This window comes from Cibotium barometz, chromosome 24, assembly GCF_041138505.1.
Source record: "Cibotium barometz isolate CiBa-2024 chromosome 24, ASM4113850v1, whole genome shotgun sequence".
Lineage (NCBI taxonomy): Eukaryota > Viridiplantae > Streptophyta > Polypodiopsida > Cyatheales > Cibotiaceae > Cibotium > Cibotium barometz.
Window position 1 is genome coordinate 8,440,863 of NC_141069.1, and position 72,089 is coordinate 8,512,951.

Genomic DNA, 72,089 nt, shown 5'->3' on the forward strand with positions numbered 1-72,089 from the left:
AAGCCAGTGCAGCCAAAGTTGTGGCTATCATCAAAGGCGGAAGGGGTGCACCATCCACAAAGCAGAACACCTAGGGTCGTGGCCAGTGGAACTCTGCTGATGTGTCACCCAGAGTCGTGCATCAGGCTTGTGCTACCCCAAGGTGCCATCTGAGAGGGAGAAGCTTTCTTACAAAGCGCCCACCACAAGGGAGGTAGGCATGCATCCCTTAAATGGTCGGATCGGACTGCCATTTTTAGGAGGAAACCACTTGCTATATTGAAGTGCCCACTTGGCCAACCTTGGCATGCACCCAGTTAGAGAAGGGTAGATTGGCTAGACCATTGCATGCCACATCGTCAACAACCCCAAGCACCCACCTATGCAGCTATCATTCATCCCCCTATAGTTGGCACAGCACAAAGCTCGGTATCTTCCTCCAGCTAGTGTTGAGCAAGGTGGGAGTGTGGGGTAGAGTCACTTGCTATGGACATTTATACATTCTTTGAAGGGGAAACTCCTTCACCCATGTGATTACCTCTGACCATTTGAGGCAATGATCCATTTCCATCATCATCTACTACCCTCATGTTTTGCCTAGTTCTCACTCATCACTCACATTTGCAAGGGCACCCGCTCTTAGCACTTACATTTCCATCATCGTCTACTACCCTCATGTTGCATGGTTCTCACTCATCATTTGTATTTGTAAGGGCACTTACCTTTGGGGTCCAAGATTCTTACATGTGGATACTCTTACCCTGCCACCATCAACTTTGTAGCAGGCGGTTCTTCCCACGTCCACCCTTGTCACATCTTTAAAGGGAGAGTCTCTTCATCCCTTCCATTCCATGTCAGATTCGAAGACTTTAGCTCCATCTTTTCCACCTTGATCCATATGCCCTACTTTACATGGTTTCCACTCATCAACTCAGCAGCCTTCACTCTAGCACCCATTAGTGAGCCACTTTATATGGGATCTAGGCATACACCTTTGGGAGCCCCTCGAGTTCCTAGTTTTTTATTTGGGATCCCAATTGGCTGGGATTGGATTTTTAGATGGGGGAGCAACCTCACTTTTGAGGTAGGGAGCACCCTCACTTTTTTGGCCTTGGTCTACACTCTTGAGGTGGAGGACCTTCCCTCGCTTCATTTTTTGGTGCATGGATCCTCTCTTCATCAGGACATGTTATGGATCCTTGGGCAAGGATCATGATCTATATAGCGACATATCTTTAGTATGATCCTTCCTTTTTCGGCTTCATCAACATCGACCTTACCCCTTCCCCCCCCCCTTAGTTTTTGTACTCATTGTCACCTTGTCCAACCACATGCATGAGACCCAATGTGTATTAGAGGTGGGGGATGTTACGCTATTTTCATACACCACATGTTAGCACTACCAACCTTCTCCACATATGATGTTGCACACACACACATGTGCATGTATATCTTAGCCTATGTTGCTTTCCTTAGGATATGGGGTGACATTAAGATTATTATGTATATTGTTGAGGACACACCTATGCTTGTTGCCGTGTGCCATTGTGCATACTCATACCTTGAGTGTTAGGTGTGGCTTGCTCACGCTTGAGCACTCCCCATGTGTGAAAGGCTTGTGATTAAGAGATTGTGTGAGCTTTATGTTTCTATAAAAAATTCATTACAACACAGGTGTGGATTAAAATTTATTATACTTCGCTTTGTTTTAGCCTTTTAATGCTATTTTTTTGCAGCGTTGCACCTTCTCTTATTGAGGGGAGAGTGATGGACATAATGACATCAATGACACATGCTGTCTCTCCCCTACACTTTCTATTGTTGTGACTGCCCTATTGATAAGGACCTTAGAAGCATAGCCCCCTTGGAATATGGCATAGACTACCATCTTTCTAATGAGAATTATTTTGTCTGCATTATTGGTGACATTGGAGAGGCATAAGACTTTGGATAGTGATTTTAGGGCAACGAGTTGAATTCCTGCCATTGTGCACAACCACAATGTCTTTAGTTGGAATGCACCGCATGTATCAAGCCAATGTCAAATTTTTTCTAAAGGGGTCCCTTAAGTTACCCTTGTTACGATGTGCCCAAGCATCCAACTCTATCGCATGCTGTGCAAAACATATTTTAGTAGTCATTTATGCCATTAATAAGTGGGGATTGATAACTTATCAAGTGTAGTTCATCAAATGCTATCACATCCGGTTTCTCATGAAGGACTTGTGCAAGGGGTGAGAAGGCATATGGTACTTCCCCTACATCCTTAATCACATCCTTGAGTGCTTAGTTGTGGACATTTTCCATCAATCATTGTTCTCCAACACTCCGTGATGCCGCTGCAATGCGAGAAAGAAACCTTGACAAGGGCAAGGGTTTAGCTTTGGATGAGTCAATTGTGGATGGAACTTTGAAGACATCACCTATTGGTCAGTCTCATCACTTCAATGAGTTTGGATCTAATCATGCTAGGTCACATGAGCATTGTAAAGGTGATGGGGACGAGTTCAAATGAATGAAAGAAAAAAAATTACCTATACAAGTTCAAAGGCAAAGGCTCTTCTAATGAAGAATTTGACGAATGGATCAACAAGATGAAGCTTTACTTTGAGCATAGTCCTCGTAGTAAAGAATAATTCTAATAAAGAATTTGAAGATTGGATTGACAAGATGGAGCTTTACTTTGAGCTTAGTCCTCGTAGGAGCTTAGTAATAGAGCCAAAGTGTTATTTGCTACATTGCATTTGGAGGTGCATTTGGAGGGTTATGCCCATGCGTAGTGGCGGCACTTGAATGCTCATGATTACATGATCACTACTTGGGTGGATTTCAAGAATGAGATGAGATACGTTCATTTCAGCACCTAGCCAATACAGGATGGTGGAGAAATGGGATGATATCACTCAAGTGGGCAAGGATTATGTGCATAAGTTCGTGAAGTTTTCACTCCATGTGGAAGGCTTGATTGAGGAGTATAAATTGAGAAAGTTCATAAAAGGGTTGCAAAATAACATTAGAGTTGATGTGGATGCTCAAAGACCCGACACCATCAAAGAGGCCATGCTACTTGTAGAAATTTATGAGGAAAAATATGCACATGTAAGAGAAGCAAGGCAAGGAGCAAGGGTTGATTTGAACACTCTTTCCATGTTCAAATCTTCAAGTGGTGCTGCACCTCACACTGAGACTCCTAGATTCCCTGCCATGTATGGAAGAGCATGTATGGAAGAGGTGGGAGAGAAAATTTCAGATTTGGTACATCTCTTCCTAGGCCTTCAAAAGTATGTCAATGTTGAAGGAGCTTGGAACAAGGATCATTGGAAGGTTTGTAACGGTAAGAAGATGACACTAAGCATGATCCCGAATGTTCCAAATGAAGGCACAAAAGAGGATGTGGTTGAGTATAAAGATTGCTTCGAAGATGCCAATGAAGTTGAAGATGTAGAGAATGATATTGAATTTCCTTTTGATTCGGGTTTTGATTCGGGTAGGCCAAAAAAAGAGGGAAGTTAACTATGATGATGGATTACCATTGTATATGTGTGTTCGTGTGATGACAAGAACAATATGGCCACTTTGTGCAATATTTCTAGTGATACCTATGCCAGTTGCAAGGGTGCAAGTACATTGAGGCTTATAGCATGATTATAACATAAATTTGATTTTAACTTGCCATGTGTGGAATTACTCCCCTTTAAACTTCTCAAGCACAAATGAAGTAGTCATTGTGAGGGTTGAGAAGGTCTTAACACTTGAGTACTACTACTTAAGTTCAGTGTCTAATTTCAATACAAGAGAGATTTCAAAATGAAGAGATTAAGCATGAAATTCAAAAATAAGCTCTCTAGTTTCATGTAAAAAAACTGTCAGTGTTCAAGTGATTAAGTGGCCCTTCAAATAAAGGGGGAAATTTAATGTGATAATATAGTCTTGTAGAGAGACTCCCAAGTTATGATTTGAGCTATCACTTGTCCAAAAACACCAAGAAATAAGTGAGATAAAGGCCTATCAACAAAGATTGTTTTGGAGAGCAAGCCAGTTTTTGAAACTCAATTTACAGCGTGATTAGCTCACCAAATGATGTAGAACTTGCTATACATACTCCACATGAGCTTAATTAGACATTGGAATTCTCAATTTGTTGCCAAGAGTGAGAGAAATTTGCAAACCAACTCCTTCCTGTGTGCAGTTTTCGTCGCCACCACCTCTACTGCTCTGGTTTAAGACCTTTTAGCTTGATGTTGAAGGTTCTTTTGATGATGATAAGCCTTGCTTTGAATTCTCCCTAGCTCCACATAGCTCAAATGAACTTCAAATCATTTGGTTTGATGATGTTCTCTTCACTCAATGAGTGAGATAGAAGATAGGATTAGTAGTTCTTTAATAGAAGATTAATAGTGCCTATTTTGCCTACTACCTTGAGATAGGATGAATGAAGTGGCATGGCTATGATACCATGTTAAGAAAGCAAGAATGATTAAGCTCAAGGTGGATCAAGCCATATGAGAAACATGATTAAGTATATTGATTAAGGTAATACACAAAATAGTATTAAGCTAATATCAAGGTAATGACAACAATTAAGAAATACACCATCATAATCTCATTGCATTAGAGTTGACCGAAGTACATCCTTTTATATCTCTCATGGAGCTCCCAAATCACAAGATATGTGCACCCTAGTGCCATCTATGTGTCCATAAATGCTCACACTACATGTGCTGCCTTACACTTTCCATGTGCTACCTTTTTGACCTTTTTCATCTTTTACAAATGACCATACAGATCGACCTTTACCAATGTATCCTTAGTCTATTCCTTTTGTAATGTGCATTCCCTTCTCCTTGCTCTACTCATGTTGCACCCTCACACATTGCATTTCTCAACAGGTGACACATGTTTTTGTTGATAGTGGGAGCACACATACCTTCATCGACACAAAATCTATGTGCAATCTCAAATTACAGCCTATAGCTTTACCCTCGTGGAATGAAGTTCAAGTGGCTCATGGGGCTAAGATGGATTGCACCTTGGTATGCAAAGATGTGAGCTTGATACTCACAAATGATTACACTTGCAAGGTTGATTTGCTTGTATTAGACATGGGTCCCATTGACATTGTCTTAGGATGTGATTAGCTACTCTTGGGTCTTTCATAGCTTGGATACATGAGTTTTATGCATGGTAATGAAGAGATTACACTGACCGAAACTTATATACCAAGGATGAATTTGATTAATGTTGAGAAGTGTGTTGCCATAGAGCACATGTAGAGGCAGGGAGTGAGTAGGTGAACATGAAGCCATATGGCTAAACCGGATAATCCCACATGCATGGACCAAGCAAAGATGTACTCTACCCATATGCAAGGGGTCATTTTCAAGCAATGGAAGTACAAAGCACATCTCAAGCTTCTCTTTGAGTTCAAGTTAATCTATCTTGCAACCTAATTAGCTTCTGATCACTTTGTTTCACATACTCTCATCATGATCTTGATTAGGCATCATCCACCTTAGGATTAAGTTAATCAATTATCATTAGTATGTGCTTAGTGTTTATCCTCATCAAGAGGAACAACCTTGGGTGAAAAAACCCCTTCAATGGTTGCTTCCACATGCTCAATTTGATCTTGCAAGCTCATCCTTGCTAATCACTAGGTTTTATTCTTAATCATTGGTTATTAAAGAGTCATTAGTAGAGTAACTGGGTGTAATTGGGGATACAATTGAGCATTTAGGGTTTAATTTAGTGTGTTTACACAACAAAAGCACTAATTTTACATTAGGGCTACCCTCAGGAAGTCTAGAAGCAAAATTAAAATTTCGAAGCACTCGCACGACTTGCATTTCATCTTTATTAAAGCATCTGCATTTGCCAATTTGTACAAGAATAGACATTGTCAATTGAAGCATCATAAGCTCATTGGTAATACCTTCTCATTATGGTAACATCAACAAGCATCACTTCGCATGTAGAGAAGTTCAATGGGGAAGGGTTCCACACCTGGGATACACAAATGAAGTACCTTGTAATGCATAAAAAATTGTGGATAATCATTAAGGAAAATGTGCCGGATGAACCAAGTGAAGGGTGGGTTGAAAATGATGAGAGCAAGCATTTTCACTCATTGGTTTACACTTGGGCACTAGTCTTATTTAATCACATTGACCACGTGTGTGTGGCTTGGCGGGTTCTCTTCTCTCCATCGCCTCTGCTGGCTGCCCTCCTGCCTTCATCACCTGAGGATGCATAGGATACATTGAATCTCGTGTTTGGAGAAATAAGGCAAAGAACCAGGAAATTCACTTAAAGATTGAGTTCTACGGTCTAGAAATAAACTTTAATGAATCTTTGGCTCAGTTTATCAATAAAATGAAAAGCATCATGACCTAGTTAGATGTCATTGATGCTAAGATTGGAGATAAAGATGCAATTGCAATAATATTAAAAAGCATGCCAAAGGAATACAATGCACTTGTCACAACCTTGAATAATCTACCAAAGCCAACATTTGATGGATGTGTCTCCTTCCTTTTGGAGAAGGAGAGAGAATTAAAAGGAAGAATTCCCAGCACCATTGAGCATGCATTGGTTCAACAAAAGCAATGTACAGTGTCACAATTGTGGTAGAAAAGGATACTTTCAAAATGAATGCAAGTTCAAAGACAAGCCAAAGTGCAACTTCTGCTACAACAAATTCGGGCACAAAGAAGAAGATTGCTGATTGAAGAAAAGTGAAGGCAGCTTTAGGGGGACTACTTTGATTACCCAGTACGAAGAGATCCCTAGAGATCGGTTCTTCTAAAGACCAAGGAGGCAAACACCACCACTACCCTAGCCATCTGTTGTAAAAGAGGGGTTCACCATATGAGTAGACACCCATCTAATCATTTCATCTTATTTATTATATGTATCTACCCGACCACTTGAGAGTAGCCAGTTTAGCACCCAGGGGGAGTAATGATTTTTGTAACTCACATCCAACCACCTTGAGTAGCCTAGAGATATGGCACTAAGAGGGGGTGTTGAGCACAACTTTAAAGGGAATTCAAGAGTATAGGATGCATATACATGTTACAGCTTTGTAAGGAAGAAGACAGTGGTGCCAAGGGCAAAGTAAAGGCATGAAGAGATTGCTCGAGGAGTATGAAGACATCTTCCAAATGTCCAAGTGCTTGCCGCCAAAGAGAGAGGTGGATCATGAGATAGAGCTTGAGCCATACGCCAAGACCGTCAACAAACCACCATATAGGTTGTCAAACATTGAAAACGATGAAGTGTTAAGCAAGTACAAGAGCTCATTGATATGGGATGGGTCACTCCTAGTCAATCACTCTTTACATCTCCCATACTCTTAGTCAAGAAGAAAGAGGTCACCTTTCAAATGTGTGTGGATTATATGGATCTAAACAAGTCAACAATCAAGAATAGATTCCCTATGCCACGGATTGATGATTTACTTAATGATTTGAAGAGTACATGCTACTTCTCTAAGATTGACTTGAGGTCGGGATATCATCAATTGAGGATAAAAGAGGGTGATAAGCACAAAATAGCTTTCTGTACTGAAAAAGGCCTTTTGGATTGTGTAAAAGAGGGTGATAAGCACAAAATAGCTTTCTGTACTGAAAAAGGCCTTTATCATTACTTGGTCATGCCTTTTGGATTGTGTAATGCATCGGCCACATTTCAAGCATTAATGAACAAAGTGCTTCAGCCTTTCCTACAAGTGGATACTTGTGTTCTTTGATGATATCGTGATCTATATCAAAAGCGAGCAAGAGCACTTAAGACATGTAAGGAATGTTTTGGATGCTTTGAGGGCCCACAAATTGTATGCAAAGGAGAGTAAATGTTCATTCATGTCACAAGAAGTTAAATATCTTAGACATATTATGAGCAAGGATGACATTATGATTGATCCTAAGAAGGTGGAGTGTGTCCAGAATTGGCCTACACCTACAAACACTACTCAATTTTTGAGAGGTTTCTTAGGCTTATCCTCATTCTATAGGAGGTTTATCAAGAGATATGCGCATATTGTTGCTCCTCTTAAGAATAAGCTTAAGAAGGAGGCTTTATTTTGGGACACTATTGCCAACAAGAGCTTCGAGGAGCTCAAAGGAATGCTCACATCAATCCCTATTCTTGTATGCCCGAACTTCACAAAGCCATTTATGGTACAAGCCGATGCATGTGGAAGAGGTGTTGGGACTGTTTTGCTTTAAGAACATGGAGTGATTGCATTTGAGAGCTGAAAGCTAAATGATAAGGAGATGGCTATGCATATCTATGATCAAGAAATGTTGGCAATACGTCATGCTATCAAGAAATGGCATCACTATTTGTATGGGAGCCATTTCTGTATCAAAAGTGATCATAGAGATCTCTTACATGAAGGGAAAGGTGAATGATGTGGGAAGACGCATTGTCATGCATTTGGGCATGTTCATTAATGGCAATCTCAATTGTGCATAAAGATTGGATCATAGAGATACAAGAAGAATATCTTTTGGATGAGGAAGTGTCATCATTATGGCATAAATTATAGCTTGGTTCCCATGAAGAATACCCACATTCTTCATGGCTCCCATGAAGAATTGCCACATTTCAAGGTTCATCGTGGCCTCATTTTCTATAAGGATAAGCTCTACCTTATGCCTACATCAAGCTACAATAAAAGGGTATTGGAAGAAATGCACTCTTCTCCATTGTTGGGGCACATGGGGATGTTTAAGACCTTTGACAAAGTGCAAAAAAGTTTTTATTGGAAGGGGATATGAAAGGATGTGCATGCTTTTGTGACTAGTTGTCTACCATGCCAGCAAAACAAGGATCCCACATATAAGTCTAATGGTTTGCTTCAGCCTTTGCCTATTTGTCTCGAGAGAAAATGGACTCACATTTCTATGGACTTCATCATGGGGCTACCTCACACAAGGAGGGGATGGGATAGCATATATGTGGTTGTGGACCACATGACAAAAGTGGCACACTTCCTTCCAAGGTCAAATTTTTAGCATCTATGGTTGCAAAAACATTTGTGGATCATGTGTTCAAGTTGCATGGGGTACCACAACAAATTGTGAGCAATCGTGATGTCAAGTTTATGAGATGAGCTCATTTTGGAAAGCATTATTTGAGATCATGGGGACTATTCTGACACCTAGCATCGCTTATCATCCCGAGACCAATGGGAAAACAGAAAGGGTTAATAAGTGGGTTGAAACCTATTTGAGGCATTATTGCCATAAGACGCAAGGTGTATGGGATAAATGGTTGCCACTTGCCGAATTTGCTTATAATAGCACGCATCATGAGAGCATTGGCATGTCACCTAATATGAGACATGCTCAAGAAAGAATGAGACACTATGCAAATGCCCATAGGAGACCATTGGAATTCAAGGAAGGGGATTGGATTTTCTTAAGGATCCCAGAGACAAGATATGATGCTCTTAAGGGTAACACTAATATCAAGCTAGCTCATTGATATTATGGGCCATACAAGGTTTTGGGGAGTGTTGATGCCATTCCCTTATCAATTTAAATTACCACCAACTACAAAGATTCATGATGTGTTGCATGTATCACATCTGAAAGCTTACCTTGGAATTCATGATGTGTTTCATGTATCACATCTAAAAGCTTACCTTGGGCTAGAACTGCTTGTGCATGATGAGCTACCTCTAATGAATGAGGAGAGAATTGATTGAGTATGTGGCGGAAATGGTTTTGGGCACAAGAGAAAGGGTCTTTCGTTAGTGACTATATGGTCAAATGGTGAGGGTTACTTGATGAAGAAGCATCATGGCAACCTACCTCTACATTAGAAGGCTATAAAGGGTTGTTGAATGCATTAGAGGACTCTAATGGGACTTGAAAACAATGAAATAGCTTGCTGGAATTTCTTGTAAATGCACTTGCCCTATACAGAGTATCATTGTACATGCTTTTGGATCCGTTTGGAGGACATAAAAAGCCATACTGTGTAATAACTCATTTTTAGCTCAATCAATGAGAGCAGTTGATTTAAGCAAGTGGGGGGATTAGGAGTAATTATACCAAGTTGAGGTTTTGTCCAGCATACTGTTGAGCTACTATTACATGGGTGGGCTTGGGGAAAACCAGCATGGCATGGGTAAGAGAGAGAGAGAGAGAGAGAGAGAGGCCAATATATGAAACCATGGTTATGACAAGCAGGGTAACAATACAATCGAATTTAGTTGGCTTTGTTACAGATCACGCTATAAGGATTGATATAGCAATTTGGGGGTGTACGGCATAATTAGAGATTCCATACCATGGATGACATCAAAACACCACCCCATCAGTGAGAGGACTTGATTTAAGCAAAAGCTGGGTTGAGTTTCTCAAACCTTGGGATGAGGACCAATATCACGTTGAGGTTGTGGAGTATCATAACAGGGTCAATCTTTGAAAACAAGGCAACGAAGAGAATGGAGGCTCGCTAGAATTGCATGGGTGAGGGCTTAGGGTGGCATGGGGGGAGAGGGAAAGAGAGAGAGAGAGAGAGAGAGAGAGAGAGAGGAGAGATGCAGAAGAGGAGGAGGAGGAGGAGGAGAGAGATGCTAGGGAGGGATTGTGTGGAAACAGTAAGAAGAGACTGGCTGAGAAAATATGCATGGCATCATCCACATGGAAAGCTTAGAGTCCACCCTTCTAGGTTTAACCATACTCTACCAAAGAGGGGCAAGGAGAGCCTTGTTGTAAAATCCTCTGTATATATATGCATTTAAAGCAGCTAATCCTCTCCATATATAGCCATATTATCTAAAGCTTCACCTTTTTTCAATCGATGCCTTGGATTTGGTTTGTCCTAATGTTGTCTAATGCTCTGCACCAAGGTGAGTATGGCTGTGCAAAATATGTAAGTTGGAAGTTGGGCCATCTTGGCAAAGATTTAGAAGTGCTATGATCACTCTCTATAAATCGACAAGACAAGATTAATCGTGTTTAAGATAGTCTAACAAACGGTATTAATCAAATTTATTTTACTTGACAGTTTCAGATTCTCAAATTTTTAAAACCTAAAAGTTAAAACATAAAAAAGGGAACTTACTCGTAAAGTTGACGATGACAAGTTTTTTATAAGACTATTCTATCAATAATAGGCTTTATACGAGGTTATACTACATTATAGAAGGTATTTAAGTGTTTATAATTAAAGCATTGATACAAGGTTATACTACATCATAGAATATATTTAAGTGTGTATAATTACTGCAGCAAAGCTTTAGTAAAGAGATTCATTGAAGGGATTAAGTGTATGTCAAAATCATCAAGCACAAACTTGTGGCATTCAAACCAAAAACTTCTTCGAGTGTATTTTAGTTGGATCTTAATCCATTTAAAACGTTAATCGTGCATCTTAAAACTCATAATTGCAAGCTTGAGGGCGTTTAATTTCTCATTTGCTTACGTAAATTCAAACATTTCCAAAGATAGTATGTTAACCAAAAAAAAAAAGAGTAGTGTAACAAGCATATGAAGTTACAAAAGTAAAAAATGAATTTTTTGCTGATAAAGAGTTAGGCTGCACTTGCAACTTCTAAGATTAAGGTTTTGAATGGCTACAAAAGACCAATTATATGCCAAACTCTCCAAACCTTGGGCCCTTCTCCAGCTTATGACAAATGATTTAAGCATGGTCATTGGTGAACACCACCTTCCTAGAGTGATCACCTCATCGGTCATAAATTGACCAAATGTTATTCTAATTCTAAATAGCCATGTTATCTAAAGCTTCACCTTTTCTTTGATATTGATGCCTTGAATCTAATGTTCTGCACTAAGGAGAGTATGGTTGTGCAAAATATAGTAAGTTGAATGCTATTAACTGATGCCCTGCTTGGGATGGTGGCTGTACATCAGGATCAAGATTTTTGACATTCAACCCTACTCAATTTGACGAGTTTGAACAGTTCTGCATTTTCATGTTTTTCACAACCAAGTTAGAAAAGTGTGAACATTGTTTATGTTCAAAACGCCCTAAAGCATTCAAGATGGGAGTCACATGTCTACAATACTACTATACAAAAATATTACACTTCAACTCATAGTTAAACCCTTCAGCAAGATGTTGACATGTAGGAGCCAAAGCTAAAAATTTAACTGTATTTACGAACTAACTCCACCCTCCAGAAGTTCACATGTGTGCAACATTCGATTTGTTTCTACTTGCAACCAACTATGCTGACCTTTCAATCCTGCTAAAACCCCTCATACTAATAACCAACTATGCCAACCTTTCTATCCTGCCAATAAGCGCCTAACAATTGATCTACTTTCAAATTGTGTGAGTCCCCTGACTTAGCTTCCCTAGCAATTCATCTACTTCCAAGTTGTGTATATAACCAAGCAGGCCTATGAATCGATCTACTTCTATATTGTACACAGATCTAAGCGATATACATGAGAGATCACCATCACACTTGATTTGAGCAGATCCTTTCTTAAGTTCAAGATGGATAAATACACCATCTTTACTAAAAGTATTTCCAACTCAACTTTCAAAAGTACACAACTACAAGACCGAACATATCTCCAGTTGAGAGAGAGTGTCAAAGACTCGACAGCAGTTGCAAAAACTTGAATTCTATGTCATTAGGTAGCATTGCACCAGAAACAATTGCCCCCAAAAAAAAGGTCTGATGTTTTGGTTGCAGCAAGAATGAGCTTGACCCCTATATCACCACTATTGAAACCATGTCCCCTGTTTTAAGTGTCTTCATGCTGAAAAAATGATTTTATCAATACCTCAAGCAGCCACTAGTTCTGGAGTTTCTGCTTCCACGGCTAGCAAGGTTGTATGAACCTTCTGCAGCCAGCTGTCCAGCCTCTCTCTCAAAGCTTTGATCTGTGAAATGCCCAGCACACGTGGTTGTACCCATGACACATGAACCGTTTCATCAACCTGATCAATGACACCTTCAATAAGATGCACCTGGGCAAAAAAGGCCAATTAGAAAAAAATGGTCAGTTCAAAGATGAACCTGACAATCTCTTTTGGTTCAAAATACAATGGTTGAGCTTTAGCAGCACAAACTGAAATGGTTTCCAGTTAGTAGTGCCACAGAAGAAAGTAAAGCGTCAGCTTCATAGTTACAAAAATCCCCCATAAAAAGGTAAAAGAGAAAGAAAGGGTGTCAAAAACGGCATCTTTCTTTACTAATCTTCTACGATCTCCTTTAAAAAACTTTTTGATTTCTGTTCTTCCTCATTGTCTCTCTTCTTCTCACTCCTCCTTTATCTACCTCCTTCCTTATTGTCTCTCTTTGTTTTTTGTCCTCTCCTTACTGTCCTTCCTCTCCTCCCACTTTTGTAGCGTTCCTTTGATTCATTCTTTTTCTATTCCCTGTTGATGTGTTTCATTTTCCTTATCAACGTTTATTTTTTTCTTCAAATCCTTTGGACTTTATTTTTGCTCTAGATGCTCTTCCTTGGGGGTAATAAGTGTTACTCTTTTTCCATTGCCACATGTGCAGTACCTCTTTCTCTGACCAGGGATTCTTTCATCAACACCAAAAGCCATTCCTCACCTAGGATGAGATTGATGTAAGGGCAGGGAAAAGGTTCCCTTCCAAAAAGATGCAAATACAAACTTTGTGGCCTAACATGAGCTAGTGATTTGTTTATCCGGTTCTGATGAGAGGCTGGCTTTCGCAAGGACATGCCAGCTGTAAGGACCAAATTTGAAGATAAGACACAAGTGACTTAAGCTACAATCTACTGGACATAAAAAGGTTGCTCCAATCCCTCCATTTTTTACGATGAGAAACTCCATACTAGTATCATGTAGAAAGCTGCCTGAAACAGTTGTGAAGAAACAAAATTTCTTTGAGATTTGCATGACCCAAATTGGAGAGTGGGAGTAGAAATGCAGATGGAAATGGAGATGAACAAAATGGCTTCTACTCAACTCTTTTTGCTTCATCCCGAGTTTGAAAAGAGAAATTCATTCTCCATCAAGACAGAATAGTTTTTCCATTCTACTTCGTGCCATGGCTTAAGTTGTTTCATTCAAACAAATTTCAGAGCACCAACATGAGTCATCCCGCACTTCATCAATAATCCTCTGAATTGGGAACATACATTGAGAGCTGTCAATGATAAGTGAAAATCCAATTTGGAAGCTCTCAGTAAAAAAAGGATGAGGGAGGTTGGGGGGGCACAAAAACAAACCCATAATGAGGAGGGAGTGTAAGGCTCAATAAAAAAGAAGCATCATACAAACAATACGATTGAGGCCAAGAAAAGGTGACTGGGCTCAATCACATTCTCCTGAAATGTTGTGCACAAAGGGGGAAACAAGAAAAGTGAGGAAACTTGTCATAAAAAACTAGATAATACTATCATGAATATGGGCATAGGGAATGATAATTCATTGAGTCCTCAAACCTGAAACCATTTTTATCTGCCTTTGAAACAAAATCTAACAAGATTTTTTCAAAGTAATATGGTTACTAGAGCTTAGGCAGCACTGCTGAAAGCAGAGCCAAAATGGACTGACTGACAATTAACACTCTAGCTCGGTGAAGCAATACACACTCCAAAATATGATTATTCTTTATTAGAATTGAGCTATAGCTGGTCTCCAGAACCAAGATTAAGATTCTTCTTAACAGTCACCTTAAACACAGGCTAAGAAAACAGGGCCTCTATGTCTTCATTCATAATGTAACAATCTTCAAAATCTTGTCTAGAAACCTTAATGCAAAACAGATAACGAGAACTTACAGATAAGCTTTTCATGAGAAGCGATTCAACTTCCTTAACTGACAAATTTGTCCGCTCTGCTATAACTCCTAAAGGAATTGTTCTGTCCTCGGATGGGCGACTGTCAACAGAAAACAGTGTAAACGACCAGAGCAACTTTCTGAAATTAAAGCATGAAATCTTGGTTCTAGAGCACTCACGGCATTTTCAGATTAACTTCACAATCTTGTGGTACTAAAGGTGACAATTGAAAACAACAAAAGAATAAGCCTTGAGAAACTGTCTTGCTACCATCGTAATTTTGGACACATTTCTTACTATGCACCGCAAGAACCTTTTAAAAAACTAGAAGATCAACTTTACAAAGCCAAGGGTGTTATTAGCTTTTAACATAACTTAAAAACGTTTGGTTTTTTATAACTTATTCAAAAAACACCCTTAAGGCTTAATCCATGGTCTAGGTTGGAATGTACCAAAGTTTTTGGTACAACCTGGAAAGTGTAAGTCCTCAACATGAGCAAACTATCAACTTATATCCAGTAGAAAGCTTGAAGTTGTTCTTACCATAGTTCTAGTTTTTTTATTTGAAACATTTAACCCTCAGAACCCAGATAGTTATTGTATACTATCCAGTGAAGGCTTTTCGGCCCCTTGTAAGTGTACAGATTGCAATAGAGGCACCATTGAACTCCACTACAATGGAGGCTCTTAATGATGGTACCGCCTTACGTCACAAGAGAGATGTCATTTGACCTTTCATTTATGAACGTTTTAACCTCTTTTCCTAAAATCAAGCCAATATGTGAAGCCCCTGATCATCCAATCAGCCTGACACGACCATCCATGCAGCTTGTGGACAACTTGCCTGGCACCTTTCGACTGATGCAAAAACCACCACAGAAGGTTCACAAGACCAAAATGCAAGTGCCTCATCTGGCACAAGGCCTTATTTCAGAAAGTGTGTGTAGTCATAGCTAGCAAGTTCTTGCACAACAGCTTATATCAAACCCTTCCCTCCATTTCCCCTTCTACAAAAGCCCCTCGTGCCTTGTCTAAAGAAAGACGTCGGGTAGCAAAAACGCAAAGAGAAAATCGACAAGCAGCCAAAAGCAAATAGAAAAGCTGCAATGAAGTCAAAAATGCAACGCCATGTATTTTTTTAATAAAAAAAGAATAAGAGAAAATCCTTCAAAGAGTTTTTCAATAAAGGGGAAAAGCACTTGTAATAGATTTTTCTCTAAGGGAGAAAAGCATAGCTTTTCACCCCTAAACTTGTATAAATAGGGGGCCAAGGCTCTTGTATCCCACAACACAAGCTGGGTGAAAGATTCAAGGAGATCTCCTCTACGTGGAACAAGGGGATTTCTTCTCGGAAATTGTACAAGGGCTACGCCAACCTCAAGTGATAAATGAATACATGCGGGGGCGCCACGCTTTGGGGCCGATTGGTCTTTTCTGCAAGAGCACTCTAGCTCCACTTATTCTTTTTCTTCTTCTTCCAAATTTATTATCCCAGTTCGTAAAGTGATTTAAGTGTGATTAAGTGTGTTCACCGCCCGTCAAGTTTCTGAAGGCCGGTTTCAAGGTTCCATTGCCGGGATTCATTGTCAACTTTTTCAAGAGGGCGAGCCTATGGTCGACACATTTAATTCTATGGTTGGAACTAGTGCGGAGATGAAGGATTTATCTTCGGAAGAGGACAACTACTTCTATGAAGATGAGGAAAGCGAACAAGAAATACCTTCCGATATGCCAGAAGCTGAAGATGATGATGCCACTTATGAAGCAAAATGCAGAGTTTGATGGAGGGATTAATGGAACTCGCGAAGGACTCACGATTTCCACAGAACTTCAAAGCTGATTCTAAACCACGGAAGCATGGGTCTGAGAAGAAAGCTAAGCCTCAACATTCGACTCCCATCCACCCAAATTTTCAGCCATACCCCGATTCTTCTTCTTCTTTTCCTCCACCTATCCATGGAAACCCTTTTAATACTTCTCATCCTGGTTACTTTGGTGAAGACTCTGTCTTTCATTCCATGACGGGTGTACCCAACATGGGCATGACTGGGAGCTACGGTATGCAACCAGGTATGTATGGAGGTACGCCAGGAGATATGTATGGAACTTTTCGTGGTGGTGGAAGTGCTTTTGGTATGCCTGGTATGGGAGATGGTATGATGGGCATGGAATCTAATGATGTGGGCAATTCTTTTCTCAAACCACATCCATATGATAATCTTGTTCAGGGCGAGAAGCCAAAAGATTATAAAGAGGGTGGTGCTGCAGTAAAGTTTGATACTTTGTGGTGCAAAGGATTGTTTGAAGGCTCTCACCTTCATTCAACAGTTTGATGCAGCATTTTCTGGTGGTAACTTCACAAAGGCATCTAAGGTACGAAAGGTAGCTTCTTTCCTAAAGGAAAATGCTCTTCAATGGTGGTCGACACTTCTTCATCAGGGTATAGCACCTAGCACTTGGGTGGAGTTCAAGCAAATCTTCTCTTCCTTATGGTTGACAATGACTTTTGAGGTGGATGTTATGACAGCTTGGCATTGATTAGATTCCAGAGATTGTAGTAATCTAGAAGAATATAACAAGAAATTTTGGGATGCTCTGCTACCGGTCATATCCTTTAGGCCAGTGTCACTAGTTGAGCAGGTAGAGACATATTGCTGTGGGTTACCCAAGGAGCTTCGTGATTATTGCATTAAAACAAAGGTCATTAATATGACTCAGATAATAGAAAATGCTCAGACTGGATATGCCATGCTTACTGGTCAGATGTCAGGATTCAAGGATCAACGTCTCTTTTCCAAGAAAGCATCAAAAGAGGCAAAGGAGTCAAAGGAGACCAAAAACACTGAACCACGAGAGAAGGGGCAATCCAAGAAGAGAAAAATTCAGCCCTTACCTCAAAGAACAAATGAAGAAAAGAAAGAACTTCTAGCTCCCAACAAATGTTTCTCTCGTGGAGAAGCGGGACATCGGTACTATAGGTGTCCTAAGAGAGCACTTAAAAACGCAGATGACTCACAGGAAGAGCCTACAGCAAAGAAACAAAAACCGTCTGCTGGACTAGTACCTGACTTGATAGGGTTGAAGCAAGGGGATGCATCTTCAGAGTTGTGCAAAGCATGGGGAAGACTTCGAGATCAGGAGGTTTTGATCTTTTTCGATCCTGGGGCTCGTGCAAATTTCATCACCCCCGAGCTTGCGGCAAAGTTGGGCATCAAACCAGAGGAGATGGGTGTGTTACATGAGGCTACTTTGGCTTGTCCTGGACATTCGGTTGAGGTTACACCAATCATAGGGAAACTGCGACTCAGTGTGCAGACTTACACGGACAGAGAGGATAATTTCTACATTATGCCTTTGGAGGGTTGTGATGTTTTGTTGGGTATGCCTTGGTGCCATAAGGTCGATAGTAGATACTTTCAACAAGAAAATCTCTCTCACTCACAAGAATAAGAAACACACTCTTGATGTAAAGCTTAAGGGGGAATCTATTCCTGTTGTATCGGCCTCGGCCATTTCTCGTTTAATAAAGAAACATCTTTCTGTTTACTTAGTGTTTGTTAAAGAGAATCAGGATACCACAGATTCTAACCTGTCTGAGTTGGACAAGGAAAGATTGGACTTTCTCAAAAGTTTTCGAGTTTGTTTTTCAGAGACTTTGCCAAGGGAGTTGCCGCCTGCTAGGCCTGAGGATCATGGGATTCATTTGATTCCTAGAAGTTCACCACCGAATAAGCCACCCTATAGGGTGAGTGCAGCCCAACAAGAAGAGATTATGAGCCAAGTGCGTGATCTGTTGGACAGAGGGTTGATTCAGCCGAGCTCTTCGCCCTATTGTTCACCAGTGCTTTTGGTACAAAAGAAAGATGGTTCTTGGCAGATGTGCATTGATTACAGGGCACTGAATAAGATTACCATCAAGAACAGATTCCCTATACTACGAATCGATGATATTTTGGATCGGTTATAGGGAGCAGCTTACTTCAGTCGCATTGATCTAAAGAGTGGATATCATCAAATTCGCATCAGGCCAGAAGATGTGCACAAGACAGCTTTCAGGACAACTTTTGGACTTTATGAGTTTTTGGTCATGCCTTCTGGTCTTATGAATGCTCCAGCAACCTTCAACAGGATGACGGACCGGATTTTTTGACCCCACCGTGCTTTTATGGGCACCTTCTTTGATGATATGATTGTGTTTTCTCATTCGGAGAAGGAGCATCGGGAGCATTTGATCAAAGTGTTTGAGGAACTCAGAAAGCATAGGTTGGTTGTCAATGGAAAGAAGAGTGAATTTTTCATGCAGGAGATTCACTTTCTTGGGCACATAGTGACTAAGGATGGCGTCAAGATGGATCCAACGAAAGTTGAAGCGATAAAGAATTGGCCAGATTTGCAGACTATACATGATGTGCGAAGTTTCTTAGGACTTTGTTCATATTACAGGAGGTTTATCCGATTCTTTGCAGAGATTGCTTCACCTTTACATCATCGGACCAAAATGGATGTAAAATTCCGATGAACAAAAAAGGAAGTGGAAGCTTTCAATAAGCTTAAGGAAAAGCTAACCACTGGTCCAGTTTTGGTTTTACCGGATCTTCATAAACCTTTTGTGGTACAATGTGATGCATGTGGGAATAGCATTGAAGCTGTTTTTATGCAAGATGGACATGTTATTGCTTATGAGAGTAGAACTTTGTCACCAGCAGAAAGGAATTTACAAGTGTATGAGAAGGAGCTTCTTGCAATTATTCATGCTCTTTCTACTTGGAAGCATTACCTTCTTGGGGCTGATTTCATTGTTCAAAGTGATCATCAGACTCTTCGATACTTCCTTACTCAAACGAAGCTCTCAGAGAAGCATATGAGATGGGCAAACTTTTTGTCCATGTTTCACTTTCAGATTGTTCATGTGGATGGCAAAAAGAATGTGGTTGCGGATGCCTTGTCTAGGAAACCACATGTGGCCGCCGTCTCTATTATCTTTCATCATGAACTTGATGATATGCGAGAACAGTATGCTCATGACTCAGATTTTGAGCGGATTTTTTATCGTTTGACTGAAGGAGAGCGAGCTGATCATTATTCTCTCAAGGAAGGATTTTTGATGATGCATGACAAATTGTGTGTCACATCTCAGTTGAGACAGAAGGTTTTGACAGAATGCCATGCTCCGCCTTATGCAGGCCATCATGCTATTGATGGCTACAGTAAAAGCTTTGGAGGCATTCTTTTATTGGCCTACTATAGGCAAGGATGCTGATGCTTTTGTTGGTGATTGTATCATTTTTCAGAAGGTGAAGTATGACCGTCAAAAGACACCTGGGTTACTTCATCCTTTGCCTATTCCAGATAGACCATGGGAGAGTATTGCTATGGATTTTATCTTTGATCTTCCTAGGACAAAGAGTGGGAATGATGGCATCTGGACTATCGTGGATCGTTTCAGCAAGCACGCTCATTTCATTCCAATCAGGAAGAAGATTAATGCATAGCAAATGGTGAGGATATTTTTGACAAATATCTTCAAGTACCATGGGATGCCCACATCTATTGTTAGTGATCGAGATCCTCGAATGACGAGTTTATTTTGGAGAGCATTGTTCGAGAACATAAAGACTTCGTTGAAGTTCTCATCGTCTTTTCATACACAAACAGATGGGCAACCAGAAATTGCCAACTCAGTTGTATTGGATCTTCTAAAGTGTTATGTTTCAGATCATAAGGAACAGTGGGAAAAGTATCTTCCTTTGGTGGAGTTTGCTTACAACAACACCATTCACACTTCGACAGGTAAGGCACCTTTCGAGATTGTGGAAGCTTCGAGGCAGATCGTTTTGTGGAGAATATGGATGAGGCTTACAAGAAGATCAAGGTGGCTCTTCAAAGGACTCAAGAGAAACAGAGGAAAGCAGCAAACCTACACCGTCAATCATTGGTTTTTGATTTGGGTGATTGGGTGCTTTTGAGATTTGAAAAGGCTAGACTCGGGAAAATGAAGGGTAAACAGAGCTTATATCCTAAACTGAGTATGCGGTACTATGGGCCTTTTCAGGTGATTGAGAAGATGAGTGATGTTTCTTATCGTCTTCAGATACCGGATCATTGGAGGATTCATAATGCATTCCATGTGAGTCTTCTTAGACCTTTCAAAGGTGAGGTGCCTACAAATCAGGTTGATGAGACACAACCAGAGGTAGAAGAACTTGATGAGATTCTTCAACCAGAACAGATTCTAGCACATAAAGAAAGAAAAGTCAGAGGAAAATTTTCACGTCGATATCTCGTGAAGTTTGTGAACTATTCACCTATGGATTTGAAGTGGATGGAGGAGGGTGACTTGGCAGATTCACCGAGGATACTACAACTTTACCTCGAGGCTTTTGGTTTGAAGCCTGCCTTAGAAAGTGCTTCAACAGGTTCAGCTGTGGATTCTGAAGTACTACTCGTTACTCAAGATGGGGGTGCCTCCACTCCTTTGTCACAGAGTTCACTTGGATGAGATCTGGAAGTCGCTTGGTGTTCTTATCAGCACACCCCAGATACTGAACTGACAGTATATCTGCCTATGGGACTTCTATGATATATGTGTACTAGTCACATGGTTTGATTCATGGATATACGAAACTTTTGAGAGAATGGGAACGCCTATTCTAGATTTTCATTTGATATGCATCAATGTTTACTCATGTTCATAATGTACTGCTGATCATGGGTCATGTGGGATGGCCATGAGTGGAGCAGGTAAAGCATCCAGGGGGACATGACTATTCATGAGGTGGATGCTCTTGATTTATGTTTTTCAGATGTTCTGTTTCAGTTGGCAGGACATAGCTTTCTCGTTGCTCTCTTAGGTTTTGTTTTAGTTGGCAGATCCTTTGAATGAACAATCGAGGACGATTGCTTTGTTTTAAGAGGGGGGTATGTTACAGGACCGAGTATTTTACCTCTTTTCTTAAGCATTGTAATTATGTTTTAAGCATGTCTAACATTCACTAATCATGTTTTGCTCTGTATATGCATATGTAAAATGGTACACGTGTGTAGGTACAGATACATGTTTTGGTGTGTGTGAGTACATGTGTGTCCATGCTCATATGAAGGTACATCTGCATGTATGTGTTTTGGGTCTCTCTCTCTTACTGTGTTGCAGGTACAGCAGCTGAGATCTCTACTCTGTTGTTGGGCACTCAAGGGCAGCTCAAAGGGCTACCCTAGGGCCACCCAAAAGGCAACTCAATGAACTGCATGAAAAGCAGCTAGGACAGTGTTGGGGTGACCAAGTGGGCAGCCGGGTAGCAAGCCCTGTAGCGCACAAGGGGCAGTCGCGTTGCAGCCAACACAACGTTGAGGTGGCCAAGGTAGCCAGCGCAGTCGGGTTGCAGCCAGCACAGCGTTCAGGTGGCCAAGGGAGCCAGCGCAACCAGGTAGCAGCCAACGTAGCACGTAGGCAGCACGTCCAGGTGACGTGGCGCTGCCACGTGGCAAAGGCGGCTGGGCTGCAACTAAAAGAAGGCGAACTGGTGCACGTCTTAGCCGCGAACCCCCAAAAAAGCAGAAAGAGAGACATCAGGCAACAAAAACGCAAAGAGAAAATCGATGAGCAGCCAAAAGCGAATAGAAAAGCTGGGATGAAGTCAAAAACGCAACGCCATGTATTTCTTTAATAAAAAAAGAATAAGAGAAAATCCTTCGAAGAGTTTTTCAATAAAGGGGAAAAGCACTTGTAATAGATTTTTCTCTAAGGGGGAGAAGCATAGCTTTTCACCCCTAAACTTGTATAAATAGGGGGCCAAGGCTCATGTATCCCACAACACAAGCTGGGTGAAAGATTCAAGGAGATCTCCTCTACGTGGAGCAAGGGTATTTCTTCTCGGAAATTGTTCAAGGACTACGTCGACCTCGAGTGATAAATAAATACCTGCGGGGGCGCCACACTTTGGGACTAATTGGTCTTTTGTGCAGGAGCACTCTAGCTCCACTTATTCTTTTTCTTCTTCTTCCAAATTTATTATTCCAGTTCGTAAAGCGATTTTAAGTGTGATTAAGTAAGTGTGTTCACCGCCCGTCAAGTTTCTGAAGGCTGGTTTCAGACTTGCTTGAGAAAGGACTAGTACGCCCTAGCTCTTCTCCCTATTGTTCGCTAGTTTTATTAGTATAGAAGAAGGATGGTTCGTATCGTATGTGTGTGGATTATCGTGCCTTAAATAAAATCACGATTAAGAACAGGTTTCCTATTCCACGCATAGATGATATTTTGGATAAACTGGGAGGAGCTACTTGTTTTAGCTGCATTGATATTAAAAGTGGCTATCATGAGATCAGAGTGGCACCTCAAGATGTTCATAAGACGGCTTTTCAAACCGTTTTGGACTTTATGAATTTTTGGTAGTGCCTTTTGGCCCTAATAATGCTCCCGCCACTTTTAATCGAATGATGGACTGCATATTCAAGAAACACCGAAAATTTACTAGCACATTCTTTGATGACATCATTATCTTCTCAAAGAATGATGAAGAGCATAGAGAACATTTGGCAACAGTTTTTGAAGTGCTTAGACAACATAAGCTCTACATAAATGGTAAGAAGAGTAAATTCTTCTTATCTAAGATTCATTATCTTGGTCATATCGTATCGAAGGATGGTGTATGCATGGATCCAAGCAAAGTACAAGCTATCCAAGATTGGCCAAAAGTTGAAGTTTGTTAATCAAGTCAAAAGTTTTGTTGGGTTATGTGCATATTACAGGAGGTTTCGCATACACTTCTCTGAGATTGCCTCACCTTTGCATGATCTCACTAAGAAGAAAGTTGTCTTAAAGTGAAATGATGAAGAAAAGGAAGCTTTCCATAAGCTAAAAGCTTGTATTGTATCAGGGCCGGTATTAATTATTCCGGATTTACATAAACCCTTTTCGATTGAGTGTGATGCATGTGGAGACACCATTAGAGCTATTTTGAATTAGGAAGGTCAAGCCATAGCTTTTGAAAGCGAGCGTCTTCAATATGAAGAGCTTCACTTGCAGGTTTATGAAAAAGAGTTAATGGCAGTGATTCATGCCCTTACTGTGTGGAAGCATTATCTTCTTGGGGCTGAATTTGTTGTCAAAACGGCGGATCACCATAGTTTGCGGCACTTCTTGACACAAACTAAATTAGAAGCATATGAGATGGGCAGATTTCCTCTCTATGTTTCATTTTTAGATTTTGCATACACCTGGCAAAAGGAATGTAGTGGCACATGCTTTTTCTAGAAGGCCACAGGTGCAAGCTATCGTTGTTGCCTATCATCAGGATCTTTCCAACATGTGAAATTCGTATGATACGGATGATGATTTTCAGCTTGTATGGGCTAAATTACAGCAAGGCATTTCAGCCCCGAACAATTGCATATATTTTGAACGTAAAGTCAAGTCCTTGTAAATAGCGGAGCCAGGTGCTCTTATTTTACAACGATAGGGACGACTTGTTCCATTACTGACTGGGATGAATATTTGATGATGCAAAATCACTTATGTGTGCATGAGGATTTACGGGTTACGGTGATGGATGAATGCCATGCACCACCGTAAGCAGACATAGGGGAATTCTTGCCACTACGCAGGCTTTGGAGAGGTACTTTTTTTGGCCAAACAAGCGCAAAGACATAGATGCCTACGCGCGCGAACACATGGTTTGCCAGAAATTGAAGTTTGGCCATAAGGCACCCGATTTGCTTCAACCATTGCCTAGTCCGGATCAATCATGGGATTCCATAGCCATGGATTTTATCATGGATTTGCCTAGAACGCAACAGGGGAATGATGCCATACGAACCATCATTGACAAGTTTGGCAAGCAGGCTCATTTCATTCCTGTGCGAAAGAATATTAAGCCTGAGCACATGGCGAGAATATTCTTGGCCCAAATTTTCAAGCATCATGGTATGCCCAAGACTATTGTGGGTGATTGAGATCCGAGAACCACAAGTTTGTTTTGGCGACTTCTCCCAATCTGATTTTCGCTCAGCCACATAGCATTTGAGCAAACCAAGTACAGCTGAATTTGCAATTTCACTCTGCCCATCCATCTTGAGGATGATAAGCTGATGAAAAATTCAGCTTTGTGCCCATATTATCAAATAAAGCCACTTGCCTCGTGTGGAGTTTGCTTAAAACAATACGGTGCACACCTCCGCTGGGAAAGCACCCTTTGAGATTCTTTATAGCAGGGTGGTGCTTCCACCTATCCTTCGCACAAAGGATGAAATCATTGCTGGGGATGAGTATGTTAGAGATCTGGATACAGCTTTCTCACAGCTACGGACAGCCATACAAAAAACTCAGGAAAACATAAGAAAGCTGCAGATAAACATTGCAGACATGTGGATTTCAAAGAGGGTGATTGGGTGCTTCTCAAGTTTGAGAAGGCATGCCTTCGGAAGCAACCTGGCCAGGAAGGCAGGTGCTCAAAGTTGTCTCCCAAGTACTATGGGCCATTCCAAGTGTTGGAACGGATTAAGGAGGTGGCTTTCAGGCTTGCTTTGCCTAAGCACTGGCGCATACATAATGTTTTTCATGTTAGCCTCCTCCAAAAATATGTGGGTCTTGAGCCGCTTCAGCTGGTTATTGAGGACCAACACGAAATCAATGAGCTTGAAGAAGTGCTTCAACCAGAACAGATTGTGTTTCATAAGGAACGGAGAGCTGTTGGTGGCACGTTAATCCATAGGTTCCCTGTGAAGTTTAAGAACTACCCTACTCTGGATGCGAAATGGGTAGATGAAGACTACTTCAAGGATTATCTGGATCTTCTACATGTTTATTTGGCCGCTTCTTCTAAGTTGCAGACAACTCATTAGAAGACGGGGAGAATGTCATATTTCTGACTATACACATGTAGCGGAACACCATGGAAGGGTAGGTATAGACCCTGGTGTGTGTTCCAGGCATGGTTTATTACATGTGGAAGGACTCCATGGAAGGATTGAGATCTTCGTGTGAGCTCCTCGCATGGTTTGTTACATGTGGAAGGACTCCATGGAAGGATTGAGATCCTGGTGTGAGCTCCTGGCATGGTTTGTTACATGTGGAAGGGCTCCATGGAAGGATGGATATCTTGGTGTGTGTTCCTGGCATGGCTCAGTACATGTGGAAGGGCTTCATGGAAGGGTAGATACTCTAGTGAGAGTTCTTGGCATGTTGATGAAGTCTCATGGAAGGATAGACACCCTGATGAGCATTCTTTGTACCTGTATGGGCGGTGCCCAAGACGGGTTCTATACAAGATGAAGAAGTTGAGAGATGGAATCCAGAATATTGTGCATAAAGCATTTGTGTGTGTTTTGACATGCATGAATGACTTGTCTTAGCTGCCTAGACAGGTTTTGTGTTTGACCTTAAAAATCATGCAGGCTTCCAAATTAATAAGGGAGGTGACTCCACTTCTAAGCTTTATTTATCCCTTACACAAGAAATGAGTCTTGTCTATCACATCACTGTGCTGAAAAAACACATTAAAGAACATATACCAACCTCAACCAAGAAAGGACAGCTACTGCGTATATGCAAGAGTGATGTGGGATTAAATTCTTATGGAGTGCAAAGACCTTATATCACCAGTTTACAAAAAGCCACTTACAGACTCTTCTTCTCTATGTCCAATGACCGAAACTTGGGGGAGTTGAAGTCAACTACAGTTTTAGTAAAGGACGCTTTAATTGTAAGGTATTTTCCAGGCTAAGTAACCAAGTTCTTATACTTATTACTCTATTTTATTCACACCTGGTTTTGCACTAGGTATGAGAGAGGCCCATCTTTGAGCTAGTGCATCAAAGCATCGACTGTGGCCTTGATATTCCTTCTAACTGTTCTCATGAGAGGGACTGCTGGCTTTCAGCACCCTCGTGAGGGGCAAGGAGTATTAATATTAGCAGTAGTTCTGGAGACAGAATCAGCACTTACAGTAGATTCAACCTGCTCCCGGAGGAATACACTGCAGAATGTACATTGCTGTGCTGAGCTGTTTGAGCTAACAACTAGATCATCTATTAAGCAAAACAAAAGTTTCACAAGTATCCAGAGACTTTAATTTACAATACCTGAAAATGATCTCCATCAAGCACAGTATATTGATCTTTTCCAGCAGCTTCTTCTCATTATCCACAAGAGCAGGTTGGGCACTGAGGTCAGTTTTAAACCTCCAACTCAACTCTTGATATTTTGCCAGATCTCCTGTGTTAAAAGCTTCTAAGATATGATAAAGCCAATCAACACTAGAACCCAAAAGGCTCTTCACCTGCCATGCATAACAAATCACCGTTACACTTAACCAAAACAGGGATGCATCTTCTAATAGACATAATGATGGCATATCGCCACTTTATGAAATTCTCACAATTCCACTTTTCATGCTAGTTACTAATGGAGCAGTTGAAGGGTAGAAATCATATAAGGCCAGCTACAGACGCAACAGCAAAACAAAGCAACAGTGATGTCGGCTATATATTTTTACCGAGCACTGTCCACCACCCGCCACACAAAACTTATCTGCCACTGTAAAAAGCCTGTGATCACCTATGACCAATAGAGGAAGGACCCTGACCGAGAAAGGTAGAACAAAAAGAAAGAGAACTTATCCATGGGCTTTGCACCTGGTTTTCTGCTGACATCTATACAAAACAAGGAAATCTAATGGCCTGTAGAGTGCCCACCACTTCCTCCCATCCACATGCATCCTCTTAAAAGAGTCGATCGTCCCACAACAAAAGAGATGGCAATAGCATTGGAACTCACAGTATATGCTTCCACTCAAGAAACAGAGGTAAATTTTACAATATATAGAAACCGAATTAAGATGCAACCCTAACATATCGTATTTTAACATCTCTTTTTTTTTTTATTACTTAAAAAGGATGTGAGAAGTGTCTGATGTGGTTGTGGTTTCTTTAGTTGAGATATGATTGTGTGACTTTAAGGTGTATCCTGATGTGCCTCTCTAGCTCTCAGCTGACCCACATTTTGAAAAAAGGATGTGTAAGTGTCTGACTATGACGAGAGGAGAAGCAAGGTAAGGAGCAGTAATATTATTGGCATGATCATATTTTATACAGAAAGAATCTCACTGATCGGAAAACCCCTGCCATTCATTTAAATGAGAAAAAGGATGGCTTATCTAAGCCTTATGCTACTCTAGCTTTGCATACATGTGCCTTCTCTTGAATCCCTTTCACCAACCCTAAACTTGAAAAGTACGAAATGTTTCAAAAACATTTCACACCAGGACCTCTTTTTTCTTTTATTTTGGGAAGGAAAAGAGGGGACAGGGTGCATGCGGGGGGGGGGGGGGGGGGGGGGGGGGGGGGCAGCATATGAAAACAGCCCGTCCCATACATCGATGTAGAAAAAAGAACTGCATCTCAGTTTGCATGGCCCAACCAGTTGCAGTCAACTGGTTGTGCTGATTCATTTGCAAAACTCCCCACAAAGCCTCCCTTAGGCCTTGTGCACGTTGTGTGTGAGGTTGGTAGCATAAGTTTTGGCTGATATGACCTGATTCTGGTAATACAGCACTTCAAACTTGTAAGTTCTCTGTTAATGTTTTTAAGGTTGTAAAAGATTCACTGGATCAGTCTAGCCCTAAGCCCCTCATGCTTGTGGCCCAAGAGCACAAGTTCAAATCCCATCACTGGCAAAGGGCATCATGCAAGTTGCACGTCTCACGATGACCACACGACAGGCGTGATGAGCATCCTGGAGCACATTCCTAATTTTCCCCAATTTTCAACGTCTAAGGTAAATTAACAATGAAAATTGCACACATCATCTCTGTTTTGATGGATCTCAAGCTTTGTTGCTAGGATGACTGATGTATGATTACTGAGATGGATCTTTTATTTTTGATGGTGAACTTGCTGGTTTGCTAGAGACCTTATTGATATGCAGAACCAAAAAAACAGAAAACAAAAAGCACATGTGATGAAAAGGGTGCGGTAAACTTGACAAACCAACATTCCAAAAATCAACAATTTCATATGTGTGGACATTTACTAAGAAACATGAAAAAACTCCTACCACTTACATGATTCCTAAACATAAGAATCACATTTTTCAACTGATGACAGTGCATCTTATGCCTAGGCATTATTGATCAGAACGTTTTATCCATGTCTTTTTCCTTTCTTTTCTTTTTGTCTTTTATATTTGTTTGAGTAATTGTTTGAGATTAATTTTGTAGCTTCTGTACAAGGGTGCATATCAATAATTATTCGTAGGAGATTTTTAAAAATGAAAGAAAACAACCAAAAAAAGAGGAAATGACGACAAGGCAATTTTGAATTCATGAACACACATAATCAGACCAAAATCCGTGCAACTAGAAAGAAAGCAGACTTTTGAGCTTCCCATTTCAATTAAGAATAGAATAAAGATTGATCTTTCAAGCTCCTCATTTTGTTCACAAACTAGAAAGACGTAATCTTTCAAGCTCTTTCAAGCCCCTCAGTTTGCAAGATACTAAAGAACAAGTAAGATGACTCGATGATGCATCAGTATGTGCAAGCTCCACAAGTTGGAAAGGAGATGATCTTTCCCACTGTCGCTTTGAGAGTGTATTTCCAAGCGGATGTACAGAAAAATCAAATGCAACATTGTAAGTGGACGAACAAGCACTCTGTTATTCATGATGTGCAACCAGGCAGTGCATGCACACAAAACCATGTGCAGTGTGTTTTCTTGCATGCATAAGTGTATAGGAGGGGCATTTCAACTAAGCAAGATAAGAGAGAGGAAACAATTCCTACACCCTCTACCCAAAAACAAAAAGGTAAATAAACTCTGTTCGCAAAAAAACTGTTGCACAGCTCATACTTGGGACATAAATAAGAAGAAATATGCTTACAATAGGATGTGCAAGTAGCTCCCCGAAATTGTAGATATTATCTCCCAACAAAGCCGCAAGAGATAGATCAAACGCCAAATCCTGCAGCATTCGAAAGTCAAGCTACAATAAGAACATAAAATGCCCTATTTTGACCTAAAATATGTGCACAGCTAACAGAAGAGTTTAAAACTGCAAAAGAGCTTATCCGAAAAAGCGATTTTCTATTTTTATGGCTGAACAGAAAAACCCACCAGTTTAAAAGGTTCTGATAATGTCTCCACAGATGTGTATGCCAAGTACATAAGAGCACTTTTATAAAACTCTGCAAACTCCTGCCGAGATTTAAAATACTGAGATGATACCCAATGAAAATTTGCATGCACAGAAGGGTCTACATCTGTCATACTGTCAAGTGTGGATTTCCCCTCCTCAAGCAGTCTCTTGCATTCCTTTTGATCCCCTTGTTCTAGCTTAAGAGCAGCTATTCTCATGTTTAAATACAGGATAGGCTCTTCGATTCGCCTCTGCTTTGATGCACGAAGCTTTTCAATCACTTCCTCTAAATATCTTGTTGCAACTTCTATTTCAGTATACTGGCGCGATACTATGTCAGCAAAATGTGCAAGCTTCAAATGATTGATTTTGTTCTCAAACTCTGAAATGAAATTGTGGTACAACTGAATAAGGGCATCGCCTGCCTGAAAAGCAAACAGTCATTAGGGCCTGATCTTATCTGAAATCACACACAGCAATGCTCTATGACAATTGTTATGGCGTAAACAGCAAAAACAGGGTCTGAACATAACACTTGCCACCCGTTCCACTCTGAACATGCATTCCAATCTAGCACCACAATTAGCCATAACGCACGAGATAAGACAAGCCAAATCAATGCATTCAGATCAATATACAACAAGTTACTGTGTACAACTGTCACAAGATAGAAGTGTGCTTACACTAATTAAAGACTGTGAATTCTTCATCAAGTATAGTTAATTTACCATATACATAGCCATGAATCAAGAAACACATCTCTTATATAATATAGCAAGGCATCCACATGAAAACTCTTCACAAAACTGAAGTGATGACACCGCATTAGGGACCAGAAGATGCGCTCCCCCCCCCCCTCTCTTCTCTTGAAGGTAAATTCTATTGCCTTAAGGGAGTATTCTTATACAAGTACATTGAACAGGTAGCTTGGCCCAGCCATGCACCACCGTTTCTTCCAGAGACTTTGAATGAAAACAAATCAATCAATCAGCTAGCCCAGCTACCACAAGCAACAAGGTGCCCAGCACCGCCCTCAAGGATCGCCCAGCAATCCTCGAGAGAGGAAGCCCAGCTTCCCACAATCCAACTATCCAATAGCTGATTACCACCTTAGGCAAGTGCCCCGCAGTTCCCAAGAGTCTCGCTGCTTGATTCTTCACAAAAAACGCCAGCAGCAGGCACAAGACTTGTTCTTCTTCACCCCCAGGCTTTGATAATGCCCTTCTCTTGTGGTTTCATGCCAAAAAGGGGCACAAATCAGGTTCAACAAGAGTTTAGCAGCAATAAGCATCGCAAATGTGTAGAGAAATGGCTGGAATTGCTGGTTGTACAGCTCTAATGCTGCCACACCTTTGGGCTACCTAAAAAGGTTGAAAACAGGTCGTACAGCACTAGCTATGCCAAGAGGGGGCTGAAATCAGATTGTACAGCTACTGGTGCGCCGGAAGAGGGCTGAAAACAGGGTGCCTGGCTGAGAGGAGTGCCAGGGGAGGGCTGAAGCAGGGTGCCCAGCTCTACTCATCAAGTAGATGTGAGGAAAATGGAATGTTAGTTTCTCTTAGCTAGTAGGTGCTCTTTTATAGACTTGGGTGAGGTAGATAGCTTTACATGTTAGTGGATGAGATTACATGCAAAAAAGGTGAGGTTACATGAGCTTGCATTGCTTGTATGGTTGCATGGGCCTGCATGAACTTGCATGGTTGCATGTAAGCAGGTGTCACCATTCGGCCACCCAATTGGTCCACCCATGCTTTCTCATTATGTATGTACATTGGACTGGCATTCATGGCAGTTGCATATGCCGGGGATTGATGCCACTCATGTGATACTATGGACTTGGCTTTCCACTTGGACTTGTGCCTGTGTACATGCTCAGAAATGCCTGGAGGTTGGTGTGTTCCATTGGGTCTGGTACTTGCCTCGAGCACGTCTATTTTGGTAGTCTCATGAACGGGGATTGTCCATACCAATGATGCATTGCATAGCATCTTCATGTGCTTGCTTGCAATCAAGGTTGCATCCGTACGTGCGTACCTTATGATAAGGTACGTTTTAGTGTACGATACGATATTGTGCCGTACGGTACGGATCTGTACGTGACTCCCCATCCCTAGGCAGGACTGGCCTTTGGCACAAGATCCTCCCGTAGTTACCAATTTTTTACCGCCCGCCAGTAGCTGCTTATTTATCCACTCGTTGGCGATGCCAATGAGGAAGCACCAAGGGGGGTTTTGAACCCAAGACCTCTTGGTCCTAGGCAAACACCTTCACCACTTGAGCTATCACCTCATTGGCAAGTCCGTGGCAGTTTTTAAAAACATTTTGGGCCAAAAAAAACCCTAGGCCGGCAATCGTCGCCGATTTTAGCCGACTTATGCAAAGTGCAAACGTAGCCATTCCTCTCATTGATACAGACATTGCAGCCAGAGATGATGATGCGGTGCCAACCGTTGCAGTCACTGCCATTGCAGAGCCAGGGCTAAGAGTATGATAGCAAAGGAAACATATATACCTAGGTGAATCCAAGAGCATGCCCAACTTCACCTTATAAGAAAGTGCAATTTATAGCCTCATAGTAGTCATCCACAAGACAATAAACCATCAACTCCATCATGCACATTGCATAGTATGGACTAGATACTACGACATCCCCACCATAGTCACATAGAAACACGTTTTTGGGCTGAGAAACCCCGAAACGGTCAAAACACCAGAAACACGTTTCAAAAACGAGGATTTTATTTTTTTTAAATTTTGTCTAAGTGTTTTTTTTTTAATGTTGGGCTCTCTCTCTCTCTCTCTCTCTCTCTCTCTCGCATGCAGCACAAACATCCTCTCTCTCTCTCTCTCTTGCACGTGATCTGCAGTCACCTCTTCTTCTCCTCCTCCTCCTCCTCCTCCTCCTCCTCTTCCCTCTCTCTCCCTCAATTTCTCACAAATTCCCCAATATTCTCAATTGCCTAAATTCTCAATTGCCCAATTTCTCATAAATCCCCAATTTCTCACAATTGTCCAATTTCTCACGAGTCACAATTCCACAACTCCCCAATTGCCCAATTGTGACCACAATTGCCTAAGCTTTTACCATATTTTAAGTGCCTAGCTAGCACTAGGTAGGCCTACAAATAATTCTACAAACTATAAGTTCTAAACCATTTTATTGTATTTATATAGAAAAATTTACGAAACATCCGTGTTTCTTAGCCGAAAGACGAAACGTTTTGTCCCGAAACCTTGAAACGTCAAAAACCCCGAAACGTTTTTGGTGACTATGATCCCCACTAACGTCATCAGTGCCCAATAGTGGGTGTAGAACTTGGTATCAATATATGCTCCCACACACACACCGCCCACGCGTGCGCACGCACACACACATAAGAGCATACATTCATACAAAGGTTTATGTACTGAGTTTTTGTCAGCGCTCCAGAGATAGGACAGACTCAACCATAATGAAGCCTAGCACTAAGGATCATAACAAATAGAAAGAATTATTACAACAAAAAGGTAGTTGATAGGACATAAGCACCACTAAAGATAGAAACAATTAACACAATATCAACTGGTTGCAACTTGGACGAAAACTTGTTGACAGATGGAGATCTTGAATCTTCATCTCCTTCATCATCTGATGGTGATGAAGTAGATTGATCATTGAGCACTCTGCAATGTGCAGTGATAGTGACACTAGTGACTAGAACTATTATTTTTTGGCTTCTATAGATAGTAAACTGTCTTTTAACTTTTAAATTTTGATTGATTTCTTATAGTATGTAACCCGTGGCATTTGAGTCATGGGTACTGAACATTTGAGTGATTCCGTTTCATGAAACCTATTTATGCTTTTGTTTACTCATAGCTCTCATTTTGATAATTGTGTTGTTCAGAAATGAATTGTTTTTTAAATTTAAAGTTTGTAGTTTTTCATTCATTTTTCCATATATATATATATACATAATATAGTATATTTTTTATGTTTTTACGTACCTTATGTATTTAACGTACCTCAAAATCTCAACCCGTACTTGAATGCGTACCGTACGTACCTTTCCACCTTGCTTGCAATTGAATTTGCATGCTGTTTTCATGCTTGCCTTACCAATGTGTAGTTCCAGATAAGGAAACACCCGCCCGTGAACCGTGCATGTGAAATTGTCTGGTGACATGGTTATGTGGCATGTGACAGGTAGTAAGTATTGGTCATAAACCTAGCATTAGGAATTAGCATTAATTTATAAGTGAGTGTATACACACTTCATTAAGTTTTGGGCAACCAAAACTCACTTGTAAATTATGACCAGTCCTATGTTCGCACACACTGATGTCCCAAGGTGGACAAAACTCAATGCCAACCGCCCAGACCTTATCCCCTTTGTACAAAAGAAGCAACCAGCCATGTGTCCATCCCAGCTTGCACCACAAGTCACTTGTCCTCTCTACCTGACACCTAGGGTGGACATCTCACCATCTCTCTCTTCCCTCTCTCTAGAAGTAGGCGCCCCCCCTTCATGAACCTCTTTGACTTATTTTCTAAACTTCCTCCTTCTCAACTCCATATCCAAGCTTGCCAATGTATTTGCCAAGCTTTGAAGAGTGTTTCCAGGTTGTGTTCACTCTCCCACACATTCCCAATGACTGAAATTCAACAAAACAGCTCTCTTATATTTGCTGTAATTTTTGGTCTTTTTGCTGAAAACCCTAATTTTAGCCTTCCTTTCTCAAGTTGAACCATAGGTGAAGCTTTCCCAAGGTTCCCTTCATCCTCTTGAAGACTTTTGTCACGAAGGATCTCAACAAATTGAAGATTTCAACACTCCAAACGCTTTGCGAGGTAAACTTGGAAACTCTATCTGAGGTGATGGTGCTAGGCAAACCACAAATTGGATACCAATGCTTGAGAAAAAGACGGGCTACGTCCTCAGTTGTGGCCGTATGCTTCCATGGGATGAGCATGCAGAATTACTGAAGCGATCCACAATGGTGAAACACTGAGTGTTATGGGATCCGGTGGATGCTGGTAGAGGCCCTACAAAGTCCATAGATATGTCGATGAAAGGATAGGAAAAGGTTGAAGTAACCCAACCTTCTTTATATGTGGAACCTTAACTTTTTGACAAATCTTACAAGCTTGAACATATGAATAGACAGTGGATATCACGCCTCATTTTTGGCCAATAAAAGGACCGTTCTAATTTCTTGAGGGTACTGTTGATACCTCTATGTCCTCCAACTAAGGAGTCATGCGCATCATGGAGAAGAGCTCATCGCTTTTCCCGAATGACACAGAGGCGGTTCTTGAAGAACAACCAACCGTTCTGTACTGGCCACGCTTAGAAGTGAGAGCCAAATTATACTGAGTACCAAACTCACGGGAGTCGACATATTGGTCTTTCATGCTATCTAAGTCCTTCCCTGTGATTTCGAGAATGGTAGACTCCTGGACTGCCTGGATGCTAGCCTTTCGACTAAGAGCATCTGCTACTAGGTTATGCTTACCAGGGATGTACTCAATCATTCCTCCAAACTGTTGGAAGAGTTGACTCCACCTGGCCTGCAGATCACTCCACTGGGCACTTGGCATGGTTTGAAGCCACTTAAGTGCTTGGTGGTCTGTTTTTACTCTGAAAAGTTATACGTGTCCATAAAGAAAAGGCTTCCAATGTTTGAGCGTTGTCATCACACCCAAAAGCTCTTTGTCATAAACCGAATAATTCTTTTCAACAACATCCCACTTTCTACTGTAGTATACTACGGGTCTATTGTCCTGCTAGAGAACTGCACCTATGGCTACATTGCTTGCATCGGTAATGACCTCAAAAGGTTCATCCCAAGATGCTAACTTCAAAACAAGTGCTTTTGAGACAGATTTTTGGAGTGCACGAAATGCATCAAGCGCCTTGCCTGTGACAGACTTTTTGTTTACGAGTCTTCACCCCCTTGAGCAAGTCGGTGAGAGGTGCTGCGAGGTTGGAAAACTAATGAACATGGGTGCTGTAGGCTTGACAAAGACCTACGAAAGAACGGATTTCTTGGGCGGTCTAAGGGATGTCCCAATCTAAGATTTCCTGAACCTTTGAGGGGTCCAGTCGAATCCCATCGCAACCGATGATATAGCCCAAATATTGAATCTTTTTAACGCCGAAGATAGACTTTTTGGCATTTATGTAGAGCCCACTATCTCGCAAAAGTTGCAAGACTTTCTCCACATCTTTCTCATGCTGCTCCGCAGTGGCTAAGAATACAAGTGTGTCATCAAGAAAGATGAAGACACACTTACCAACGAGAACTGCGAAAATCCTCGACATCATTTTATTGAAGGTTGCAAGTGCATTTGTAAGCCCAAAAGGCATGACTACGAACTCGTAGTGACCACGCTCTGTCTGGAAAGCTGTTTTTGGAATGTCAGCTTCAAAAATGCAGACCTGATGGTAACCACTCTTGAGGTCAATCTTAGTGAAAATTTTTGCACCGTCTAAATGCTCCAAAATGTACTCAATCCTTGGCATAGGAAACTTATTCTTAATGGTGAGTTTATTTAATGCCCTGTAGTCTACACAAAGACGTTCAGACTTGTCTTTCTTTTGGACAAATAGGATGGGTGCAACAAATGGTGAGGAAGAAGGCCGAACGAATCCGGCTTGGAGGAGCTCAGATAATTGTCTTTCTAGCTCGCCCTCTAAAGTCTTGGAAAGACAATAGGAAAACCTGCTACTAGGAGATTTTGATCCAAGAACCAAATCAATATAATGGTCCTCAGGACGAGATGGAGGGAGACTGGGCGAAAGATCGTCCCTAAGCATAATGTCCTGATGTTTGGACAAGAGGTCTACTAACTGTGGGACTGAAGATGAGATGGATGCTACCGATGAGGTAAGAGGCTGTCTGAGCACAAACATAGAGTAGTGCTCCTTCCGCTCCCTTGCAGATAGCTCGTCGGGCCTGGAGATGTGAAATCAATGGGATGCCGAGAATGCTTCTATCCCCACGAATCATGACGGGCTCAGGAAAACCTTTACAGATAGTAAAAGTGTCCTACCCCCAATTGGGAATAGGCTCACATTGGTAAAACCATTGGATTTCTAAGATCATGTCACACCCCAAACGAGGCGAGACAATGAAATCTCGTTGGAATGAGGCCTTCTAAACTTCAAAGGCAAATTGCTGTGCCTTCTGAGATATGTGGGTGCGGAGACCAAGTGTGAACCCGTCCACATCCAGATAATATGATACTAATGTGCAGCTCATTTTGTTAGCCAACTGGGAAGAGATGGCGTCCTCAGAACTGCCCTTGTCGAATAGGACTACAAACTGTCAACCCTTGGCAAAGCCATAAGCTCGAATGAGGCTTTCTGTGCAGCATCGCTCTCACCCTCTTGCTTAGCATCAAATACCACGGATGGCATAGGATGCATAGCAGGTAAAAGTTGAACCGCATTGGTGGTAGTAGACGGGGCTAGAGGAGCTGGAGACGCTATGGCAACTGTGGCAGAAGGGGCTTTGGCGGCTTGTTCCGCTTGCCATTTGTGGCAATCCTTCTTACCATGCCCTATGATGTGACAGAAAAAACATTTGTTTTTTGATTGGTATTTCTTTTGCTCCTCTGGAGGAAGATAACCTCCAGTAATGCATGCCTTAGTCTTTTCATCGAGGGTTTTCTTAGGCTTAGATTCTTTATCCTTCTTACCCCCTGAACTGGAGCTATTACTGCCGTCCTTCTAAGCATCTTTAGAAGATGCATTACCTTTCCCTGGCTACACAGCAGATTGCTGCTGCTGGGGTTTGGTACTGGACTATGATGACTGCTTGGGCTTGCCTCCATTCATCTTCATTTCTTCGTTTTGAGCGAGTCAAAGACCGGTCATATGTACTGGGTTCAAAGTTGCGAACTATGAACCGGATGTTGGGATCCAATCCACGAATGAATTGCTCTGCTCCATCTTGGCCTCACAGAAAGCCCTAACTGTTGTGCTAAAGTAACAACCTTTCCGGAAAACTGAAGCACTGGAGACCTGTTCTGTTTGAGTCCATAGAACTCATCTGCCAAACTGGCCATATACTGGGACGGGAGAAATTTGGTCTTTAGGTCATGAACAAACGTATCCCAACTACAAGCTGTAAAACCTGTGGTCTCGTCTATATGAAGATTAGACCAATGCTGCCACCAAGTGATTGCCTCACCTATAAGGTTGGGAGCCGCTACGTGGACTCGATCCTGAGGATCTATGATCCTAGCTAATGAAAAATGAGCAGTAAATTGATGAATAAACTGATTAACTACTAAATGATCACACTTACCATCATACTTACTAAAATTTGGTTGACTTCGAATGATGGTAGTTGATGCTACGGACTGCTGGCTAGTGACACCTAAGGCTAAGGAAGCTAAACAGAGGTGCTGGTATCTAAGATGCATGGCCTTCTTTTCCCGTTGGTGCTCGAGTAACATACGTTCTCGATCGAGCTCTCGTTGGTGCTCCCGAGCGGCGAGTTCAGCCTGACGCCGGTCTTCGTGCTCGAGTAACATACGTTCTCGATCGAGCTCTCGTTGGTGCTCCCGAGCGGCGAGTTCAGCCTGACGCCGGTCTTCTTCGATCCTGCATTGGGCTTCCTCATAGTCCCGTCTATCTGCTTTTTCTTGTTGTTTTCTTGCTTCTACTTCTGCTTTTTCTTCTCTCCGTCTGGCCTCGTCTTCTCTTCTTTGTTGTTCCATCTGAAAGAAGAGAGAATGTAGTCGGGGGTTGCTGGAGGCGGAGGAGGACGTGCTGTTGTTGCCTCCAAGAGTTGGAGACACTCCATGAGAAGCTAGTTCTGAGCTTTAAGTAGAGCTATGGTGTCTGCTATAGTCGGAAGAGCAAGGTCTCCTTCGAGGGAGACTTCTTCCGGCTGATGAGTACTCTCCTCTGTAGACATGATGCTGAAGTCGGTGGTCGTGCCGGAACGCAATCTAACCATCCAAGGATGCGCTCACCCTAGGATACGGTGTGTGTGGACAAGCTGAATCTGATACCAATGTAACATGCAACGGAAGTATTCGTAATTGAGAATCCTGTCACACAAATGCTCACACCGTCTTCTGTATCTTGAGTTTCGCGAGTTTAGCAATCCACTTTAAGACTTCAAACTTTAAGAGATTTGAGGGAGAGAGAGATGGAAACTGTACATCGTATGGAGTCCCGAATTACCCACTGAAGGGCCCCCTATCCCGTTACCGGAATAGTATTTGCTTTTATTACTTTGAAGAGACTGACAATGGATTGACGCGATAAGCCAAATGCAAGATCTCGGAAGACCAAGAGTCCAGCTGAACTGTACACGGCTGTAGAAGCACAAATGATGTCCAATCTGCAGCCTATGCACTCTTCCCAATGGAATGAGGAAGGGCTGCAAATTTGAGGCTGACATAGGGGCTGTTTGGGACTATTCTAGGTTATGTATGAATGCTGTAAATGAATATGAATGCTGAGTTTTACCTTCACCAAGTGGCTGTAGCAAAACAATTAAGAGATGAATGCTGAAAACTATATGAATGCAGAAAACGCAAGGTTTACTGATGGCTGAATGCTAAAAACTGTTGCGTTTTGCTGATGGAGGACTGGATGCGAGTGCTTTCTTATGCAAACCCTAAGGTTTCTACTGACTCTACATGCATGAATGCATCTCTTCAAGTGGGTTAAGGGAATTGGGCTGACTGAAGGCTGAGAATGACCTACGTAGCTCGTGCCTGACTTATTCTGGACTGAGGATTACAATGGGGTCACGGCGTACGACAAATATCATCCTAAAAGGTACTAATATTGTACAATGTTGCACTGATGATGATGAGCCACCTTGTCACCATGCACTACAGTGCAGAGTGCATGTGACACTTATTGTCCTTACTACTATCTTTAGTGTATTGAGTAACCTTACCCGGGTGGGATAAAGACTACTACTGATGTTGGGATTTGAGACTTGACCGGACATGCTTGGGCTTACCTCCGTTCAGCATCATTTTTTTGATTCTGAGCTAGATTCAGAGCCCAATGATATGACTAAGGCTTGAAGTTCCATACACGAAACCGAATGTTTATATACAACCCCCTGAGAAACTGTTTCAGCTTCTCGTCTTCCCACTTATACAACTGCTATGTAACATGCAACTGGTATGATCGTGTAACGCACAACAAGACCTTCTTTATACCTTTATGTTAGTGAGCATGAAGCAATCCACTTTTATCTTTATTCACAGGAGATAGAGCTAAAGAGAGAGAATGCAGAGACGACACCAGATTGGGTCCCAATCTAACCACTTAAGGGCCCCCTCCCACAAGGAGGAGTATTTGCATTATTACTTTGGAGAACTTATGTTACAATGCAAAAAACTTACTGAGAATGATTGATGGAGAATGCCCAATGCGAGGACGATGTAGACTAAACATCCTGCTGAAAGACCAACGCGTTTATGACAACAGTGAAGCCACTTCGGAAAACCTTATGCATACCCAGATCTGCTAAGGGAAATGCATTGTTGAAGGCTGAATGTGTAACCGAACCCGGGAACACTCGGAGGACAAATAAGCACTTCAGTACAAGATACAAACTTTGAGACACAGCAGAAGAACCATAAACAATACCAAAACAACACAGCACTTGGCCAAAACGGCCGGCCCCCCGTGGGAACTTCTATATTCAAGGGAGAAACTGTTACAACAGACCAAGGTGCGGGTGCAAACTTGCACCGGATTCTCCATAAAGCTTCAACAAACACTAGCTCAAAGATCTAGGTACAAACAGCACCAAGAACCAATACAAAACAATCTTGAAACAGCCCCAAAATCAGCAACCAGCTTCGGATAAAGAGAGGGAACAGGCTGCTGCCCTGCTGTAGGACCAGCACATCAAGAGAGAGAAAACTGCTGTCCTGCTGTATGGCCAGAGCTCAAGGAAGAGAGAGCACACAGCTACCCTGCTATACCACTAGCGCTGTAGGAGAAAGAGAACACCAGTCGGCTGCTGCTGCTGTGTACGGCCAGCGCACAGAAGAGGGGAACAGGCTGCTGCCCTGCTGTACGGCCAGCACTCAAACTTCAAAGAAGAAAGAGAACACCAGACGGCTGCTGCTGCTGTGCACAGCCAGCACACAAAAGGGGAGACAGAACAAAACAGGTCGGCTGCTGCTGCTGTTGTACGACCAGCACTCAGGTGAAAGAGAGAACAGGCTGCTGCCCGCCTGTGTGTGTGTCCTCATGCAGTCCCTCCTCCTCCTTTTCATGGAGTCGACCAGCCCCAAAAATAGCTGTGCTTTTCCCCTTTTTGCCAAAAGTGGCGAAGTTGCCAAAAATATCAAGTTTCATGCTTTTCCCAGCTTGTTGGTCAAGATTCCTCTAGGCGCCTCCTTTTGGTCCACATATACATGCCCAAAGGTGCTAAGTCCGGCCACACTTTAATTGTGTGTGAACCTGTTGACTTGTGAACCTTAAAAATCACACCAACAAATAAAATCCATACTTTGTTGCCATCTTTCAGGCCAAAATATACGAGTGAATGCTTTAGCTTTCTTCTGTGGAAAATCCTCATTCACACCTTGGCTCCATTCAGTGTGTGAAACACTGGTCAAGACTAGTGACGGGACCAAATGGTGACCTCCCCTACGTCTTATAAGACACTTGTCCGCAACTGTATAAGCCTGATACTAGTGGAATACTCTTCAAATATAGGAGATCCACTGCCATTCAGTATAATCCAAGCATTAAAATCATAAGTTCAAATCCATTGTAACCATAGATACTTGGAAGAGTTTCCTCTTCGTGAATGTTTAGGGATCCAGATTCTTTTTGGAAACTTCCCAAAACATAAATGCAAAGTGAACACCATGTCATGCAGCATTAGCCCTGAGAAAACACACCATGTCAAGCTGCATTAGCCATACATGTACTATCATGTCAAAGCTCCATATGCCATAAATGTATTGTCATGTCAGGCTCCGTAGGCCACGCATGTATTGTCATGTCAGGCTCCATATGCCATACATGTTTTATCATGTCACGCTCCATAAGCCACACATATAATCTTGCCACGCCAATGGGCTCACACCAAAATCCTTCCTGGGGATCCATCCCGTACGTATAGGCATAAACTCCTCTTGGCATGTCAATGGGCTCACACTAAAGTCCTTCCTAGGGATCCATCCACATACTGCAAAAGGCGTAAACTCCTGTTGGCATGTCAATGGGCTCACACCAGAGTCCTTCCTAGGGATCCATCCACATACATGCAAAAAGGCATGTGCCATGCTATGATCGATGTGAGTCCTTTCCCACAAAGTCACCAAGACAAGGACAGGTACATAGAAGCCAAGAAAGCTCAACCGTCTCACTGTAGTCCGAAACAACCCTACATGTCTTTGACCAGCCATACAGGCATCATGTTAGGCTTCAAAACAACTCATAGACTAGAATCACCCAATCCATGTTCTTGATAAATAATTCATAGTTTTGTAATCGCATATGGAACATATTCTAGCATCCCATATCACTAGAATATTCTCCATATGAGATCCTTGTATAGGCGATAATTCTAGCATCCCATACTACTAGGAGCCTCCAATCTACATGACCAAAACCATAACCATAGAGAAGCCTTTTCCAGAATCAAAATAGTTTCCAAAGAAAACACCTTTCATAAAAATAACTTTCCTGAAACACATCTCAACATAAACATGAGAAACACTCTCCACTTGCGTCAGCAAGGACGTTCAACATGTACAAAATTCCAACTATTGGCAAAAGAAAAGCATTAAACATAAATACTTATCTCGATAAAAAGTCTGTCACCAATATATTTACGTACAATCAAAATTTTTTGGGAGAAATCCCATAAATCTCGCAGTAGATACCAAAATTCGTAACACCGAAAACAATCTCTCTATGTAGACACAAAAATATGGTGTAAGAGTAAATCTCCTCCACTTTGTTCTTTTTGTGGCAAACACTAGCACCCATAACAATCGGGCTTGGTACAATCCGTTGGTCCATCTTCCACCAGAGGAGCTTGTATCTTTTGTTCGTTGTCCTCCTTCCAAGGCATCTTCTGAGCCATCTCTTCTCTAAAAGAATACTCGTCTCCACGGACCATAGGCAGGTTCAAAACAAGAGCCATCTTTCTCTTTTGGAAAGAGCTTTCTCAACAACCATGAGCAAACCCCAGATCCGGTTTTACCTGATACTTACCCGATGCATGAAGGGTAATATCCCCTTCCTGTAGAAAATAGTGAAAAGCTAGCTTTCTGGGATTCATTTCCAGCATTGAAGCCAAATCTAAGAAGACATTTGTATTGTAGCACCAGATTCCATGATCCTTATGTGTGAGGGAAAAAGAACGAAAGAACCAGATGTACGAGAGATCAGAGCAAATCAACACAGCATGAAATGGGTGAGTGAGTGTATATATGATGGTGAGTGAAAACATGTACAAGAGGCCCTCTCATGTGAGGAGACTCTAAGGAGAAGACCGGTGCTGCAGAAGCAAAGACGATGTCGGAGGTGAAGCACATTCGATGACAAACGCTCGCGTCGATGTGAGACAAAGGCACTCCGTGAGGTGGTCAGTGTGGAAGACTCTCGTCAGTGGATGTAGAGGCACTCCGAGGTGGTAGTGGGCAGCGCAAGGTGACGTGGTGCAGGCTCTAGTGACAAGGGTGTTGCGGTACTTGAGGGGTGATGAAGAGCAGTGGGGCTACCGTCCCATGTGGTGCAGGCTCTAGTGACGAGGGTGCTGCAATACCTGAGTGGAGGCAAGGAGCAGAGAGGGCTGCCGTCCTGAGTGGTGTCGAATGAGCAGAGAGGACTGATGTCCCAACGATGTGAGATGGTGAGCAAAGAGGGCTGCTGTCCCAACAATGTGATGATGATGAAGCAAAAGGGTTGATGTCCCGTGCTGGCGCTGAGGGTGGAGAGGGCCGCGATCCCAAGCAGATGGTAGGCTGCTATCCCGAAGTAATGAGCAGAGAGGGCTACCGTCCCGATGTCGATGTATGGGCACAGAGAGGACTGTTGTCCCAATGGTGGTGGATAAGGGCGGAGAGGGCCGCGATCCCGAGGTAGTGTGAGAGCAGAGAAGGGTTGTTGTCCCAACGAGGTGATATGTTGCAAGAGAAACGCTGGAGCTGAAAGGTGATGATAATAATCTGATGTAGAGCATGCATCGACAGCAAAAGCACGTGGTGTCTGATGAGGTGTATGATGTGGTCAATGATGTGGTGTAGAATGTGGTCTATGATGTGGTGGTGATTGATGTGGTGAGAGACTAAATGATGAAGCTATGCTATATATATGAGGTGGGCTGTTGATCGGCCCAATAAATCTGTCGGCCAGCACCACAAGACCTAAAAACACAATAATAACCAAATAAATCAAAAAAACCCATTTTTAGGGCTAGGAAAAATGCCATTTTCACACACCCCCTCTCAAGCCAAACAAGGGACCATGAGAGAAGATGGAGGATACCAGGGTCCCATATTGACACATTGGCACAAGGAATGTATCCCCCTCTGGAAGCAAAGTCTGAAAAGTTCAGAGGGGGAGATCATGATGGTAAAGGTATAGTGGGTGAGGAGATGTGGATGGGTTGCGTCTCCCAATGTAAGATCTTGAACGGGCTCTCCATTGTGAGTAAGAAATCTCATTCCCTATGTGGTCAAGATCACAGTAAGGAGAATCAACTTTTGGTGAGAAAGGCTGGTCCTTCGAAATCATGGGTAGACGATCCATGTTGTGTGCTCTAAAGGTCTTCAATCCATTTGCTCATGATAGCTCTGATACCATGTGAGGGAAAAAGGACTAAAGGACCAGATGTACAAGAGATCGAAGCAAATCAACACAACATGAAATGGGTGAGTGAGTGTATATATGACGGTGAGTGAAAACGTGTACAACAGGCCCTCTATGTGAGGAGACTCTTGAGTAGAAGACCGGTGCAGAAGCAAAGACGATGTCGGAGTTGAAGCACGGTCGATAACGAAGGCTCGTGTCGATGTGAGGCAAAGGCACTCCATGAGGTGGTCGGTGTCGAAGGCTCTCGTCGATGGGTGCAAAGGCACTCCAAGGTGGTAGTGAGCAACGGAAGGTGAAGTGGTGCAGGCTCTAGTGACAAGGGTACTGCGGTACCTTCCCGAGTGGTGTCGAATGAGTAGAAAGGGCTGCTTTCCCAACGCTGTGAGATGGTGAGCAAAGAGGATTGTTGTCCCAACAATGTGATGATGATGAAGCACAGAGGGCTAATGTTCCGTGCTGGTGGCTGAGGGCAGAGAGGGCCACGATCCCAAGCAGATGGTAGGCTGCTATCCCGAAGTAGTAAGCAGAGAGGGTTGTCGTCCCGATGTCGAGGTAAATGAGCAGAGAAGACTGCTGCCCTAATGACGGTGGATAAGGGCGGATAGGGCCACGATCCCGAGGTAGTGTGAGAGCAGAGAAGCACCGCTATCCCAACGAGGTGTTCTTCTGCAAACGAAACGTTGGAGCTGAAAGGTGATGATAATCTTATGTAGAGCATGTGCCAACAACGGCAACAATAGCAGCAGAAGCAGATGTGGTGTATGATGTGGTGTAGGATGTGGTTTATGATGTGGTGGTGATTGATGTGGTGAGAGACTCAATGATGAAGCTATGCTATATATATGAGGTGGGCTGCTGGTTGGCCCAATAAAGGGATTGTCGGCCAGTAGCATGAGACCTAAAAACACAATAACCAAATAAATCAGAAAAAACCTTTTTAGGACTGTGAAAAATGCCATTTTCACACATTATGCCTTCCATAACCGTCCTCACATGAGGGTCTTCACGGTACATCCTCAAACATGCATCCTTTTCCTGAAGTTCTTGACGAAGCTCCTTCGTCAAAAAGTTATGATGCTCAAATTGTACATCAATGATCTTGATGTATTGCTCCACCATGTGTTCAAGAGTTTTAATCCTCTCCACGTATTCCTTGCACCCTTGGGTCTTGTCCATAACTGTAGGACCGTCTGCCTAGATAGAATAGGTAAAAAGCTATGCTTTGATACCAACCCAAGAACACTCGGAGGACAGAAATTGTTCCAATAGACCAAGGTGCACCAAATTCTCCACAAAGCTTCAGCAAACACTTGCTTAGGGATCTAGGTACAAACAGCACCAAGAACCAATACAAAACAATCTTGAAACAGCCCCAAAATCAGTGGCCAACTCCAGATGAAGAGAGGGAACAGGTTGATGTCCTAACTATATGGCCAGCACTGTAGGCGAGAGAAAACTGATGTTCTGTTGTATGGCCAGCGCTCAGGGAAAAGAGAGCACGTTGCTGCCCTGGTGTACGGCCAGTTCTTCAGGAGAAAGACAACACCGGTCGACTGTTGCTGCTGTGTACGGCCAACGCCCAGAAGAGGGGAACAAGCTGTTGCCTTGCTGTACGGCCAGCGCTCACAGAAGAAAGAGAACAAACAGGTGCTGCTGTTGTGCACAGACAACGCACAGAAGGGGGGGGAGAACAAAACAGGTCGGCTGCTGTACGACCAGCACTCAAGCGAAAGAGAGAACAGGCTGCTGCCCACCGCCCGCCTGTGTGTCCTAATGCATATCCCCCCTCCTCCTTTTCATGGAGTCGACCAACCCCAAAAATACCTGTGCTTTTTCCCTTTTTGCCAAAAGTGGCGAAGTTGCCAAAAATATCGAGTTTCATGCTTTTCAAAGCTTGTTGGTCAAGATTCCTCTAGGCGCCTCCTTTTCCACATATGCATGCCCAAAAGGTGCTAAGTCTAGCCACACTTTAATGATGTGTGAACCTGTTGAATTGTAAACCTTAAAAAACACACCAGCAAATAAAATCCATACTATGTTGTAAACCTTTAAAAACACACCAACAAATAAAATCCATACTATGTTGCCATCTTTCAGGCCAAAATATGCCAGTGAATGCTTTAGCTTTCTTCTGTGGAAAATCCCCGTTCACAACACTAGTCAAGACTGGTGAGGGGACCAAATGGTGATAGGATGCTAAAGAAAGCTTCAGGCTACCTTGGGATTGAAGCACTAGGTTGCTTTGGCCGAGAATAATGTATGCACACGACAGGAGTCTCAAGCGCACACATTTCTGCACTCTTCTATTGCTGAATATGATGAAGAATGAGATGCTTTTAGCAAGGGATGAGGGGTTGCCTTATATATGCATCTGTGCTGCGAAGAGGCTGCTGTAGGCCAAGTTAGAAAACTCACAACTAATGAAAATCAGCATTAAATGATGTCCCGTGTTCACCAAGAGGCACCTACTCAATGTTGGGCCCTGGCCGACTGCTGTCCAGCACCTTAAGGGCTGGCTGTCTCGCTCTAGGCTCCTTGGTATCCCCTTTGTGTGGCCTATGGTGGCCCACAAGGCAAAGGCTCATTAGGCTGGCCTACAGCCTTAATCCCCTTGCTAAGCATGTTCCTAAATGCTTCTAAATGCATGCTGTGCTAGATTGACTTAAATGCTCGACTTTCTCCAAGAGGGTTAAGTGAGACTCCGACACCTACGGCTTGGAATGACCTACGTAGCTCGTGCCTGACATATCCCTGGCTAGGGTTCACAATGGGGTCGGCTGTCATGTGCAAGACATGCATTGGCTGAACTCGGAGGCTAATCCTGAAGGGGGCAACAAGATAAAGACAGATTTGAACCAGATTTTGGAGCAAGTGTTGCTGATTTGGCAAGCAATTGACTATTGGTGGACATGGAAGGCTGTCGGCCAGCATATACAAGTGTATGTTCAGTCAGCTGCAGCAAGGTGAATATTGGTTGTCCAAGAGTTGGCGTTCAATATGTCATGACCAGCCTATAAAAGGCAATTTGGTTCATTGTTTTCGATATTCAGCCCCTTGTTTGGTTGGGTCCTAGGATTAGTCATAGACTAGGATTAGATTAGGTTTAATACCTTTTCATGGAAGGCAGCCAAGGGCTGCAAGAACATTGTACTTTTTTGTACTTTATGATATACAGAATACTCAGCTATCTCTCTCTCTCTCTCTCTTCTACATGCGTTTTGCATCAGCATGTTCCCAGATGGTGTTTAGGGCTGAAAGAAGACTCCTAGAGCTTCCGCATGTGACATCGGCGTACAACAAATCTTCCTAAAAAGGTACTACTTCGATACAAGTATAGCCCTGATGATAAGCAAGTGTCACAGTGCACCTCGGTGCATTGGTGCATGTGACAACATTCCAAAAATAACAAGCATCTTTCAATATTAATACACAACATACATGAAAAGTCTACATGCTAGTGCTACTCAAGTGAAGCACACACAATAAACTCACATGTGAATTGCTCGAATTGGGATTACAAGTCAATCACTTGGGTTTAACAAGTGATTAGGCAAGAGGGCACAAGATTAACTTGAAGAATTAGGCACACATATAACACTATGATAATGACCCTTTTATAGACGAGCTGTCAAATCCCCACCGGATCTCCTCGTGGAACGCTCCTGGTATGAGACTCGAAACTTGGTACAAACAAACAACAAGGGGGTGCAGGCCTGACTCACCTCCCAACCATGACAGCCGTGGGCAAGCCCACAGCAAGCCCACAGTCTTGGATGTCCCCACCGAGCCACGAGCTCAGCTAACTAGGTTGACGTACCGACCAATCTCCTCCTCGCAACGTCCCATACCACCTCGAAGCTACCCTCGCGGGCCTCGAGATCGCTGCCGGCCTCGTCTGCATACCACCATGAAGCTACCCTCGGCTGCGTAAAGCAAGTAGATCCAGGCTCCAGACCATAGAGCTCTCACAAATCATGCGAGACTCTATATGACTAATGACTAACCTTGGCCACCCTTTTATAGGCTCTTGGCTGATCATCGGGCGTCCACACTTGGGCGCCCGCCCATCCATACTTGGGTGCCCGCCCGTTAGTCTATCCCTAACTCAGCTCGCCAATCAGCCCTCCTAGCTCCAAGCTTCCCCAAACCTCGAAGCTAGTCTTGTGTGCGTATAGCACATGGTAGATACACACTGTGCACATGACATACTCCCCTCCTCCCAAACATGACAACCGTGGGCAAGCCCACAGTTCTGGCTGTCCCCACCGAGCCACGAGCTGAGCTAACTAGGTTGACATACCGACCAATCTCCTTCTCGCGACGTCCCATACCGCCACGAAGCTACCCTCGCGGGCCTCGAGATTGTTGCCGGCCTCGGCTGCGTAAAGCAGGTGCACGTTTGCACTAGATCCAGGCTCCAGACCATAGAGCTCTCACAAATCACGCGAGACTCTAGAGTCTATATGACTAATGACTAACCTTGGCCACCCTTTTATAGGCTCTTAGCCGGTCATCGGGCGTCCACACTTGGGCGCCCGTCCGTCCATACTTGGGTGCCCGCCCGTTAGTCTATCCCTAACTCAGCTCGCCAATCAGCCTACCTAGCTCCAAGCTTCCCCAAACCTCGAAGCTAGTCTTGTGTGCGTGTAGCACACGGTAGATACACACTGTGCACATGACACGAGCCCCCCATTATAAGGTGTATACATAAGCTACCACCACATATGCCGCATGTCAAACCATGATGCCAAGTATCCCTAAGAGGTGTCACCTACAATGTACATACATCATTGCTTACATAAGATCCTCTTAAGAGGTTGTTCCCACACGTGATAATGTGGCTAGAAAGCCTAGTCGTCCTCGACTAGATTTGCAGCACCTTCTCGCTACTTCTTCTCGTCGACAGTACAGGAAGTAGAGTTTGCCGATTCATCTTGTGTCTTCAGCTTGGCAAGTCGTTTACAACAATCTTTGATGTATTGCCCAAGCTTGTAGCAGTAATGACATTTTCCTTTCTTGGTGTCACCTTGAGATGAGTCCACTTTGCCTTTGCCCCTGGAGAAGTCGGCTTGGTCTTCTCTACTAGCATCTCCTCGCAATATGTTCTTCCTTGTCTACTCTTCCTAAAGGAGTCTTGAAAAGAAATAGGGTTGCCTCATGGAAAGAATTAAAGAAGTGTGAGCGGTTGTTCACACACACTAGAACCGCTTTATTTAAACCTAGAATAATAAGTTATTAGGTGCCAGCTAACACAACCACCTAGCACCTGTTTATTCCCACATTCATCACTATTAATATTTAACATGAACACAGTAAAATCGCAACATATCACAAACAAAGAGAACATTCAAATTTCAAATTAACATCTAAATATAATCCCAAGTTGTGAAATTTGCAAACAAGGGAACTACAAAAGGAGGGGGGGGGGGGGGGGGATTCCCACATGGACCCCAACATAGTGTGTTGCTTATTAGTAGATAATTCTTCTAAAGCAGAGGTCAATTGATTGATTTAAAAGAGCAAGTGGAATCATGAGAGCTCAGGGAATAAGTCCCAAGTTTTTCCCTAATTTTTGTTCAACCTCTTTTTCAAGGGACTCGGGAAAACAGTTTTCAGCCCTTTGACCCAAATTTTAGTCAATGAATACTTATACCAAGGGAAAATTCAGGTTATTTCCCAAGCTACAATGCAATTTTGACTCCATATACGAGTCTATTCACAAAGCTTCAATTCATCAACCCCATCATGCATAACATAGATTATGTGCTATGACATCCCCACTTATGTCATCAATGCTCAAGGGAAGGTGCAGGTTCATGCATGAAGATATGTCACCTTAGTAGACAAATCTTCAAAGATAAGCCAAAAGTGGAAGGGCAGACTCAGCCATAATGAAGGGTAGCACTAAAGATAATACACACAGTAGCTGGTTGGGCAATAGTGAGGTTTTGGAGTCAAAACACCAAAAGAAATATGGTCTGATGATTTGATTGCACGAGGAAAGCATGGGAAACAGAAAGAACACACTTGCACCACACACAGCACTCAATCCCAACGCCCCTCTTGTGGATCCAGTGTATGCTTTACTATGTTGAGTACGAAGGCTGAATGAAGTGCCAGCCATAGGGGCCACAGAAATCGGGAAATCCCCTGATTTGACCCCCTCAGATGCCCAATCTCATGGCCAGGCCTTGGGGCTAATTCTAGGCTTCCCATGGGCTGTAAACCACCCCCAAACTGGCCACCCAAACCTCTGCCCTACGTCCTCTATACTGAAATCTTGGCTGCCATCAATGTCCACGGTGCTCCATATATTCCCATCCTTCTGCTCGCTTTGCGCCTCCATGCACAAATATCTCTCATCACTGTTGAAGGGGTAGTTTCCTAGTACATGTTGTCATCACCCTTGTCATGTGCAGTGTTATTCTTTAGTTGGTGAATGTTGGGATAAGAGACCAATAATCCCAAAATCCCTTTGTGCTAGTTTAAAATGTAGTCGGCCCATGTTACATAAAAGGTCCACCTTAATCTCTCAATGATTTTTCACAAATTTTAACGCGGCTCAATACAGTTAGCTTCCCTATCTTGTAACTTCCATTAATCAGTGCTAGAACTGTGTTCTGGCAGTTCAGTAAGGTCACAGATAAACAAAACATCCACCGTGCTTAGCTGAGTCTATATCTAAGACTTCAGTACCATTGTTTACGTCCTCTATGGCTTGGTGAACTTTTTACACCAGTGTCACCTCCCAGAAACTGAAGATATTATCCACAATGCTTCTATCTTGGATGAAACATGTCTGTGTACCATGGATGAAGTCTGGGATGGAGGCACCTGCTGACGGCTTTGGTGAGGATCTTGTAGGTGGTGCCCAGGAGTGATATGGATCTCCACTGGTGGACCTCCAACCGGTTTCGTTGATCAGTTCCTCTGAGTGTGTGATACAAAAAAAGATCTTACTTAGATAACCTAAATCAGGGCATCCTGCCCTTTGAGATTTGTAATCTTGAAATCACTTCGCGTAGTCTAGTACCGTGCCATCCATAAACCCATATCTTTGACTGAGAAGAGGATTTCCCACCACGTCCTGACATGAAGAGCACACGGCCAGTACCCGCCTTTCCCTGCCTAGAAAGGTGTGAAGAGGTTACCTGGAAGACAGCGAGGGCGACGAACTGCTCGAGCTTGAGGGTGAGCTGGTGCCATAGCTTGCGCTGGTAGAGGTCGGCAAGGGAGGTGTACCACTCCGCGAGCTCTGGCTGGGCGTCTCGCTGGCTCTCCAAGTACTTCAGCGCGGCCATGGTGACACACACACACAGAGATCTCGAGACAAACCTCTGGGAGTTGAAGGGAGGGCTAATGTCAAAAACACGCCAAAGTATTTATTTTTTCTTGGTGTAATCTCTTCTTTAACAACGCCGTTTTTTACACTGGTAGCATTTTTGAGAATAAAGGCACATGGCATCATCTATTATTGGTGTAGAGTAGGGCAGCTATAGCCATGGTGCCTCGTTGCCTATTTGCACACGATAGCCCAAATGGCCCCCATCAAATCCCCGAGCTCAGAAGAGGTGTTCGCTCATAAGTCTACAATTCACTCCCTCTCGAGTCAACATTTTCGGGCTTGGTTTGGACAACTTGTGTGTGCCCTCACTAGAGTTGCAATGTGTGTCCATATTGGAGAGTGCATGCCAACCACGTGTACGATGTGTTGGAATTGCCCCAAATGGTACATCGCCCATTACCCCCACTTCACACGCCAATGATTCTTCAGCCAAAACAAACGAGAGTATAAGAAAAGTGACAGGCAAGGATGATGTCCTCCAACTGCTTTGGCTCCTCCGACTACTCCGCACAACCTGCTGCTCTATGACTAGCTACAACTGGCTCCAAGTCATGGGGGGCAATTCGTGAAGCTCCGTGCTACTCCAACATGGGGGGTTGGTACCAGGACATACTACTCCTACAAACAACAGGCGAGTTCACCTCACACAACAATCAATTTGAGATATCTTTTGTAATTTCTACTCTCCAATAGTTGTTTTATGATTTGTTTGCTCGTAAATCCCATTACCCCATTGCCCCATTGCATGAATGTTTAGCTATTTAATTGAATTAGCTTGCACATCAATCAATTAACATAGTCTCGAATCTAGAGTTTATGTTTTTTTTCGTTTGAAAATTATATATTTTTATGCAAAATCAAAAAAAATATTATATCTACAATTGAGAGTAATTGATATAACCATGTAATTGTGTTGTTATGCGTGTTTAATTTCTTGTTTTCCCTCTGTATTTGAAGCCTGGCCAACCTTTGTGTTGTAATTGTAGTTAATCGCTACCTTTTTGAAGGCATAATTAAAAAAGAGACACTAAAAAATTTGTTTGAACACAAAATGAATATATGTAAACTTAATGGGATTACAAAATCTATTGAGTGATGATTAGATATTGTTGGAGACAAAATAGAAACACTTCAAGCTTCTGGTATTACAAACTATTCAAGACAAAATAGAGCCAATTCTAAAATTGCACAATTGTTACAAAGCCCCCGATATCCCACACATGCACCATGGCCATGTCTGAGAATGTTGTTGGAGCTGCTCCCAGTCAGCCATGTAGCTTTTGGTGTGCCTCATCTTCTCTAGTCGTTACATTCTTGTGGCCTATCAACATGCAAGGGTCTCAAGTGCTCTCCACACTACTAAGGCTAGTTATTGAGCCTCTTGCTCTCTCCTATAGCGAGCTTTGTCTCCCGTGCTGCATGTCCCTCCTTCTTACATTCTTTTATAGTAATGGCTAGGTTATCCTCCCTTTCTCTGCTCTCTTTTGCCTTTGCAATTCCATCCTTCTTAGCATTATTTCCCCTCATGCTCTCAATGTTCCGATGTAAGAATCGGGCTTTGTGTGTAGTGTGTAGTCTACAAATGCTTCACGTGGAGCACATTAGATACATGGATACATACACGAGCAGGATATCCCAAACCCTGTTGTGGACAAATATATACATCTACTGCAAGGACATGCAAGATATCCAAAACCCTGTGTGGTCATCTATAGGTGTGAAGGCAACTTCTTCGGTGGGGTCCCCATCCATGGCAAGTTGTTCCATCCCTAACACACCTAAGATCTCAATGGTTTCACCGTCCAATTGAGTGTGTTGAGTTGCGTGCTAAGAACCTTAGGGATCTCTTCCTTCGTAGAATATTATGATCAAGATGCATATTATTATGTTGGTTGCAAGTTATATTTTCATGGTACACCACAATCAATATAGCACCCACGATCGACTAGCCTCTGAAGTCAAGATTGCAAAGGTGCCACAAAGTTGTTTGGCTTACGTAGGGCTAATTAAATTGTTTCCATAGTATTATGATATTGAGTTAATCTGCTCAACAAAAGATCAAGGGCCGCATGAATGATAAGTCTACGATGCTTGCAGATAGTATGATATTGACTTGTCATTTACTAACATACCTAAGTATAGTATGAGATTGAACTATCATTTGCTAACCTACCTACGTATATAATGACCTTTTGGGGTTGAGCCTAAAATTAAAAAACCACCTCCTAACTGATCTATTATTAAGGAGCATCTATACTATTTTGGTCATCGTGTGGAAACCTTCCAAATTTTGGTTCTCCACGTCATTAGGGTTAACCTAGTGAACAAGTTAGGGCTAATTAAGCTTCTCTTTTAGTGATTAGAGTTTTCTAATTTCTTGCATTAAGGATTATGTTAAAGAGTGAACTTAACAAGGGTGAGTGTGCAACATTGTAGGTAGCTTCCACCTCAAAATCAAAGGGCTTCATTTCCTACTAACACAAGTTCTATCCACGAGAGGTCGAAAAGGGGCAAAACTACCAGCGAAGTTGAAAGAAGGCGGCGACATTGCCGAGCAGAACTGTCAGCAAAGTTAATGAAGAAGGCCAAGAGCATTGACCTAGCCTTACACAAGTTCTGTGAGAAAGGTCCACCCAGCAAGGAGGAGGTGACAGAGAAAACTTATAGCACAATATTACCATCCGCACATCACGCCAGAGTAGTAGCCTGATGCTATAGTAATAACATGGCATAAGCTCCCTTGTGCGGTTTATGCAAAAATCGAGCATGAGAAAGGTGACTACAATTGAGAAGAAGCAACGCAGTTGTTGTCCACCACCCTACACAGAGAGAAGAAATCGACCATAACGTGGCATAAGCTCCCTTGTGCAGTTTATGCAGAAATCGAGCATGAGAAACGTGACTACAATTGAGAAGAAGCAACGCGGTTGTTGTCCACCACCCTACATAGAGAGAAGAAAAGCCACACAGAACACCATCGCCATTGTTGTGCAAAGCAGCTCTCGCCACCATCACCGCCCAAAGGCAGTTCTTCTCCCATCGTCCATGCTACATCTGTAAAAGAAGCCACGACGGCTAGCACCACGAATACCTTATCCAAAAAAATATAAAATATAAAATTAAAATAAAAAATCAAATGGCAAAGGTTTCAAAAACTAATCCTCTTATTACCTTCCATAAGATAGTGTTCACATGGATCCTTATGCGACTTCATTTTGGACATTTCCAATTGTGTTTTTTATCAATGTCATGAGCACCATCAAGTGCAACACCAAGTGCTATGCAAAAATTGTCATTGGCTTTCTCTTCACCAAGAGTAACAAAAAGATGAACTTCCACAACAAAAAGAGTAACAAAAAGACGAACTTCTACAACAAAAAGAGTAACAAAAAGACAAACTTCCACAACAAAAAATTGTCATTGGCTTTCTCTTCAGCAAGAGTAACAAAAAGACGAACTTCCACAACAAGTTCTTCATCAAAATTAACATTTACATCCTCAACAAAAACTTCACCAAATGCCACCAAAAGTTTTTGTGTCTAACCATACATGGAATATGATTGTTGTAAGCGACCAATGAGCACGCAATAAAAAATCCACTCACTAACCATCTCTAAAACAAAATTTTGTTGGAAAAAAAAATCCTACTTCCTACAAAAAATGCTTATAACCAACCTCTAGGACTGATGATGTACCCAAGCTCTAGAAATTCATCTCTCACCTAGAGCCAAAGTTGCATTAAGGGGGGGAAGTGCCAAACTAGCACATGAGCCAAAGTTGCTCATATCACACAGGGGAATGTAGAAAGTAAAAGAGGTCAGAATCACTTTGTAACCTTACTCTTCAAAGAGACCTCTAGACCTCAAAGATAGGTGAAGTCTCTGTCAAGGGGGGAACCTCACTCTTAGAGATGACATCTAGGCCTCAAAGATAGGTCAAGTCGCCCCATCAAGGGGGAGTGTTGAGATTTGAGCTGACATGAGAGCTAGAGAGAATGAGAATTATCCCACATGCAAGATAAAAGCCAAGTTGTACGCTCCTCATATAAAAGGGGGACATTTCAAGCAATGGAATACAAGCACAACATCTCAAGTCTTTTTATGACTACAAGTTTCCATCTTGTAAGCTAACTGAACTGGAGTCTAATCTTCATTTGCACACACTCACAATGAGTCTCCTTCGTTTCTTTCCACCTTAGATTAGAAATGTCATTAGAGTAGATTAGCATGTCATTAGCATGTGTAGTTAGGAAAGCTCGATCCATGTTTTTTAGATGGTATCTTAGCATAGGTGTTGCTCTCTTAGCTTAGTTTGTTTTCTCCACTTCATTAGGGTAAACCTAGTGAACAAGTTAGGGCTAATTAAGCTTCTCTTTTAGTGATTAGAGTTTGCTAATTTCTTGCATTAAGGATTACATTAGAGAGTGAACACAACAATGGTGAATGTGCAACATTGTAAGTAGCTTCCGCCTCAGAATCAAGTGCTTCATTTCCTCTACTAAAGGAAGTTCTACCCATGAGAGGTCAGAAAGAGGTAGAACTATCGGCGAAGTTGAAATTAGGTGGCCAAGAGCATTGACATGGCTGGGCAGAACTGTCAGCAGCAAAGTTAACGAAGGAGGCCAAGAGCACGGAACTAGCCTCTCACAAGTTCTGTGAGAAAGATCCACCTGGCAAGTAAGAGGTTACAAAGAAAACTTATAGCACAATATCACCATCCGCAGCATCACGCCAGAGCAGTAGCCTGACTCTATAGTAGTAACATGACATAAGCTCCCTTGTGCGGTTTATGTGCAAAAATCGAGCATGTGAAAGGTGACTTCAATCTCAAGAAGAAACAATGCGGTTGTTGTCCAATACGCTTCACAAAGAGAAGAAAAGCCACAAAGAACACCATCGCCATTGCTGTGCAAAACAGCTGTCACCACCATCACTGCCCAAAGGCAGTTCTTCTCCCATCGTCCATGCTACATCTATAAAAGAAGCTAACGGCTAGCACCACGAAAAAATTATATAATATAAAATAAAATTTAAAAAAATCAAATGTCAAAGGTTTCAAAAACCAATTGTCTTATTACCTTACATAAGATAGTGTTCACATGGATCCTTATGCGATTTCATTTTGGATATTTCCAATTGTGTTTTTTATCAACGTCATGAGCACCATCAAGTGCAACACCAAGTGCTATGCAAAAATTTTCATTGGCATTCTCTTCAGCAAGAGTAACACATAGACGAACTTCCACAACACGTTCTTCATCAAAATTATCATTCGCATCATCAACAAAAACTTCACCAAATCCCACCAAAGTTTTTGTGTCTAAGCATTAGTCAAATATGACTGTTGTAAGCGGCCAAAGGAGCATGCAATCAAAAATCCTCTCACTACCCATCTCTAAAACAAAAAAATTGTTGGAAAAAAAAATCCTACTTCCTACAAAAAAACGCTTATAACCATCCTCTAGGACTGATGACATACCCAAGCTAGAAATTCATCTTTGACCTAGAGCCAAATTTGCATTAAGGGGGGAAGTGCCAAACTAGCACATGAGCCAAAGTTGCTCATAGCACACAGGGGAATGTAGAAAGTAAAAGAGGTCAGAATCACTTTGTAACCCTACTCTTCAAAGAGACCTCTAGACCTCAAAGATAGGTGAAGTCTCTATCAAGGGGGAACCTCACTCTTAGAGATGACCTCTAGGCCTCAAAGATAGGTCAAGTCACCATCAAGGTGGACTGTTGAGATTCGAGGTGACATGAGAGCTAGAGAGAATGAGAACTATCCCACATGCAAGAGAAAAGCCAAGTTGTACTCTCCTCATATAAAAGGGGGACATTTCAAGCAATGGAATACAAGCAGCACATCTCAAGTCTTTTCATGAGTACAAGTTTCCATCTTGTAACTTAACTGAACTTGAGTCTAATCTTCATTTGCACACTCACAAAATGAGTCTCCTTCATTTCTTTCCACCTTAGATTAGAAATGTCATTAGAGTAGATTAGTGTGTCAGTAGGATGCGTAGTAAGGAAAGCTCGATCCATGGTTTTTACATCGTATTAGAGCATAGGTGTTGCTCTCTTAGCTTAGTTTGTTTTCTCCAATTCATTAGGGTAAACCTAGTGAATAAGTTAGGGCCAATTAAGCTTCTCTTTTAGTGTTTAGAGTTTACTAATTTCTTGCATTATGGATTATGTTAGAGAGTGAACACATTAAGGGTGAGTGTGGAACCTTGTAGGTAGCTTCCGTCTTAGAATCAAGTGCTTCATTTCCTACTAAAGGAAGTTCTGCCCCACGAGAGCTCAAAAGGGGCTGAACTACTAGCGAAGTTGAAATCCGGTGGCCAAGAGCATTGACATGGCCAGGCAAAACTGTTAGCAAAGTTTACGAAGGAGGCCAAGAGCATTGACATGGCCAGGCAAAACTGTTAGCAAAGTTTACGAAGGAGGCCAAGAGCATTAAACTAGCCTCGCACAAGTTCTATGAGAAAGGTCCACCTGGCAAGCAGGAGGTGACAAGGAAAACTTATAGCACAATATCACCATCCGTAGCATCACGCAAGAGCAATGGCTTGACTTTATAGTAGTAACGTGGCATAAGCTCCCTTGTGCGGTTTATGCAAAATCTGAGCATGAGAAAGGCAACTATAATTGAGAAGAAACAACGCGGTTGTTGTCTAGTATGCTACACAAAGAGAAGAAAAGCCACACACAACACCATCGCCATTGTTGTGCAAACCAGTTGTTGCCACCACCACTGCCCAAAGGCAGTTCTTCTCCCATTGTCCATGCTACATCTGTAAAAGAAGCCGACGGCTAGCACCATGAATATCTCATCCAAAGAAATATATAATATAAAATTAAATTAAAAAATCAAATGAAAAAGGTTTAAAAAACCAATCATCTTATTACCTTCCATAAGATAGTGTTCACATGGATCCTTATGCAATTTCATTTTGGACATTTCCAATTGCATTTTTTATCAACGTCATGAGCACCATCAAGTGCTGTTTAACACCAAGTGCTATGCAAAAATTGTTATTGGCTTTCTCTTTAGTAAGAGTAATAAAAAGGCTAACTTCCACAACACATTCTTCATCAAAATCAGCATTTGCATCATCAACAAAAACTTCACCAAATCCCACGAAAGTTTTTGTGTCTAACCATGAGTCGAATATGATTGTTGTAAGTGGCCAAATGAGCACGCAATCAAAAATCCTCTCACTACCCATCTCTTAAACAAAATTTATTGGAAAAAAAAAATCCTACTTCCTACAAAAAATGCTTATAACCAGCCTCTAGGACTGATGACGTACCCAACCTAGAAATTCATCTCTCACCTAGAGCCAAAGTTGTATTAAGGGGGGGTAAGTGCCAAAGTAGAACATGAGCCAAAGTTGCTCATAGCACACAGGGGAATGTACAAAGTAAAAGAGGTCAAAATCATTTTGTAACCCTACTCTTAGAAGAGACCTCTAGACCTCAAAGATAGGTGGTCTCTATCAAGGGGGGAACCTCACTCTTAGAGATGACCTCTAGGCCCTCAAATATAGATCAAGTCACTATCAAGGGGGAGTATTGAGATTTGAGGTGACATGAGAGCTAGAGATAATGAGAATTATCCCACATGCAAGAGAAAAGTCAAGTTGTAGTCTCCTCATATAAAAGGGGGACATTTCAAGCAATGGAATACAAGCACAACATCTCAAGTCTTTTTATGTGTACAAGTTTCCATCTTGTAACCTAACTCAACTTGAGTCTAATCTTCATTTGCACATACTCACAATGAGTCTAATCTTCATTTGCACATACTCACAATGAGTCTCCTTCATTTCTTTCCGTTTAGTGTGTCATGAGGATATAAAGTTAGGAAATCTAGATCCATGCTTTTTACATAGTATCAGAGCATAGGTGTTGCTCTCTTAGCTTAGTTTATTTTCTCTACTTCATTAGGGTAAACCTAGTGAATAATTTAGGGTCAATTAAGCTTCTCTTTTAGTGATTAGAGTTTGCTAGCTTCTTGCATTAAGGATTATGTTAGAGAGTGAACACAACAAGGGTGAGTGTGTAACATTGTAGGTAGCTTCCGCCTCAGAATCAAGTGCTCCATTTCCTACTAAAGGAAGTTGTACCCACAAGAGGTTGGAAAGGGGCAGAACTATAGGTGGCAAAGCTGAAATTAGGTGGCCAAGAGCATTGACATGCCTGGGCAAAATTGTCAGCAAAGTTAACAAAGGAGGCCAAGACCATTAAACTAGCCACGCACAAGTTGTGTGAGAAAAGTCCACCCGGCAAGCAAGAGGCGACAAAGAAAACTTATAGCACAATATGACCATTCGTAGCATCACGCCGGAGCAATAGGTTGACTTTATAGTAACGTGGCATAAGCTCCCATGTACGGTTTATGCAAAAATCGAGCATGAGAAAGACTACAATTGAGAAGAAACAACATGGTTGTTGTCTAGTACGCTACACAAAGAGAAGAAAAGCCACACTGAACAACATTGCCATTGCTATACAAAGCAACTGTTGCCACCATCATCGCCCAAAGGAAGTTCCTCTCCCATCGTCCATGCTACATTTGTAAAAGAAGCCGACGGCTAGCACCACGAATATCTCATCCGAAAAAATATATAATATAAAATTAAATTAAAAAAATAGAATGGCAAAGGTTTCAAAAACCAATCCTCTTATTACCTTCCATAAGATAGTGTTCACATGGATCCTTGTGCAATTTCATTTTGGACATTTCCAATTGTGTTTTTTATCGACGTCATGAGTGAGCACCATCAACTGCAACACCAAGTGCTATGCAAAAACTGTCATTGGCTTTCTCTTTAGCAAGAGTAACAAAAAGGTGAACTTCCACAACATGTTCATCAAAATTAACATTTGTATCATCAACAAAAACTTCACCAAATCCCACCAAAGTTTTTGTGTCTAACCATGAGTCGAATGTTTGTAAGCGGCCAAATGAGCATGCAATAAAAAATCCTCTCACTACCCATATCTTAAACAAATTTTTTTAAAAAAAAAACAAAAATCCTACTTCCTACAAAAAATGCTTATAACCAGCCTCTAGGACTGATGACGTACCCAAGCTAGAAATTCATCTCTCACCTAGAGAAAAAGTTGCATTAAAGGGGGGAAGTACCAAAGTAGAACATGAGCCAAAGTTCCTCGTAGCACACAGGGGAATGTAGAAAGTAAAAGAGGTCACAATCATTTCATAACCCTACTCTTAGAAGAGGCCTCTAGACCTCAAAGATAGGTGAAGTTTCCATCTCGTAACCTAACTCAACTTGAGTCTAATCTTCATTTGCACACGTTCACAATGAGTCTCCTTTATTTCTTTCCACCTTAGATTAGAAATGTCATTAGAATAGATTAGTGTGTCATGAGGATATAAAGTTAAGAAATCTCAATCCATGCTTTTTACATGGTATCAGAGCATAGGTGTTGCTCTCTTAGCTTAGTTTGTTTTCTCTACTTCATTAGGGTAAACCTAGTGAACAAGTTAGGGCCAATTAAGCTTCTCTTTTAGTGATTAGAGTTTGCTAGCTTCTTGCATTAAGGATTATGTTAGAGAGTGAACACAACAAGTTAGGGCCAATTAAGCTTCTCTTTTAGTGATTAGAGTTTGCTAGCTTCTTGCATTAAGGATTATGTTAGAGAGTGAACACAACAAGGGTGAGTGTGCAACATTGTAGGTAGCTTCCGCCTCATAATCAAGTGCTTCATTTCTTACTAAAGGAAGTTTTGCCCACGAGAGGTCGGAAAGGGACAGAACTACCGGCGAAGTTTAAATTGGGTGGCCAAGAGCATTGAAGTGGCCAGGCAGAACTCTCAGCAAAGTTAACGGAGGCCAAGAGCATTGAACTAGCCTCGCACAAGTTATGTGAGAAAGGTCCACCCGACAAGCAGGAGGCGACAAAGAAAACTTATAGCACAACAGCATCACGCCAGAGCAATAGCCTACCTCTATAGTAGTAACGTGGCATACACTCCCTTGTGTGGTTTATACAAAAACCGAGCATGAGAAAGGTGACTACAATTGAGAAGAAACAAGGCGGTTGTTTTCTATTACGCTACACAAAGAGAAGAAAAGCCACACACAACACCATCGCCATTGTTGTAGCCACCATCACCGCTCAAAGGTAGTTCTTCTCCCATCGTCCATGCTACATCTGTAAAAGAAGCCGATGGCTAAGACCAGGAATATCTCATCCAAAAATATATATAATTTAAAATATAATTTAAAAAATCAAATGGCAAAGGTTTCAAAAACTAATCGTCTTATTACCTTCCATAAGATAGTGTTCACATGGATCCGTATGCAATTTCATTTTGGACATTTCCAATTGTGTTTTTTATCAACGTCGTGAGAACCATCAATTGCAACACCAAGTGCTATGCAAAAATTATCATTGGCTTTCTCTTCAGTAAGAGTAACAAGAAGGCAAACTTCCACAACACGTTCTTCATCAAAATTAGCATTTCTATCAATAAAAACTTCACCAAATCTCACCAAAGTTTTTGTGTCTAACCATGAGTCGAATATGATTGTTGTAAGTGGCCAAATGAGCACGCAATCAAAAATCCTCTCGCTACCTATCTCTTAAACAAAAATTTGTTGAAAAAAGGAAATCTTACTTCCTACAAAAAATGCTTATAACCAGCCTCTAGGACTGATGACGTACCCAAGCTAGAAATTCACCTCTCACCTAGAGCCAATGTTGCATTAAGGGGGGGAAGTGCCAAAGTAGAACATGAGCCAAAGTTCATCTAGCACGCAAGGGAATGTAGAAATTAATAGATGTCAAAATCATTTTGTAACCCTACTCTTAGAAGGGACCTCTAGACCTCAAAGATAAGTGAAGTCTCTATCAAGGGGGAAACCTCACTCTTAGAGATGACCTCTAGGCCTCAAATATAGGTCAAGTCACCATCAAGGGGGAGTGTTGAGATTGGAGGTGACATAAGAGCTAGAGAGAATGAGAATTATCCCACATGCAAGAGAAAAGCCAAGTTGTACTCTCCTCATATAAAAGGGGTACATTTCAAGCAATGGAATACAAGCACAAACTTCAAAGTTTTTTTATGAGTACAAGTTTCCATCTTGTAACCTAAGTGAACTTGTGTCTAATCTTCATTTGCACACATAGCTTATAGCACAATATCACCATCCACAGCATCACACGAGAGTAGTAGCCTAACTCTATAGTAGTAACGTGGCATAAGCTCTGTTGTTGTGCAGTTTATGCAAAAACCCAGCATGAGAAGGGCGACTACAATTGAGAAGAAACGACGCGGTTGTTGTCCAGTACGCTACACAAAGAGACGAAAAGCCACACAGAACACCATCACCATTGTTGTGTAAAGCAGCTTTCGCCACCATCATTGCCTAAACGTAGTTCTTCTCCCATCGTCCATGCTACATATGAAACAAAAGCTGACGGCTAGCACCACGAATATCTTATCCAAAAAATACATAATATAAAATTAAATTAAAAAAATCAAATGGCAAAGGTTTCAAAAACCAATCCTCTTATTACCTTCCATAAGATAGCGTTCACATGGATCCTTATGCGATTTCATTTTGGACAGTTCCAATTGTGTTTTTTATCAACGTCATGAGCACCATCAAGTGCAACACCAAGTGCTATGCAAAAATTGTCATTGGCTTTCTCTTCAGCAAGAGTAACAAAAACACCAACTTCCACAACACGTTGTTCATCAAAATTAGCATTTGCATCATCAACAAAAACTTCACCAAATCCCACCAAAGTTTTTGTGTCTAACCATGAGTCGAATATGATTGTTGTAAGCGGCCAAATGAGCACGCAATCAAAAATCCTCTCACTCCCTATCTCTTAAACAAAAATTTGGTGGAAAAAAGAAATCCTACTTCCTACAAAAAATGCTTATAACTAGCCTCTAGGATTGATGACATACCCAAGCTAGAAATTCATCTCTCACCTAGAGCAAAAGTTGCATTAAGGGGGGGAAGTGTCAAAGTAGAACATGAGCCAAAGTTTCTCATAGCATACAGGGGAATGAAGAAATTAATAGAGGTCAAAATCATTTTGTAACCCTACTCTTAGAAGAGACCTCTAGACCTCTAGAAGAGACCTCTAGACCTCAAAGATAGGTGAAATCTCTATCTAGGGGAACCTCACTCTTAGAGATGACCTCTAGGCCTCAAATATAGGTCAAGTCACCGTCAAGGGGGGAGTGTTGAGATTTGAGGTGACATGAGAGCTAGAGAGAATGAGAATTATCCCACATGCAAGAGAAAAGCCAAGTTGTACTCTCCTCATATAAAAGGGGGACAAGCACAACATCTCAAGTCTTTTTATAAGTACAAGTTTCCATCTTGTAACCTAACTGAGCTTGAGTCTAATCTTCATTTGCACACACTGATAATGAAGATCCTTCATTCTTTCCACCTTAGATTAGAAATGTCATTAGATTAGATTAGTGTGTCATTCGGATGTGTAGCTAGGAAAGCTCAATCCCTGCTTTTTACATGGTATCAGAGCACATGTGTTCCTCTCTTAGCTTAGTTTGTTTTATCCACTTCATTAGGGTAAACCTAGTGAACAAAGTAGGGCCAATTAAGCGTCTCTTTTAGTGATTAGAGTTTGCTAATTTCTTGCATTAAGGATTATGTTAGAGAGGGAACACAACAAGGGTGAGTGTGCAACATTATAGGTAGCTTCGGCCTCAGAATTAAGTGCTTCATTTCCTATTAAAAGAAGTTATGCCCACGAGAGGTTGGAAAGGGGCAGAACTATCGGCGAAGTTGAAATCAGGTGGCCAAGAGCATTGACATGGCTAGGCAAAACTACCAGCAAAGTTAATGAAGGAGGCCAAGAGCATTGAACTAGCCTTGTACAAGTTGTGTGAGAAAGGTCCACCCGACAAGCAGGACCGACAAGCAGGAGGTGACAAAGAAAACTTATAGCACAATATCGCCATCCGTGTAGCGTTACGCCAGAGCAGTAGCTTAACTCTATAGTAGTAACGTGGCATAAGCTCCCTTGTGCGGTTTATACAAAAATCGAGCATGAGAAAGGTGACTTAATTTCAGAAGAAACAACACAATTGTTGTCTAGTACACTACACACCGAGAAGAAAAGCCACACAGAACACCATCGCCATTGCTGTGTAAAGCAGCTGCTGTCGCCAACATTACTACCCAAAGGCAGTTATTCTCCCATTGTCCATGCTACATCTGTAAAACAAGATGATAGCTAGGATATCAAAAAAAAATATAATAAAAAATAAAATTAAAAATCAAATGGCAAATGTTTCAAAAACTAATCTTCTTATTATGTTGCATAAGATAGTGTTCACATGGATCTTTATGCGATTTCATTTTGGACATTTCCAATTGTGTTTTTTATCAACAACATGAGCACCATCAAGTGCAACATAAGTGCTATGCAAAAATTGTCATGGGCTTTCTCTTCAGCAAGAGTAGTAAAAAGACAAACTTCCACAACACATTCTTCATCAAAATTAACATTTGCATCATCAACAAAAACTTCACCAAATCCCACCAAAAGTTTTTGTGTCTAACCATGAGTCAAATATGTTTGTTGTAGTGGCCAAATGAGCATGCAATAAAAAATCCTCTTATAACCCATCTCTTAAACAAAAAAAATATTGGAAAAAAAACCCTATTTCGTACAAAAATGCTTATAACTGGCTTCTAGTACTCATGACATACCCAAGCTAGAAATTCATCTCACCTAGAGCCAAAGTTGCATTAAGGGGGGAAGTGCCAAAGTAGCACATGAGCCAAAGTTGCTCATATCACACAGGGGAATGTAGAAAGTAAAAGAGGTCAGAATCACTTTGTAACCCTACTCTTCAAAGAGACCTCTAGACCTCAAAGATAGGTGAAGTCTCTGTCAAGGGGGGAACCTCACCTCTTAGAGATGACATCTAGGCCTCAAAGATAGGTCAAGTCACCATCAAGGGGGAGTGTTGAGATCTGAGCTGACATGAGAGCTAGAGAGAATGAGAATTATCCCACATGTAAGATAAAAGCCAAGTTGTACTCTCCTCATATAAAAGGGGGACATTTCAAGCAATGGAATACAAGCACAACATCTCAAGTCTTTTTATGAGTACAAGTTTCCATCTTGTAACGTAACTCAACTTGAGTCTAATCTTCATTTGCACACACTCACAATGAGTCTCCTTCGTTTCTTTCCACCTTAGATTAGAAATGTCATTAGAGTAGATTAGCATGTCATTAGGATGTGTAGTTAGGAAAGCTTGATCCATGCTTTTTACATCGTATCAGAGCATAGGTGTTGCTCTCTTAGCTTAGTTTGTTTTCTCCAATTCATTAGGGTAAACCTAGTGAATAAGTTAGGGCCAATTAAGCTTCTCTTTTAGTGATTAGAGTTTGCTAATTTCTTACGTTAAGGATTATGTTAGAGAGTGAACACAGCAAGGGTGAGTGTGCAACATTGTAGGTAGCTTCCGCCTCAGAATCAAGTGCTTCAGTTCCTACTAAAGGAAGTTCTGCCCACGAGAGGTTGCAAAGGGACAGAACTACCAGACAAAGTTGGAATCAGTTGGCCAAGAGCATTGACATGGCCGGCGGGCAGAATTGTCAGCAAAGTTAACGAAGGAGGCTAAGAGCATTGAACTAGCCTCGCATAAGTTATGTAAGAGAGATCCACTCGGCAACAAGCAGGAGAGGCGACAAAGAAAACTTATAGCACAATATCACCATCCGCAGGCATCACACCAGAGTAGTAACATGACTATATTAGTAATGTGGCATAAGCTCCCTTGTGTAGTTTATGCAAAAATTGAGCATGAGAAAGGCGACTACAATTGAGAAGAAACAACACAGTTGTTGTCCAGTACGCTACACAAAGAGAAGAAAACCCACACAGAACACCATTGCCATTGCTGTGGAAATAGCACATAGGGGAATGTAGAAAGTAAAAGAGGTCTAAATAAAAAAGCCACCTATATGTAAAAAATTCATCGTTATCACTACATATTACTAGTATTATGAAATACGTTATAATGGCGACTTCTAGGGTGACCCTATTTGGACAAGAGAAGATATATACATTCTCATGTGCACATGACATGCCCTTATCTAACTAAACCGAGGGTTAAGTTCTCAAATTGTGAGTTATATTGAAAAATTATTTGGCCTATATCGAGGCCTAATAAAATTTTGAGAGTCTGCGTAGCGCTAATGTATTAGTTTATTAAATTAGCACTGAGTATCATCAACCATGCATAACTGAACATAAGCCTATTAACAATATGCTGGGCACCATAGATTAAGGAAAAAGTAATGCACATCCATATTTGATGTTCTATCCATCCATGTGAATGAGATTTGTCCTCTTTGGGCCACTTCTTAACTTGGTTGAGGTGCACTATGATGAAAAGGTGTTGGCAAATCCAACGGTTGCCTCAAGTTAGCTAGCAAGGCCTGAGGTAGAGCACGGGTTAGAGCAGCTTTCTGATGATAGCAGTTTGTAATTTCATGATTGTCCCATTTTTTGTAATATGTGCGGTAGAGGTTAGGATGGGGTCTCAGATGTGGACACTTCGTGCTGGTATGGTTAGCTCGACAGATCAGGCACCATACAAGCTCCCTCTTTGGATAGAGATGGTGTTGGCCGACCCAATCCCGATTTTGGCCAGTTCTTCAATGTTGTGTCATTTACTGCATTAATGCAGCGGCCAACTGCTCAACGTGTTGTTTGCTTGTGGACTCCTTGCTCTTTCCATTAGATTTCGTACTGGTGGTCTTGAAAGAGGCTTCAGATGTACCCTCATGAAGTTCTCGGGAACGTGTCCCCTTGAAATTGTCTTCAAAGTCCATAGCACTCCTATAACTTTGCTCGCCATGGCATATAATGAATTGTGTAAGGGTACGTCATCTAGACCTTCCAAGAATCTCCCTAATGAGTCTTTCATCAAAAAACTTATCTCTGGCACTGTAGCAAGAATGGAGATATCTGACTCTATTGATGTAATCTCGGATGGTTTCACCATCCCTTTGTGGGACATTGTGTAACTGCTCTGCCTGGACTCCATCTGGTGCCTTGGCGAGAATATCCTACCTTGAAAGCTGCTTTCGAAGGCACTCACCTTAACTGATCTTCTACGTGGCCAAAGGCTTCACAAATTTGATTAAACATCTCCAAATGTGGAATGGGATCTCCAATCCCATCAAACTTAGTGATAACCTTTGAGATGTTGGTGGGTTTGTTCTGCTCTAATCTTGGTGTAGGTTACGCTAGTGTTGGAGGCGTGATGCCTGCAGCCAACCCCTCCCTATTTCCATGGCTAATCTTAACATTTTTGGGGTTAGCCCTGCCATGGTTGGAGGGGGTGTAGGTTAAGGAAAGGTTGGAGGAGCGGGGCCAGGAGGATAATATACCATTGGAGGCCCTTGCCTTATAGGTGGGTTAGATTATGCCCCTTGTGGTCCCATGTGGTACCCAGGGTAAGCTCCCTGTGATGGGGGTATTGCTGATATACAAGTAGACTGCGCTGATGGGAAGGGCCTGGGTAGACCCTTTCTCTTTGGTACAACGTTTTTGGTCCTTGAGATAATGGACCTGGCCCTAGGTTTTGTACAGGAGGTCTTTGGGCCCTATAAGAATCAGCCACTCCTAAAATAAGCACCACTCTCCAGACTAGTGGTTTAGTCTAGGTCTGTTGGCTTTCACCTTGCCCTACTTCCGCTCTAGAATCTAGAGACGGCATGGGCTCGCTTTCTTGTGGATGGTCCATACCTCTCATGCTGGGTTGCGATTCTTCCGAGATTATGTGTTTCCTAGGATGAAATTGTGAAGCCTCGAAGCAAGGCTTCCCTATGAATGTATGGGAGAGGTAGGAGCTTGCTCTTGGACAGATGGTATGTCCATCCATTGAGGTTCATGCTCTCCTATCTCGAGGTGAGGGGTTCCTCGTCCCATACTAGGGTGGTCTTCGCTTTCGTTGGTGCTATCAAAGATAAGCACCGTTTGACTCCACGCGGTATTGATCGATGGGTCCGCCGACCTTATAAGTGAGGGAGCTTCAAGAGAGTTTACTTCGTAAAAAAGAGGGTTATTTTGCACCAATTGACCCGAGTGTAGGTGCATGGAAATGTGGAACTATTGTGTAGAACCCCCTCTGAAAAGTCTCCTTTTTTTAGGAAATGGTATGGCCGTATGTTGTGGGATGGTACGGGCGTATGCTTTCAAAAGCTGACGGGAGCATGAGTACACTTCTCAGAGGGTAGATGGCACGGACGTTCGCTTCCTGAAGGTCACGTGGCTTTACAAAGGAATAGGCATGCACTTCGGAATGGAGAAGGTACGAGTGTGATAGTTCGCTTCCTGAAGGTCACGTGGCTTTACAAAGGAATAGGCATGCACTTCGGAATGGAGAAGGTACGGGTGTGATAGTTGTTGGAACGGGCGTACCAAGCTGGGGTCAAGAACCCTTAAGGTCTCCAAGCTCTACAACTCCTTGAGAAGCAACTCCACCACGTCTCCCTCGAGTGTTGTCACACTGCCGCGTTGCACTACGGGTCCTCGTCCCTCCTCTCACCTCACTTTACTCACACACACCTCACTAGCATGCATTAGGGAGAGAGGTTAGTCGCATGGTTACATGGCATCATGGAATGCATGTTATTTGAGAAGGAGAGAGAAAGCGCATTATTTGGGGGAAAGGAAGAGAGCACGTTATTTGGGGGGGGGGGGGGGGGAGAGAGAGAGAGAGAGAGAGAGAGAGAGAGAGAGAGAGAGAGAGAGAGAGAGAGAGAGAGAGAGAGAGAGAGAGAGAGAGAGAGAGAGAGAGAGAGCGTTATTGGGGGGGTGCTTGCCCTTAGTGGGGCTTGCCCAGTCGCCCTTAGTGGGGCAAGGCTTGCCCACTAAGGGCGACGTCCCTCCGAGTGGGTCGCCCTTAGTGGAGCACCCCCCCAAATAATGTGTGCTCTCTCTCTCTCTCTCCCCCCCCGTAGCATTCCCCACACATTCTCTCTCCCCTTCCCAATTCAAAACAAGTTCTCCTTCTCCCCTCCCAATTCAAAACACATTCTCCTTCCCCCTAGCGCTCCACTCTCTCTCTCTCTCTCTCTCTCTCTCTCTCTCTCTCTCTCTCTCTCTCTCTCTCAAATTCAAAACACGCTCCTCCCAAAAAAAAAACAAAAACAAAGCGCTCTCTCCCTCCCTCTTAAATGCTTTCCATACTCCTCCTAAACAAAACCCTTCTCTCTCTTTTCAAAAAAGCTTTTTTTTCTTTCCCAAAACCCTTGTCCTCTCTCACCAACTCTATTTTTCTAAATCCTAATGCTTGTCCTCTCTCACCAACTCTACTTTTCCATACTCCCCCCAAACAAAACCCTTCTCTCTCTTTTCAAAAAAGCTTTTTCTCTACTTTTCTAAATCCTAGGCTTTCTCTCTTTATCTCTCTCTCTCACCAACTTTATCTTCACTCTCTTTTTTCCTCTATCTCTATACCTTTTTCTCTCCTCTTTTGTTAAAAAATTTATTTTTTCTCTTCTTCTTTGTTTATTCCTTCTTTCTCTTCTTTCAAAACCCTAATTTCAATACCGCTATTTATATCTATTCCTCTATTTATATCACCTCTATTTATATCCATTGCTTTTTTGCTCTTATATCTTTTGGGACTCTTTCTTTCTTGTTTATTCTCCTTCCGTATTACTCCTCATGGTGTCTCCCCAATTCCAAAGAGGGACACAAGTCTCCTTGATGTTCAGTGATACCAAGGTAGCTACTCGGACCATTTTGCATGTAGATCCCACCGTGGATACTATCCATGGAATTGCTTTGCCACATGGTCATGTTTGCATGTCGATAGAAGATGTTGAAGTGGGAGAAGTTCCTCTTCCTTTTCCCTCAAAGATGGTAATATCAACAAGTTAAATCAAACCAAAGGATACATCATTGTGTGGCCAGCCACCCACCAGAGATTATGTAAGTCTTATTTTATCTCTCTCCATTTTTCCAATAATGCTGTTTTTAGTTATTTTTTTGAGAGCAATCTGTCTTACATATGTTGATGTGTTTAGATTGTTACAAACACATCAAAGGAAACCCCACATCCAAAGTGTGCAAAATGTATAAAGAGCACACCTGAGCAACAAAGCCAAGAAGTGACAAGTACCAAGAAGAGGAAGAAAGTGCAAGAGGAAGATGATGATTAGAGTCATCCTCGAAGGAATCCAAGTCGAGTTGCTAAGTCTTCGAAGAAAGGTGGTTCTTCAAAAATCATTGAAGAAACTAAGGAAGCAGGAGAGGTGGATGAGGGAATTGAAAAAGAAGGCGAGAATGAAGAGAGTTTCATGGTGAATCTCGCAACTCGCTTGCGATTAGAACTTCTACAAGACAGTCTTAATAGAGTGAAGGTAATTGTTAACCACTTTTTAATAAATCTTACATAAGGTATCTTTTGGATTACCAAGCATAACGTGTGTGTATGTGTGCATTGCAGGCGGTGAAATCCACTCCTTTGCCACTTGTTCCCTTGTGCAGACTTGTACCTAACCCCTCTATACGAAGAGTGCAGTTTAGGTACAAGAAGCTGGCAAGGGAATTTTATACGAATGGCTATCCTTGCCACCGATAGATGCAGGTTCATTTGCTCCATCTCCTCATCCCGTAATCCTGTTATTAGCGAAGTGACTCAAGATGATGTTATTGCATGGGATGACATCTGGCGATTGAAAAACAGGGAGTTCAAGAATATGATCAAAGACACTGAGTGGGAATTCATGAGCAACAAGATGTTGTATGTGTGGGACAGCAATCATCGAGTTATGGCATGGATAGAGGAGATTAATAAATGTGAGTCTACTTAAACTGCCTACTTTTTTTAATGCAGTCTTTTATTTTATAAATAGTTTTAGGACTAATTAGAATTGCACTATCTAACTATAGCATTCAAGAATGTCACATCAAGGCATCCTTGTGTTGACACTATCTAACTATAGCATTCAAGAATGTCACATCAAGGCATCCTTGTGTTGACACTATCCTTATTGAATTCAATGAGGATAGTGA

General features: G+C 42.1%; 1 protein-coding gene across 1 annotated transcript; it reads right to left on the bottom strand.

Annotated features, from left to right (window-relative positions):
* Window positions 1–12,433: 12,433 nt before the first annotated feature.
* On the bottom strand, window positions 12,434–52,071 carry LOC147624876 (26S proteasome non-ATPase regulatory subunit 13 homolog A-like). The gene is made up of 6 exons (XM_086818115.1): window positions 51,828–52,071; window positions 29,845–30,291; window positions 29,612–29,692; window positions 26,814–27,010; window positions 14,739–14,838; window positions 12,434–12,945 (listed from the first exon to the last, which is right to left on the bottom strand). The coding sequence occupies exons 1-6, from the start codon at window positions 51,975–51,977 to the stop codon at window positions 12,760–12,762; spliced, it is 1,161 nt and encodes a 386-aa protein (XP_086674241.1). The 5' UTR covers window positions 51,978–52,071; the 3' UTR covers window positions 12,434–12,759.
* Window positions 52,072–72,089: the final 20,018 nt, after the last annotated feature.

Coding starts and splice junctions, on each gene's coding strand:
- LOC147624876 (XM_086818115.1), bottom strand. CDS start 51,977: ATGGCCGCGCTGAAGTACTTGGAGAGCCAGCGAGACGCCCAGCCAGAG. Junction 29,693..29,844: donor TATCAGAACCTTTTAAACTG/GTGGGTTTTTCT, acceptor CGAATGCTGCAG/GATTTGGCGTTTGATCTATC. Junction 12,946..14,738: donor TTCTCATGAAAAGCTTATCT/GTAAGTTCTCGT, acceptor TTTTTTGCCCAG/GTGCATCTTATTGAAGGTGT.